Raw genomic sequence first — 72,089 nt, forward strand, 5'->3', positions numbered from 1 at the left:
ACTGTCATATTTATATCTCCAGGCCTAATCTCTGAGCTCCAAATGTATAGAAGTGATTGCTTAAATAATAACTCCACAGAGATGTCTAACACTCAGCATGTGCATGACTGAAGTTATCATTTCCTTGCCCCCTCTCTCCAGCCTTGGTCATCTTTACTTGTTCTTTATCTCAGCAAATGCAATGGATCATTATTGGTTACATAAATCAGAAAACTAAGAATCAGACCAGTTCATTCTTACATTTTCTAGAATATTCTTTTCTGTATTGATCTAGATTTTTCTATATGGATCTGTATGGAGAAATCTGCAATGATATTTGGAAGGTGTAGGTGATTTAGAGGGAATATAACAATATGATGATCTCACTGGTTGGCACGGACTGAAGCTGGACCTAAAACTCTTTTGTCTCCTCAACTCTTGGGGCAGGTGCACAGGTAGTTCCATGATAAAGGGTGCCACTTTTTCTTGCCGGTCACCCACATTCACAAAGTTGGAGACAGTGAAAGAGAGGTGGAGATTCCAATTTGCCTTTTCCATTTCTGTTCGTGCTTGTAAATTTTGTGGCTTCAGTTCATGTCCAGATTCCCTTCTAATTGCTGACCCTGCTGAGCTAGGGATTAGTGGGATTAACAGCACTTACAGAAGCAAGAATCTTACATAGACTTCCTTTCCAGCTACCACAGTTATGTAAGGGCTAATACCTACAATAAATCTATTCTTTATCACAATAGTGGTTCCACAACTTTGATCAAGCCCTACCTCATACTTGCTCTTAGAAAAATATCAGCTGCACCATTTTTTCTGTTTGGTCATTAGATTGTAAATCCCTTGAAGACAGCAATATGATCAAACTTGAGTTTGTTTTTCTGTCACCTAGAAGAGTGCCTGATGATTTGGAACATAACAAAATCGCTGTTGCTCTGGAAGGAACAGTGACTTAAGGGATATGAAAGAGTGTCAAAGAGCAATGCTCACTGAGAAAAGTAACTAAGACACACTTATGACAAACTCACTGCCAACATCATGCTATGGGGAAAAAACTGAAAGCGTTTCCTTTAAAATCAGGAACAAGACAAGAGAGTCCACTCTCACCACACCTGTTCAATGTAGTACTTGAAGCTCTAGCCAGAGCAATCAGGCAAGAAAAAGAAATAAAAGAGATTTGAATAGGAAAGGCAGTCAGACTATGCTTATTTGTAGATGACATGATCCTTTACACAGAAGACCCAAACAATTGTCAAAAAAGACTCTTAGAACTAATAAATTCAGCAAAGAAGCAGAATACAAAATCAATACACAAAAATCAACAGTATTCCTGCATACCAACAGTGAACCCACGGAGAAAGAAATCAGGAAAACAATCCCATTCACAATAGCTTCAAGAAAATTTAAATATCTAGGAATTAACCTAATAAAGTAAGTTAAAGACTATAGTACTCTGAAAATAAGAGATTGAAAAGGAAATCAGAAAATGGAAAGCCATCCTGTTGCTGGACATGCAGAACAATACTGTCAAAATGGATATATTATCAAAACTAATATATAGATTTGATGCAATCCCAATTCAAATACCAATAGCATTCTTGGCAAAATTAGAAAAACCAATCCTAAAATTTGTATGGAACCAGAAGAGACCCAGAATAGCAAAGCAATCCTGAGCAATAAGAACAAAGTAGGAGGCATCACAATCTTGGACTTCAACTTATATTACAAAGCTACAGTGATAAAAACAGCATGGCACTGGAACAAAAACAGATGTGTGGAAAAGGAGGAAAAAAATGGAAACAAAGTTTTTGTAAATAGCGAGGGTTGGAGGGGTAGAAGGGAATGAAGGGGAATGGGGAAAAAAAGAAGAACCAAGATATATCACGTACAGGTACAAATTCCCAATGATGAATGTGATCATTATGTATACCTAAAATGTACCAATAAACTTAATGGAAAAAAAAAAAGAGAGATTTATAGATCAATGGAACAGAATAGAGGATGCACAAACAACCCAGGCACACTCAGCCATTAATCTTTGTCAGAGGGGCCAAAAATATGCACTGATAGCCTCTTTAGCAAATGGCACTGAGAAAACTGGTTGTCCGCATGGCAATAATGAATCTAGATCCATATCTCTCATCCTGTTCTAAAACCAAATCAAAATGCATCAAAGATCTAAATAGTAAAAACAATCTTCTGGAAGATAAAATAGATAAAATTCTTAAAGACAAAGGCAGAGACAAGGACTTTCTGACAACTGGGTACCCCAGTTGTACAAGAAATAACATTAACAATCAACAAATCAGATCATATCAAATTTAAAAACTTCTGCACAGCAAAGGAAACAACTATGAGTGAAGAGACAACCTACAGAATGGAAAAAAATTTCCAGCTGCTTTTCAGAGGACTATATCTAGAAGACATAAAGAACTCAAAAAATCAGACCCCCCCCTAAATAAAAGATCCAATCAAAAATGGGCAACTGAAATGAATAGATGCTTCTCAGAAGTAAAACTGACACATATTACATGAAAAAAATGTTCAACATCTCTGGCCATCAGAGAAATGCAAATTAAACCAACACTGAGGTTCCATCTTACTCCAGAAAGAATGGCTATCATCAAGAAATCAAATAATAACAAATACTGGTGAGGCTGTGGGGAAAAGGAGCCCTTCTACATTGCTGGTGGGAATGTAAACTAGTACAGCCATTATGGAAATCAGTACGGAGATTCTTCAAAACACTAAAAATAGAAATTCCATTCAAACTAGCTATTCTCTTACTAGGTATCTTCCTGAAAGAGTTAAAGACATTGTATATACAGTGGTACAGAACATCCATGTTTATAGCAGAACAATTTGTAATCTAAATTATGGAAGAGGCCTATATGCTTATCAACAAATGAATGGATATATATGTTGAGATATAGATATATAATATATTAGATATATGAAGAAAATGTGGTATATATACTCAATGGAGTACCACTTGGGCATAAAGAAGGATAAATTTGAGTCATTTGTAGGAAAATAGATGCACCTTGAGTTCAAACGCTAAGTGAAATGAATCAGACACAGAAGGTTAAGTATCACATGATTTCTCTTATATGAGAAACCCAAGGGCTGGCATTTAGCTCAGTGGTTCCGTCGCCTGCCCTGCAAGCCCAAGGACCCAAGTTAAGTCTCTGGTACCAAAAAAAAAATAAAAAGAGAAACCCAAAGTATAAACAATTTAAAGAACAAAATACAAGATGATAGGAAACCAGGAGATTGACTTTGTGGTTGTGTGAAAGGGACCTAAGCATGGGGAAGATGAGAAACGTGCCTGGGTATGGGGGAGATGGAAGGGAAGGAAGATGAAGTAAAAATGATCAAGATGCAATATGTATATGTACCAACACCCCACGATGAATCTATTCATTATGTATCACAAACATATACTAATAATGAAGAAAAGATTTCATTCCAGGAAAACTATGACTTGGTGTGAAACTGCAAATTAATATTTTTCTTAGGTCCTTTTTTTCTGTATAGCAGCTGTTTGATACATTTCGAGATCTGGCAATACAGAAAAGTCTAAGGATCTTGGCATACATTTCCAGGACTCAGTTCTTTTTGGAGACCACAAACATTCTCCAGTCAATGAAGATAAGTGGGAGTTCTCAGAGCCAAGTGTCAACAAAATTACTTGTTAACAAGTGTTGGTTGTAAAACAGGCCCCAAACTCAAAGTCATACCTGAAACTGGTCAATTCCCACTCTTGCTGCTCCAGAAAAGTCATGCTTGCTGAATCTTACCCCAGGTACCCCTTTTGATTCCCAACAGATGTGGTTTCCTTTCTTTCTTTCTTTCTTTTTTTCTTTTCTTTTTTTTTTTTTTAAGTATATGTGCTGCTGAAGCAACCACAGACATGGTTTTCTTAAAGGGCAAGTCATCTTATTTGGGTTTTGAAGCCCCCACCTCTCTCCCAGCTAAAATCATCTTAAACCTATTTCTGCTCCTCAAGCCAAGAGCTCTTCCCTTTACTTTATACCATGTGTGTTTGCTGCAGTGCTGCCAGGTTCTTCCTGTCTCAATTGTAGGGCCCAGCCAGTAGTTCTGCCTTTACCACGGTAACAGAAGAAGCAATGGCAACATTTTCATCTGTGCTGGTCATAAAATCCTGGAGGGGTCAGGATATCATGTCTAGGCTGAAAAACATACTCTTGCCCAAGTTTCAGAACAGGGAAAGAAGTCACTAAACAACAGTGGAGTTATCCTAGAGCCTTTAAGCCACATACATGACCTATCTAGGTCTTTCTTTTGCATCCATCCAAGCTCCTGGAAAGAATTATTTGCTGACAGTTCTCCGTGGCTTCCCCTCATTCTTTCTTTTTTTTAGGGTCCCCCTACCCCCGTACTGGGGATTGAACTCAGGACCTTGCACTTGCAAGGCAGGCCCAGTGCCACTGAACTAAATCCCCGCCCCCTTCCCCTCATTCTTTAACCCACTGAGCTCTGTCATCCTCTCTGCTACTTCAAATGCTGGTGAAGATTCCTAACTGCCCAGAGTCACTAAATCAGTCCTAACATCAGATGGCTGCCAGGACACTTCCTCCTTTAATTCCTTCACTGATGGCTTCGTTCTCAACTTTTTAAACACTTAATGATCAGGATTCTGTCCTTACATTCTTCTGTGAATGTTTTTTCCAGTGAATTCTTGCCCAAACTAGTGTTAGTATTTATAACACCGGTCACCACCCAAATCACTGCCTACTCACTTCCTCCCTCTTTTTCTCCCTCCCTCCCTCCCTTCCTTCCTTCTACATTCCCAGGCTCATATATATGTATATATATATATATATATATATATATATATATATATAGAGAGAGAGAGAGAGAGAGAGAGAGAGAGAGAGAGAGAGAGAGAGAGAGAGAGAGAGACATAGACATAGATATACGTATGGGTTGAGATAGGATCTCACTAGGTAGCCCAGGCTAGCCTTGAACTCCCTGAGTAACCCAGGCTGGCCTCAAATTCGCAGCCTCAGCCTTCCAAGGGCTGGGATTACAGGTAAGTGCCACCATGCCTGGCTATCACTGGTTTATGTTTTTGAGTCTCATTAAATCGCCCAGGCTCGCTTTGAGCTTTCCATCCTCTGCCTTGGCCTCCCAAGTAGCAGGGATTACAGACATGTGCCATCCACCTGCATATGCCCTTTGCTCTGTGCTTTTCTAAATTTTTAAAATTTATTTATTTATTTATTCTATGGTACTGGGGGTTGGATCCAGGGCCTTCACACCGAGCTACACACCTACCTCACTCCTTCCTCCCTTTTTCGACAAGGTCTCTCTAAGTCAAATTGCCCAGGCTAGGCTCAAACTTTCAATCCTCCTGCCTCAGTCTCCCAGAGAGCTGGGATTACAGGGCTTCCATTTTCAACACCTAAAATTCCTTTCTTTGGTTTGAATCTTGTCTTAAACCCCAGTACTTTAGGACTTTATCTCCAACTTCCCACTGAGCACACCCATAGTCCCAGACTGACATGTCACTTTTCTTTCTGGACAACCAACTTGGAAGTAAAGGCATCTTCTCTGCATTTTCTTTCTACTCAAAAACCCTTCATTCTCTCCTGGACACATAACTCTTCCTAATGGAAGACAAATATGATCCAGTTGGACAGAAATCCTGCCGAAGTATCCCTGGGTACAAGCAGTGTAGACATACAAGTCAGAAAGGCCTGTCAACGGCTGCCACAGAGCAGCAGGAGCCACCTCTCAAGTCACAGGGAGACACCAGTTGATTTTTCATGTGATCAAGGAGCACTTCAAGGTCTGATGGATTTTTGCCAGGCAAAAATGATGCTCAGTTTGTCACACGGCCTTTTGAAAAATAACACCAGGAAATAATTCAGTTACACTCTCTCTGAACAGAATGGATGGCTATGCCCTCTGAGCTCCAGGGATCCGGTGATGTGACTTTGCGTTCAGAATGATGGCCATGGAGGCCCAAAAGCTCAACCGCAGGCCACTCCACCAGCGTAGGGGTCCACCTCAAGAGGACTGGGTCCCAAGGAGACGGGGGCCTCAACAAGCGACTTCTGTCCTGCCTTGTGACTCCAGTTACCAATCTTTTCAGAGGAAGTATCCTCATGAGGAGGGTCGCCCGCTGCCTCTGTGTAAAGTGACGAGGTATGAATGACCCAGCACACTACTTAGGAAGAAAGAGCACGTTGCAGCCTCACTGGTGGCTCCAGATCTCGGATGAGGCCCTTAGGCCCTGAGTGTCCCTGAATCTTTCAACACAAGGGGTCAGTTTGCTCAACAGTCCGATCCGGATCCTGAAGCAGGTAAAGCTTGCAAGGGTGACTGCTTCCTTTGGTGACCCATTGGTGCAGAGGGGGTTGAAAAATAAGCAGTGAATCCAGGACCTCTTGTACCCAAAGTGACAATCATACCACTAGACCAAGGAGCCAAACCTAGAAATCTATTTTATTCTTGTTGAATATTCATTTATATGGTAACTTGTATCCCAACGCTTGAAGAATTCTGATTCTTTTTCTAAGCCCAGTGATTTTCTGCAGACTCCACTGATGTTAACAGTTTTGGAAGGACCCAAGCCACAATGTTCCAATAATAAAAAATTTTTAAAGTTAATTTCAGGTCCTGGGCTAGGCCCTGAGTCAGCCTGTGGATCCAAAGTGTCTCAGTATGGTACTTCAAGGGTTAGGGCCTGGAATTAGAAAACCTAGGAAAAATAAGGATTGTCAACTTCATGGGACTAGCGGGAGAGGATTTGGAGCCCAAGGGATTAAACTGAAAAAGTCACCATCTTAGTCTGCTCAGATAGGACACATTGAGCTTCACAAATGTGCTTTTGCAACTTCCTTTTAGCTTTATTTGATTACCTGTGTATTATAGAAATTTCAAGAGGGCGCAGGAGGTGCCATCAGAGCAAAGGTGGTTGCTTCCAATACCATTCAAAAGGTGGTGGGTGAGCTTGGAAGACAGGGGTTGGTCCTCACTCTGTAGTCCCATCTGCTTCAGAAACAAGTGCCTGGACTATGGCTTTAATGTTCCCAGGCCCAAGCAGTGCCTGCCTCGGTCACATTGCCTACCCTGAGTAGTGCACATTCCTGACTCATTGGAGAAACTGGGAAAAAGAGCTGTTAAATAGTTCAGAACAACTGGACTAGGTGCCAGTCTCTAGGTCCGGGTGAGACCAGAGGAGGCAAAGGGAGAAGAGAAACTCTTTCTAACTCCTCTATGCAATACCATTTTCTATTTGTTTTAGATTCCAAGCTGAGAGTTTAGAAGAGCCCATAGAGAAGGAGCTGCAGCCCCGACTCCAAACCACTAGGAAAAGGAGCGTTAAAGGACCAAAGAAAAGCCTACTCCCTTTTTAGCCTGCTTCTGGTTCAGGAAACTGTAACTGAACTTGACTTCAAATTCTTTTCTGTTGTAATTGTATATTAAAATTCCATTTAGATATAAATACCAGTTGCCTGAAATTTTATAAACTTAACAGAATCAGTGTTATAGGCCTAGCTATAGGTTGGCTCCATAGCTCAGGTGTCAGAGGTATAGTCTTATGAACCAGCAGCTGTGAGTTCAAACCTTGCTGGGGCCTGTTGGATGCTTTTCAGGTTGCAAAAAGAATACTCTCATTTTGTCTATCCTGTTAACTTTGGCCCGCCGATAGCCAGGCTCCCTGGAGTCCTGTGCATTTCCCACTTGCATCCCCTAGGCGCCAGTTTCTCCTGCACTTTTTGCACAAAAATGAGTTTGCCATTACTCTGAGGCAGCCTAGTCCAAAAGCCATGCAGATACTTCCAATCCAGGTGGCTTTTGCTTTGTTTCCCTCCTCACTTCCTCCGACTCAGACTTCTCCTTAAGAATGCCCCTGTGATTCGGTTTACTATAGATCCCCCTTCTGGAAACCCTGCGAGCTCTACTCTGAGCCCAAGCCCCAAGCACAGTACCAAGAAGCCAGGCTTTTCGCTGAATTCACAGAATTTGACACCAATGGTTCCTAATGGCATCTTTTAGTAGTTCAGCTGGTAGAGCGGGGGACTGCAGTGTTGTTGGTGACTGTCACTCTTAGGTTGCTGGTTTGATTCCAGCTGGAAAGAAGTATTGTGGGCTTCTGCTTCACAATTTCATATCTTCCTAATTTTCACTCTGAAACATTTGTTTTTAAATCTATTTTCAGATTTCAGAGAATGGCTTTTCACTGACCACAAATTTTAATTTTGTGTTTTTTTAATTTGGGGTCCTCTCTGTGGCACTGCAGTAGGTAAGATTCACTTTACTCACAAGATGTGAATTAATAAAATTTATTTTAGTTTTGAATCTGTTAATCTCAAATCTTGCAGACTAACTTGCATTATCTGCATCTCGGGCAATATCCCTCATCTTCATCCCTACACTTTTTTCATTATTGTAAATAATTCATATGCCAATTCAGTGTTTAAGGAGAAATACTTTAGAAAGGCTATAAATCACACAGAAACTATACACTGTAAAGGTCAAATATGTATATGAACAATATTTCTTCATTAACAAGAAAGAAATACTAATTAAGCTAGAAAACGTTACTTTGCCATTAATCAGAAAGTATTTACTGACAAGAATGCAGTGACAAGGGCATTTTTGTAGCAAGTTACTATTTTCTGGAGAACAGCTAGGCATTGTAAATCAAGAAACCTAAAAGGACATTGTATTTTATTTTTACTTCTATAAATTTATCATTTAAAAATGAGCAAAAGAAATGTCATAATGTTTATCTGTGGTTGATTGATTTATCATACTTTTATGTATTTCTCAAAATATTTTGCCTGAAAACCTTTTTATTTTACAAAAGGAAGTTTAAAAATATACTATTCTACTATGGAAAATAGTTTAATATTTTGCTACAAAAGTAAGACTGTTTCCCATGCCATCCAGCGATCACATCCCTGGGTACTCGATTAAATGCAAAACCTGCACAGTAAGCTCTGTAGCGGCTTTATTCAGAGCTGCTAAAACTTGAAAGTGACCAAGGTATCCTTTTGTAAACAAACAGATAAATAAACTGTGCTACATCTACAACTACAACTGAAGAGTATTCAGCTGCAAAGCAGAAATGAGCTATCGAGCCCATAAAAGATACGGAGGTAAATTCTAATTCCTATTAGTAAGTGAAAGAAGCCAATCTGAAAAGGGTACGTTGTGTGAGATTCCGACTATATGACATTCTGGAAAAGGCAAAATTGCAAAGATACGAAAAAGATCAGTGGTTTTTAGGAGTGAAGGGAAGAAGAAGATGAACAAGTGAAGCACTGAGGCATTTCAGGGTGATGAAACTGCTCTGCATGCTACAGTAACAAGGGACACACGTCATCAAACATTAGTCTAAGGCCTGGGATCTCCAACACCAAGAGTGAACCCTAATGTACTTTGGTAGACTTTGGTTAATAATCGTGTATCAATAATAATTGGTTAATAATGATAAATCAATACTGGTTGAAACCATTGTACAAGTGAGAGAGGCTATGTGTCTTGAGAGGGGTGGGAGAATGTAAGAACTCTTCCTACTCAATTTTAGTGTAAACATGAAACTATTCTTTAAAAATAAGGTCTAACCAGCTGGGGATTTTGCTCACCAGCGGCTGCACCTGCCTCACAAGTGCGAGTAATTCATAGTTTGGTTGAAGAAACTAAATGGATAATGCTGTGTGTTGATATTACTACTAAACATTTACAAAATAACTTGGGGGCACAGTTAGGACAACAAAGAGGAGTGATCTGGAGGATGAGGAGAGACTAAAGAGAATTTTGAGCTTGAATTTGACAGAAATATTGATGTATTTTTAAGGGAGTAGAGGAACTTTTAGGTATGTGTATGTGGTGGAATGATAGAAAGTCTTGGGAGAGGAAACCGGAAGAGAGGGGAGGGGGATATGGCAGGGGTGCAGCTGGAGGAGTGGCAAGGGATGTCAAGAGGAATAAGGAAAGGGGACAGAGGAAAGGACAGAGCCTCAGAATTAGTTTGGTGTTTGCAGAAGTGATGCAGACAGAAAAAGTCAGGGAGTGGTGAACAGCAAATACGAATGGAAGTAGGCATCCTTCCATTAATGAGGGGACAGAACTGACTGGGGCTGCAGGACAGCCAGGGCTCTTCAGACAGAAGAGGCATAGGAATAAATCAACATGGACAAAAGCACTCCAGGGTGGTGCTCTTGAGAGTCTAGGAAATGCTCAGGTTGTGACTGGAGAATGTGGGAAGTGCCTGGAAAGGGCTGGATTGGGAAGTAGTGGCTGGGAGGGGGAGGGAGGAGACTCAGGTTTACTCTCTGTTGGAGGGAGATGAGGCCCCGACAGGGGACATTCTCTAGGGCTTTGCAAACATGAAACTAGAGAGGTCAGGCTTCTGGGAGTTATTAGAGTGAGATGAGTAAAAATGCACAAATTTAATACATCTCACGATAATGCACAGAAGTAAATGTCAGGAAGAAGGAAAAATAAGCATAGGGAGATGGAACAACTGCTCCATGGAGAAAGGAAGTGCAGTGATATGGCAGGTATGAAAGAGGGACATGAACAGAAATGTCAGGAATGTCCAATTTATCCACAGACACAGAAGCTTTATTTTTATTTATTTATATATTGTGTAAAATGTTTGGTTCTGGGGCTTTGTGTGGGCGAAGCACACACTCTATCACTGAGCTGCAGCTCCAGCACTAAAGGTGTTTCACCCTTCTTTCTCCACTAGCCTCTGCAAGCTTGGGTTCTCGGTTTCTGAGAAAAACTGGTGGGGTGACACTTGCCTAAAATCCCAGCACTGAAGAGACTCAGAGGAGGATGGTGAGCTTCAGGCCAGCCTGGGCTGCATATCCATTTCAAGGCCACCCTGGATGACACAGGAGACCCTGTATCAAGAAAATAAAACAAAAGCAAACCGCCTCTTTGGTGAAGACCTCAAAGGCCCAAGGTACTTCTTGGTGAGAAGTGGGAAAGAGGAAGGGAACTGATCTGGAGGGTCTTCCTAGTGAAACAGGAGGGATCTTGGAAGAGAACTCTGAATGAATTTGAAAAGGAAAGATATAAAAAGGAAAGCAGAATCAAAATGTGGCATAAAAATAATCCAAGGCCTCAGTACTTACAGAGTCAGAGCTGGTTGCTCCGTTTCTTTCATTCATTCCTTTGCGGGAATATCCTGAACTCCAGAGGGAGCTGCCCAGCGAATTGCATGTGTAATAGCAGAAGAATGCAGTGGAACTGAGGCAGGACAGAAGAAATAAAGGTAGGTAGAAAGGAGACAAAGAAAATGATAACTAAAATTTGGACTTTCAAAAGGACGGCAACTGCCCAAAGTTATTCACATTGGCATTCCCTTGGTTAATTTAGGCTCCTTTCCTTCCAGACTCATCACACCCAAAATTCCTTAAGAATACTGTAAGACCATAAATTCGCTTAGTTGAGAAAATAAAGAGCAGGAACCTGATCTTGAGATAAAGGAACAGGTTGATAAAATTCAAAGAATGCTTCAATTATTCATCTTTTTACAACTGGGCCCCTACCTGTAAAATGGGCCAGTACCCTTATGAGCAGGGGTCCACATTTTCCATAGGTTTCCACCCTTTCGGGAGAAACGTAAATGTTTCAGGTTGCAGAAGATAGCACACCTCTCTCTTGAGGCCCACATTCTATTTCTTTGAGTGTGTATTTAAAAAATTTTTGCCTAATAAATCCCTTTATGCCTCTTTCAGAATAGTCCTGGAATTCTTTTTCCATGAGTGGAGTCAGCAAACCTACAACTTATTTTAAGGGTAGGGTGGGTATAGGTTTCTTGTCACCACTTTGGCAACCTCCTTGGAGCTTGTCCAGTACAGAACAGCCCTTGTGAGTAGATGTTACTAAATGGGCCTTAAGTACATGCACTCCTCCTTCCCTCACTGGGCCAGAGTCCGAACAGGTATTGCAGCTGGGTGTTTCAGAGCCAGGACAGTCTCCCAGGTAAGTAGAGTCACTGGAAAGGGGCAGGAAAGGGGCTGACCCAACATTCACAGTGCATCCCCTGAGTGCCACATCAGTCTGATTTGGAGTCAGCTAACAATAAGCGTTGAAGTGTTTTGGAATCTGATAAGAGAAAAATTCTGAGATGCCCTAAATTTCATTGCAGAGGGCAGGAGGATGAAGGAGAGAAGACATCAGGGAAGTTAATTAGTTAAGAAGCTACAGTCCTAAAGAACAAAAGACAGTTTCACATTTTTGAATGTAAGTTAAAACCTTAAATCCCATCACTACCCACTAGGCACCAACACATCCTGCTTATAACCCCAAACCAATCCAGAGTCAATCACTTTATGTCTTGTGGACTGCCCTGTCCCAAACTTTCCCCTCTTCCTGTAATCCCACCTCTTTTCTCTATAGCAAATATATATTCAGTGTAAACAACTTATGTCTTTCTTCCCCAAATTTTTGTTATAAAAAATATTCTTAGCTCTGGTTTGCTGGAAATTTTCCCAACTGCTACCCCGCCCTGCTGCTGGAGGCTGCAAAAATTTGTCTCAGGAGCAGTCCTTTCTTTTAGACTAGCATTGGATAATAGCCCAATAAATCCTCTTATTTCAGGTTTTCTCAATCTTAAAGAGTTTGGTTTAACAAATCATAGTCAAAGTCAAACACAGAACAACCTTTTACCTTTTACCTGACCCCAGCTGCTTATGGGGTGTGTTAAAGCCTGCTAAGTCTTGGCTTTCTTCATTCATTCATCATCTTCGATTATAAAGTAGTGTTGCTTAGAAACAAAATAGACTATTCTTGGAATATTTCCAGAGCAGGAGCTCCAGCTCCAGCTCCTAAACCAGTACAGGCCGATGGAGGCAGCAGGGTGGTCTGAAAAGAATGGGGATGGGATTAAACTAGATCATGGGAAAGATTCAACATGAAAGTGGGTTTTAGAAGAGGGTGGGAAGGGTTCCCTATTGTGGGAACACAAAAATGGTGAAAAGTGTGAACTTTAGAAAAGTCAGGATGATCAAGGGAGTTCTGGAAATGGATGTCAGATGACACTGGCCTGCTGAAGCGGATATTTTCACGTAGGAAATCCAATGTGATTTGAGTTGCAAATAGAGGATTCAGAGGAAAATGATGTGAGATGTCGAGGAAGTATCTTTTTTTTTTTTGTACCAAGGATCAGACTCACGAACCTTGTGCTTGTGAGGCAGGTGTGGTGCCACTGAGCTAAATCCCCAGCCCTGGGAAGTATCTTTGACAGGAAAGAAACATTTCAAAAATGTTTGTGTCCTTAAATCACCAGGATCTCTTTTACTTTGGACCCTTAACACCCTAGAATCACAGCTAGATTAAAACACACTACTAGCAGTGGTGGGATTCAAACCCACATCCCCAAAGAGACTGGAGCCTAAATCCAGCCACCTTAGACCACCTGGCCACACTACCACATGACTAAAGTAAGGGGTCTTCTTATTACAATTTTCCAGTATTTTGTCTTAGCTCACAGACACAAAGTTCTGAATTTTCTTCCAGGGTGAGTAGAGTATTTTTTCTCATCTCCAAAGATCTGAGAAAATCCCAGAGAGTGGATGAATCATCCATCATTACAGGTCGTGAGAGGTGGTCTAGAAGGTGTGAATGAAATGTGAAAGTTGCCAGAATCAAAATGGAGTTGCCTGTATCAACCCTATCAAAAAATAAGTAAAGGCACGCCCTACTGAGGTCCCGAGTCACGCAGAACATGCCGAATCAGCCCATTGCAGGCAGGCAGGTCTGCGGACACCCTACTGAGGTCTCGAGTCACAGGGAACATGCCGAATCAGCCCGCATCCCGGCAACAATCCACTGAACACCCCCACTCCCTGCTCCTCTGTACAGCCACCTGGGTCCACACTACAAAGACACAGAGGACACCGTACCACCAGACCATGGTACTGAGTCCCGCTGCTCCCTGCTCAGAGGTAGGGGCTTCTGAGCCACTGTCCCACTGTTCCTGGTCCAGAGGAAGGGGCTTCCTGGCCACCATCCCTCCCGCTGCTCCCAGCCCAGAGGAAAGGGCTTTTGGGCCACCTTCTGTCCTGGCGCTCCTGGTTCAGAGGAAGGGGCTTCCAGGCCACCATCCCTCCCAGTGCTCCCAGCCCAAAGGTAGGGGCTTCTGAGCCACCATCCCACTGCTCCTGGACCAGAGGAAGGGGCTTCCAGGCCACCATCCCTCCCACTGCTCCCAGCCCACAGGAAAGGGCTTTTGGGCCACCATCCCTACTGCTGCTCCCACCAGCTGACCCACCTTTCCCAGCTCAGAGGAGGTAATCCATGCAGGCGCCAACAGACCCCCCCCCCCAGTCAAAATGAGAAAACATGTAAATAAGTCTCAAAACCAGACTTCCAGATCACCTACAGCAACCCCAAAGGGAAATGAGGTGGAACACTCTTGATACTCAACCACCTGGACCCACTGAACTGGCAACAAAAGGGGATCTGGAAAAAAGGAAATCAGAAATAATTTCTCAGATAACAGGAGAAATTGTGCCCCTAGTGCAAGACATGATTAATCTAGAGAGGAGCTCAAGAACATGATGGAATCTCAACACAGGAAACAAATGGAATCCATAAAACAGATGCAAATAGATTTCCAGGACATGAAAAACTCCACTGAAAATCTACACAGCAGAATGAGCCAATGTGAGGACAGAATTTCAGATATAGAAGATAAAATTGCAATTAGTGACCAGGAAAAGAAAAATTGCTTCAAAATTATAAGGGAACATGAGAAATTAATCCAGCAGCTGCTAGATGATGCAAAGAAGAATAACATAACACTGATTGGAGTCAATGAAGAAACAGGAGAGAGTGCAGATGACATAAAAAAATCTCTTCACAGAAATAATGGCAGAAAACTTCCCAAGCAGGGGAAAAGAGCTTGACATACAGATAAGTGAGGCATATAGTACTCCAAATAGCCTTGATCAAAAAAATCTACACATAGGCATATAATTGTTAAGATTCCAGAAACTCAACAGAAGAACAAAGTTCTACAAGCAGTTAGAGAAAAGAAACAAATCACATACAAAGGAAAGCCCATCAGAATCCCAGCAGACTTCTCAACACAAACCATCAAGGTAAGAAGAACTTGGAGTGACATATTCCAAGCCCTAAAAGAAAACAACCTCCAACCCAGATTGATGTACCCTGCAAAACTATCTTTCAAAATGGATGGAGAAATAAGATACTTTCATGACAAAGAGCACCTTAGGAACTTCGTGAATACCAAACCAGCACTCCAAAGAATTTTACACAATAGCCTAGGAACAGACATTGAGGATCACAACCCCAGGAAGCAAAGCAGAATGAACCCATCTGGCATGACAAGAAATTAAATGTAAAGGGGGAGAACCCAACAAAAAGAAAAAGTCATGGCAATGACAAGTCAATATGTTTCAGTTATAACCATCAACGTTAATGGTCTCAATTCACCAATCAAAAGAAATAGACTGGCAGAATGGGTCAAGAAGCAAAATCCAACAATATGCTGCATACAAGAAACACACTTAATTCAAAAGGAAACTCATAGACTGAAAGTTAAAGGGTGGAAAACAATACTCCATGCGACAGGAACCTGAAAAAAAGCAGAAGTAGCGATCCTCTTTGCAGATCAAGTAGATTTCAAACCAACACTGATTAAGAGAGATGAACAAGGACACTACATCCTTGTAAAGGGAAGAATCCAAGAGGAAGAGATGACAATCATAAATATCTATGCACCAAACACTAGTGCACCCAACTATATAAAACAAATACTAACGGACATGAAAAGTCATATATGCACTAATACAATTGTAGTGGGGGACCTCAACACCCCACTGTCACAAATAGATAGATCAACTAGACTAAAAATAAGTAATGAAATACTAGAACTCAATCAAACTCTTGAACAAATGAACTTAACAGATGTTTACAGAGTCTTCCACCCCACAAAATCAGAATACACATTCTTCTCAGCTGCACATGGGTCATTCTCCAAATTAGAGCACATACTCACTCATAGAACAGGTTTAAGTAGGTGCAAAGGAATTGAAGTTATCCCCTGTATATTATCAGACCATAGTGCAATGAAATTGGAGATCCATAGCAAAAGAAACTCAAAAAATTTCATAAACACATGGAAATTGAACAACACACTTCTGAATAACCAATGGGTCACAGAGAAACTTAAAGAAGAAATCAGACAGTTCCTTCAATTAAATGACAATGACATTACAATATATTGGAATCTACGGGACACAATTAAAGCAGTCTTATGAGGGAAATTCATAGCAGTGAATACGCATATTAGGAAAACAGAACAAGCCCAATTAAACAACCTGATGCTGCACCTCAAGCTTCTAGAAAAAGAAGAACAGGACAACCCCAGAGCTCATACAAGGGAGGAAATTATAAAGATCAGAGGAGAAATCAATGCAATGGAGACTAAGAGAACAATACAAAAAATCAATGAAGCCAAAAGTTGGTTCTTCGAAAGAATCAACAAAATTGATAAACCCTTAGCCAACCTTATCAGAAAAAGGAAAGAAAAGGCCCAAATCCATGCAATTAGGAATGAAAAGGGTGAAATGACAACAGACCCAGCAGAAATCCAGAGGATCATCAATACCTACTTCCAGAACCTATACACCAATAAGATGGACAACACAGAAGAAATGGAAAGATTCCTAGATACATATGAATTACCAAAGTGGAACGAAGAAGACCTAAAAATTCTGAACAACCCAATATCAACCCATGAAATTGAAAATGTTATTAAAAACTTATCAACTAAGAAAAGCCCAGGCCCTGATGGCTTCATTGCTCAATTCTACAAGACATTTAGAGAGGAACTGCTGCCACTACTGTTTAAACTCTTCAATGAAATTGAAAGGGAAGCAATACTCCCAAATTCATTCCTGGAAGCAAGCATCACCTTGATCCCCAAAGCAGAGAAAGACCCAACTGAAAAGGAGAACTATAGGCCAATCTCACTACTAAACATAGATGCAAAAATCCTTAATAAGATAATGGCAAACAGAATGTAGAATATCATCAAGAAGATCATACATCCTGATCAAGTGGGATTCATCCCAGGGATGCAGGGATGGTTCAATATATGAAAATCAATCATGTAATACACTATATCAATAGAGCCAAGGACAAAAACCATATGATTATCTCCATAGATGCAGAAAAAGCATTTGACAAAATCCAACATGCATTTATGATAAAAACCCTACAAAAAATTGGAATAGATGGTCTCTACCTCAAACTGATAAAAGCCATCTCTCAAAAACCAACAGACAATATCATACTAAATGGTCAATAACTGAAATCCTTCACACTCAAATCAGGAACAAGACAAGGATGTCCACTATCACCACTCTTGTTCAATATAGTTCTGGAAACATTAGCCATGGCAATTAGACAAGAGAAAGAAATAAAAGGAATAAAGATAGGAAATGAAGAAGTCAAATTGCCATTATGTGCAGATGACATAATACTGTATATAGAAGACCCCAAGAACTCCACCAAAAGTCTTCTAGACTTAATAACCAAATTCAGTCAAGTAGTTGGTTACAGGGTCAACACACAAAAATCAATAGCTTTCCTCTACACAAATGACAGACTCACTGAGAGAGAAATAGGGCAAATAATTCCTTTCACAATAGCATCCAATAAACTGAAATACCTAGGAACCAACCTAACGAAAGAAATCAAAGACCTCTTCTCTGAAAACTATGGCACTCTGAAAAGAGAGATTGAAGATGATATCAGAAAATGGACAGACATCCCCTGCTCCTGGGTAGGAAGGATTAATATAGTGAAAATGGCCATACTTCCAAAACTGCTACATAGGTTTAATGCAATTCCAATTGAGATCCCAGCAGCATACTTCATGGACCTTGAGAAAACAATCCAAAAATTCATTTGGAACAAGAAGAGACCTAGAATAGCAAAAGCAATTCTAGGTAACAGAGACATGGCAGGGGGTGCCACAATCCCCAACCTGCAACTATACTACAAAGCTACTGTGATAAAAACAGCATGATACTGGCAAAGAAACAGACCTGAGGGCCAGTGGAACAGATTAGAAGATGCAGAAACAATGCCAGACACACTCAGCCATCTCATCTTCAACAAAGGAGCCAAACACCCTCACTGGAGGAAAGATAGCCTCTTTAATAAATGGTGCTGGAAAAATTGGGCTTCAACTTGCCAAAGATTAAAACTAGACCTATATCTCTCACCATGCACTAAACTAAAATCAAAATGGATTAAAGATCTAAATATTAAAATAGAAACTCTGAACCAGTTGGAACAGAGGTTAGGTAGAACCCTTGAAGACATCAGTGTAGGAAAAGATTTTATGAACAAAACCTCAGCTGCCCATGAACTAGCACAAACAATCAACAAGTGGGATCTCTTCTTATTAAAAGGCTTCTGCACAGCAAGAGAAACCACCAGCAGTGTGAAGAGACAACCCACAATGTGGGAATAAATCTTCACCTGCTCTTCCTCAGACAAAGGTCTACTATCCCGAATCTATAAAGAACTTAAAAAGATCAGACCTCCCAAATTTAAAGACCCAATAGAAAAATGGGCATCTGAAATGAACATTTCTCAGACAAAGTAGAAATAGTAAATAAATACATGAAAAAATGCTCAACATCACTGGTCATTCGAGAGATGCAAACGAAAACAACACTGAGATTCCACTTCACTCCAGAAAGAATGGCTGCTATCATGAAATCAACCAATAACATGCTGGCGGGGCTGGGGGGAAAGAGGAACCCTGCTCCACTGCTGGTGGGAGTGTAGACTGGTGCAACCACTTTGGAAATCAGTATGGAGATACCTCAAAGAACTAGGACTGGAAGTCCCATTTGACTCAGCTATTCCACTGCTGGTGATCTTCCCCAAAGAATTAAAAGAATCATACCACAGTGATATATGTGCACCCATGTTCATAGCAGCACAGTTTGTGATAACTAAAACTTGGAAACAGCCCAAATGCCCATCAACTGGAGACTGGATAAAGAAAATGTGGTTTTTTAATAAAATGGAGTACTACTCAGCCATAAAAAATGTGAAATTAGAGACATTTATAGCTAAGTGGATGCACATTGAGGTGATACTGTTAAGTAAAATAAATAGGACACAGATGTGTAAATACCGAATAGTTTCTCTGGTGTGAGAAACTGAAAGTGTAAATAAGGACTAAAATGTATAATAGGTAATGTGAAATAGGAAGAAAAGGGGCAAAGGGGAAGGAAGTGGGAGGGCCAGGGGAAAGGATAGAAGGGAATGGGATTAATATGAGAAAATGGAAAAATAGGAACAAAATCTTTGTAAATAGGGAAGACTGGAGGAGTTGAAGGGAGGGCTGGGCAAGGGTGAAAAATAAGAACCAAGAGAGACTATGTAAAGGTGCAAATTTCCAATGATGAATGTCATTATATTGTATACCTACAATGTACCAATGATTAGAATGAATAATTGATAATGCAAAATAGGAAGAACAGGTCCAAAGGGATAGAAGTAGTGGGAGGGGCAGGGGAAAGGGAAGAAGGGAAAGGAAAAATGATGAGAAATGGAAAAAATGGAAATAAAGTCTTTGTAAATAGGGAAGGGTGGAGGGGGTGAAGGGAGGGCTAGGAATGGGGAAAAAATAAGAACCAAGATGCATTATGTAAAGGTACAATTTCCAATGAGAAATGTAATTGTATTGTATACCTACAATGTACCAATAAAAGAATTTAATAAAGTGTAAAAATTAAAAAAAAAATAAGTAAAACCCGGAGGTTATGAAGGAAAAATTCTTAAGAATGATTGCCCAAAGGTAACTAAGACAAAAGACTGCCAGAACCGCAAGCTTGTATAGAGGCCACCACAATCTTACATAAAAAGTACTTCTCAGGGAATTTCTGCCCAGCAAATGTCTGTATATCTTCAACGGATACCACTCATTCATCACTGTGGCCAAGGATTGCTTCAGAATATCTGATGTTGTCCTCACTTTGTATTTGAAAACTACTTACCTCTACTGCTCTGAACATGCCCAGTTTACTATGGCATGTATATTCCCATCGGAATATTGTATTATTCCCAAATAAGCATGAGTATCCTGTGTGGAATCTTTCTGATTATTTTTCCCAGGCTGGCACAGGTAATCGACAATTCTTAGTTGCAATATTTTTGCAAGATTTTTATCTTTTCCTTAACATAAGCAACAAGACACAGAATAAGGGGGCTAACCCCCCTCCCCCAAGACTTATTGCAGGTTATGTGAGAAGATGAAATAATAGGAACTCCTTGCTGTTAGGTCTCTGGGTAGGAATCTTCCTTGGAGTGCTACGGGATGGAAGATCAGGTCCCCTTTCCTTCACAGATCTGGCCCCCTTTCCTTCACAGATCAGGCAAGGCGGTCACCGTGTTCGCAGGAAGCTCCTTTCGCCTCCTTCTGCAGGTTCAGCACGGCGAGGGTGGGTTTAACCACTGGCCTTCATAGTGAGGAACCGAGGAGGCCTCGGGTGCTCCCACAGACCTGCGTCCTTGGCCACCGCTGTCGCGCTGAACGCTTTTCCGGTCAGAGATACAGAGGGAGGGAGGTCGCATTGCAAGAGCACCCCCAGCCCAGAACGGGGCTGTATCTTTCCTTTCAAGGAGCAGAGGGTGCTCTAGGAACAGTTTCAGATGCGGTGCCTGCTTCCAGAGTGGGAATCACTTATCTGCCAAAAGAACCCCACTGGCGCAAAGCCCCGCCTTGTGCATTATTCATGTTTGGCCCTTTCAGATGGGCCGTTTCTGCGTCTCTGCGTCTCTGGAAATTTCCCTCTAGGCGTCAATTAAAGTTTCCTAAATTTGAGTGTCCCCCCTACTCCTCGACCTCGATCACTCTAAGACCCGCATCCCTGTCTCGGCCCTGCCCTCCTTGGCGAAGGGCTCTCCGAGGGCTCTCCAAGCCTTGGTGGCCCGAGGAGCTGGGTGTGTGTGTGTCAAGCGTGGGCACAGAGGGAGACAGAAGTTTTTCGCCTTCTAGTTCATGGGCTCACAACCTTTACCGAATGAGTCAAAGGAGGCAATGGATTTTAAGTTTACAGATTTCTGACAAACATTGTGATGTTAAGCAAATGCAGACGTTAAAAAATAGCGCGGAAGCAGGACTGTAGCAGAGCACCCAACTCGTACTAAAACGACTTGGTTCACCCTTGGAGCTTTCCCTAATCCTGATAGTTGTAGTAATAAAGAAGTACCAGCTCTTTCACAGATGATTTTTAGTTTTGTTTACCGGACTATGTAAATGAGTTTTCAAAAAGTTGAAAGCACAACTTTCAAATAAAAATTATTGTTTTTATAGCAAAGATGCGAAAATACGTATACCTTAAACTCTTCCTCTTCAATATGCCCTTTTCGCATTTATTCTCTTTCCCTGGACTTTGAGAAAGAGACAGTCACAAAAACAAACAACAGCAAACAAACAAAATAAAGCAGATTTAACGATCTCATTTGATGCTGTGGACTCAGAACAAAACCACGGTCCATCTCTCACCTCCTTCCCCGGATTTTGCCACCGTGGAAGCACAGGGCTTAGGTTGCCTGTGAGATAGCCCCCAAGTGGGGTGTTGTATCCCAGGAAGTCTGCTGTGCACCCAAATATCCCAAATTCTTTCATCAGCATCCTTTTTGTGCTCCACGGAGGCTCAGGCGAACGTGTCACCTCAGCAATAAGGACCAGAAGCCAGCCAAATGGTGGCTTTCTGCTCACAGCAGTCTTTTGGTGGGACTCAGAGCCACGAAAAGGTTTCAGTTTTGTAGCAGAATATCCTGGAATTCGACTTAAACTAAAATCCTGTTTTATAGTTCAGTGACGACCTAATAATACACATCTATAAGATGAAAGATAGAGCGCTGAGTTTCAAGTAATGGCTCCATAGCTCAGGGGTTAGAGCACTGGTCTTGTAAACCAGGGGTCGCGAGTTCAAATCTCGCTGGGGCCTATAACTTTTCGTTTTCCCCGTACACACAGACCTCTCTGAGAGAGGCGGTGGGGCTGGCTGCGGATCCCGCGCCGCGTTCTCAGAGATCCCTGTGTCCTCGAGTTGTCTAGGCGGCACGGAGTAATCTTTGCCTCTGAGGCTTCCGGTGTGGCGGAACCGGTCACAGCCTGCTTGGGGCTTGCTACCGCGAGGTGTGCAAACTGGTTTGCAGTCTTACCAGCAGGGGCCGCTGGAGCACCGCATTACTCAAAAAAGGAAAAAAAAAAAAAAAAAAAAAACCGGCTGCTGACTCCCATCAGCCTTCAGTCTGATTTAAAGGAGGTAGTCTGTCTGGCTCGTTGGTCTAGGGGTATGATTCTCGCTTAGGGTGCGAGAGGTCCCGGGTTCAAATCCCGGACGAGCCCTGTTTTCATTTTCTCTACCTTGCTTTTGGAAAATTGCACCGAAAATTCCACAAGGGGTGTGAAATAGCAAACTAAGGACGGCTCGAAGTTGGCTCTTCGGCCTGAAAGAACGATCCTTCTCCTTCAGTGGCCTCTCAGCGCATTGCTGTGAAATGGGAATTGTAACACTCTCCTTTTCCTTCCTAGCTCCAGCAATCGTATCAGACGAAATAGACCATGGAAACTGCATGGAAAACGAAATCAACAGCCTTAGGTAAATATAAGAAATGATTTTCTTTCTTGAGAAGGAATCGGAAGCTGATGCATTCTACTACCATCCTCACCTGGTGTGTGCGATGTGTTCCCTTTTAAGTTAGTTTACGTGCTGTCGCATGATAATGGTCTTTCCTTTCTCCTTTACTTTTTTCACTGTAGCCCTTTCCTCCTCCCCATCTTGCTCCCCCTCTCCCATCTTCTTTTTCACCACAATCCTGTGAACTGAGCAAGAAATTCTGCCAACCCCAATGGAGCAATGAGTAATGGCAATATAAATTACCAAAGGCAAAAATTTAAATGTTAAATTAAAAAATGTTTTCTGGATCCCTGGCAACTCTCTATATTGAATGACAACTATTGCAGAAAGCTACGACTTAGAAGTGAACTACATTCCCTTTCTGGCAATAAACCAACCAACCGCCTGTCCCTGGCGCCCACAGCCTCCCTCTTCTGTCCTGTTTTAAGGCGCATCTTCTGCTTCTACCAAAGACAATCGCTCCGATTTAACGTGACGGAATCCCGTCCTCTCCCCTACAGAAGGACCTGGTTTCGGCTGTCAACCCTCCCTCCGCACCCCACCGCCATCCCAATACACAGGGCAGGATTCCTCCTCCCAGTCAGCATGCACATGTGCTTAACGATCTCCAGGCCTTTAAAAATGCCCTTCTTAAGCACTTTTTCCAATGCCATTTCTCTTTCCCTGTACAGAAAAAAAAAAAAAAAAACCTTAAAAATTGTACGTTCTGTGCCTCTACTTCCTCCCCCCACGTCCTTTCCTCAGCCAATGAGGAGGAGGCTTTTTGTCAAGGTCATCAAAGACTACAGTGTTTCGAGATTTTCAGGCCCCCTTGTTCATTGTGCTTGACTCCTCAGCAGCGCAGGTGACTACAGTACGTTCCTCACTGCAGGAGCCGCCACTCACCCCCGCCGTTTATTTCTTTCTTTATTTATTTTGAGGCAGGGTCTCTCTAATTTAAGCTTACAGGTTTCTGATATTAAGTCCCAGCACTTTGCCCCTGGGAAGCCATGCGTTCAGAGGCACCTTGCCAAGGTGCTGTTGTCTTTAAGGATTATGCATTGTTATTATGTTTTAAATGTTCATTAGTATATGTTCGTACTACATAATGATTACATTCATCATGGGGAGCTGGTACATGTACATAACACATCTTAATTCTTTCTACATTCCATTCCCCTCCCCTTCTCTCTCCAATCATCTCTTGGTCCTCTTTCCAGTTGCAAAAGATCCTTCATAACGTGAAGCTCACAAACAGTGCTAACCCAGTGGTTAGGTGACAGAGGTAGACTGAAGAAACTGTTTATCTCTTTTTTATTTTGAAACTGAGTATTTTAACATAGCTGCACTGTTTCAAAAAGTATGTGGCAGCGGTGGGATTCGAACCCACGCCCCCGAAGAGACTGGAGCCTTAATCCAGCGCCTTAGACCGCTCGGCCACGCTACCCACTTGCCAAAATGCAACTGTACATTGTCTATCGTTCTCTTTATCTCCCAGCCCACTCCATGGTTCACATGTTGCAGCTCCGCGCCTCTTTTTCCTTTTCTTTCCGGTTTAGGTTTTGTTGTTCTCCTAAACCGCAATATTCGAAGTTTAGGAAAGGAACCGCGCAGGACAACGATACATGGGCCCCCGAGAACGGGCGATCACCTGGGGCAGGTCGGGGCTGCGCAGCGTCGGCTCCGCGTCGGGCACCGGCTGGGCGCCGGCACAGTGGCCTCTCCAGCTCCTTACGCCGGCCGCGGCCACAGACAGAATGGGTACCTGGAAAGCAGGGGACGCCCTCCGAGTCACCCCGACTGTCCCTGACTTCCTCGCTCGGTTCCACTCAGGAGCGAAAACTTGCAGCGGACCCTTTAAAAAGAGTCCGTAGTTTCCGGGCCTTTTCAGAATTTAGGCGAGCGAGATTGCAATGACTTATTTTATCCAGTAGGCGTCACCCACGCCCTTAGTTATTAAAAGAGAACTTTGCAATCAGTTGTAGACGTGGCTGACACTTTCCTTATTGAAGTAGTAAAGTATAAGTTGTACCTTTAGTGGCTCGTTGGTCTAGGGGTATGATTCTCGCTTAGGGTGCGAGAGGTCCCGGGTTCAAATCCCGGACGAGCCCTGTTTTTCTTCTAGCTAGCTAGTTGTCTTCCCAGTAAATCCATGTGTTTAGACATTAAACACTTTCACATAAAGTACCCCCTGGGGCTTGGGATTTAGCTTGGTGATTCTGGCACCTGCCTCCCAAGTGCAAGGTCCTGAGTTCAATCCCTGGTACCAAAAAAGAAAAATAGCTACCATCTACACTTAATGATACTGTAAACAGCATTTTATACTACATTACTTAAGATTTATATATTTCATCTATAGGAAAATGCCCTTTGTTCTTAAATCATGAAGATAAACACCAGATGCTACTATGTATCATTTATATGTTTCTTCTACCAAAATCATTATACTAAAATTAACCACCCCTTCTCTTCTACAATTTTTTAAAAATTATCTAGAAATTGTAATTCAGGATTAGGCATATTTTGATAAGAGTTTTACATAGCCTTCGATGTCCTTCATTGTTAGCACAGGGACCTATCTGGGTGCAGCCCCTCCACTGGTCAGCACATACAGTGAGGTCTCCTGTCACATAAAGCCTGTGCTCCAGGTTCAAGTCCTTTTGTGAGGTGGGTGGGAGTGAAGAGATCCCCGCTAATGTAGCCCCTTGGAAATGAACTACTCAACAGGTATTTTCTTGCCCTGTGAGTCACACCTATGAGGCCTTTCAACCATTTCCTGTTGGGACCAATCCCAGGACCAATTACATTGGAATTACTGAGTATGGGGCCCTGGACTAGGCAGTTGTTTAAAAGCTCTCCGAGTCTGCCTGGGTTTGCTGTGGGACCTGCAAAGGCCCTGCCAGAGACCATGCCCTGTACCCCATAACTCTAGGCCCTCTTCGCCCCACTCCAGTTACCAGTCACTCCCTCACACCCACATCTGTATGGCCTTCTTCCCAGAATGATCTTGTTTTAACCCAAGGCAGATGATGTCTGCTTAAAACCTTCTACACATCTCCCTTTCATTCAGCATAAAATCGAAACAATTTACCATGGCTTGAAAAAGCCCCATCCTGATCTCTCCATTTCTTGGACTCCCTTCGTTTCCTTGTCTTCCTCTCTTGTCTATCTCTGTCACTGTTTTCACTCCATTCTGATACAGGAGCCCTGTAGGCCCCTCAAATGTGCTGGCATCAGAGCTTCATGCCTGCCCCTCTCTGCCTGGACTATCATATCTCCCAGAGCTGTACAGCTCCTTCCCTCTTTTCTTAAGATACACGTGTCAACTTTCAAAGATGGCTTCTCTGACCACCCCACATGAACAGCAGCTTCCCCTTTGTTGTCAGCCCCCTTCCTTTAACTTTCTCCATTGCACATGCCACTGCCTGACTTTTGGTGGTGCTGCTGCTTTTTAACATTAATTCCCTCTCCCTGCCACTTGAATGGATCTTTACAGCTGAAGTCTCAGAGGCTGGAAGAGTCCTTAGTACCTAATAGATACTCTGTAGATATTTGGTGAATGAATTGTGTAAATGGTTTTAAATCAATAAGTCATAGAAGCTGTTAAGGAAGGAGTCCCCAGCTCCTGGGACCATGGACAGGTACATATCTTTGGCCTGTTAGGAAAGCAGCACACAGCAGGAGGAGCAGCGGGTGAGTGGGCGAAACCTCATCTGTATTTACAGTCCTGCCTATGGCTAGAATCACAGCCGGAGTTCCACCGCCTGTCAGATCAGCGATGGCATTAGATTCTAGCAGAAACGAGAACCCTCCTGTGAACGCAGTTGCACACTCTCTGAGACGCTAAGGCCTGGTGATCTGAGTTGGACCTGTAGTGGCGATGCTAGCACTGGGGGGTGGGGGCGCGGCTACAAACAGAGATTAATATTAGCAGAGCAGTTTGATTGAACCGAGACCAGAATCAATTGCTTACAGACTCATACCAAAACCCTATCAGTGAGTGACAAGTGACGATTAAGCTGCATCTTGTGGCTGGCTTTTTTAGTGGCAAGCAAGTTGATGTACTTTTAATTCTACAGCTGCGTCTGGCGGCAGGCTTTAGGTCAGACTCTGACGCTTATTTTAGTCCTGAATGGCCCTGCCCATTGTTTTTTTCACTATTTCCATCAGCCCCCTCCCCACACTGCACACTTGTCCCAGTCACAGTGTTGATAGTCCACAAACTAACTCTAGCCAAAATGAGTAAACCAAATGTCACCAGAGAGCTTCTTTGAAAAGGGGGAAATTACCACTCCGTGGAAAAATTGTCCTCCACAAAACTGGTTCCTAAGGTCAAAAAGATGAGGGAGAACTTATACTGTGACACCAGTAAGGAGGGCTTACTTAGAGGGCTCTTGCAGAAGATGTGTCATCCTCAGGGAAAGACGGGATGAGGGTGGGCAGTCCCCAGAATACTCTGTGGCAGTTCTCCATCTGGCCACAGTGTGGCCCTTTAGATGTTTTAGATAAGCTTTAAAAGTCAGGACCCAAAGGAAGGTACAAAGAAGGAAATGGAGATCTTTGGGGCCCTGACCTCTCCTTGCAGTTGCTCCAGGCAGACCTGCACTAGAAGACTCCACCAGGTTCATGTGGTCAGAGTAAGCTAAACCACATGATGTTTTAGAACATAACAGGATTACACAGGGCAGGGCCATTCTAGAATAGTGCATATGAGAACTGATTTAGCAAAACGAGCAATGAGAGTCTATGCTAGGGAGACCAACAAGGAAGGGAAAAACTAAGGTTGAGGAAGGTCCTGGGTAACCCAATAGGACTTTGTCAGCCTTGCTTAACTAGATTTTTGTGACGAAGGATCTGTTACTATGTAGCGAAACTGCTGCTAGCACATGGGGACAGTGGAGGGAGGACTATGGACCACAGAATGAGAACCTGCTGCTGGTCACAAAATACCCATGGAGAGGCAAGTGTCTGTTCCAGCACTAAGCCACACTGGAACCTGGCTCCCTCGGGACAACAAGTACTCTCATGGCTCTTCCAGGGTTTTCAATGAGAATTTGTAGATGGAATCCATTTCTATGTGTATGAGGTAGGAAGGTCAGAAAGCTGTGTTGTTGTCCAGGGAAATGGTGTTCATACAACTAACCTGAACTACTCATTAAGGCAGATTGCACCCGTGGATAAGGAGGGAGAAGAGAGCAGAGCTAGCACCCACTAACAACTGAAGTGAGGGATTCAGAGGAGCAATAATAAATTTAAGGCCTTGAATAGTAAGTAGAGGTGAATCAAGAACTTTCACCTTCCATTGGTCTTTCTGATCTTGTGTTCAGATGGTGCTATAGAGTTCAATTTCAAAAAAGATGACTGAGTTTTATAAAGGAATCCTTCTGTTACTATACTTATATTATAGACAGCTAAGCTGGGTAGAAATATTACAGGCAGTCAGATAGGGCTGGGCCCTTGAGAGAGTTAGGACAAAGATGAAAATGCATTACAACTGTGGCCAGAGGCACATCAGGTGGAGGACAGGCCTCAAGATAAAGATGGAATGACCAGGCTGGAGATAAGTGGATACACCTGGTCTAATGAAGTCTAGATAGACATCAGTCACCTCGGTGGGTGACCAAGACCCTCAGACTCATCCCTTCCTGGAAAGTTCCTTGTACTTCCATGTACCTTTACTATATGACTTGCTTCCCCATCAATATTACCTAAGTGACTATACTTATAATCTTATTGGTTGATCATAGCTGTAAGCCATGTTGTAACCATGTGGTTGCACTCTATAAAACTTCCTCTGAGAAGTGGGGTCCTCAGCAATCCACTGTCTGGGCTGCCTCCTGTCTGTCTCAGGCAGGAGTTCTCTTTCCCTTAATAAAGTTTCCTACTCTTAACCTCTGTTGTTCCTAGAATTCACTGTTTGATTTTTAGAGAACACGAACTCAGCGCATCAGACATCCAGCAGGTTGGGAGTTCTAATACTTCCCTTATACCATAACTGGAGGTCCTATATCATTTCCTATATTGTTACAGTGCAAAATACAGTTCTTTTAGGCCATTCATCTATACATTCTCCGTTTGTTCAATTTTTACTGAGCAAATGTTTATCAAACATCTGTTGTATTCTAGGCACTGTGTGTGGCACAGGGTCACAGGAACTGACTAGCAGCAGAGGCAATGTTAAGAGAGAGGAGCTCACCTTCATGACTCACCACTGCTGCTCATCCTGCCCTTGCTGGGAGCTTCTGAATGGGGAGGGTGTTTGTTTTGATTCTTTAGAGCTTTGGGGATTATCTGGAGTGAGGGAAAAGCATTCATCATTTTCAAGGAATTTAATCTGATGTTCAGGGAAGCTGGAACTGGTCCAGAGAGGAGAGCAGGGCCTGGGAGTGATGTGAGAGACGTCAGTGCCCCGGGAGGTACCCCAAAGGGAAGGCTGGATTAATGGTCCTTCTTCAGTCAGAGAGGGCTGTTGAGGGTTCAGCCTGGGGCACTGTGATCAAAGCAGTCTTAGAAGTACAAAACCTAAACAGGCCTAGCAAGTAGCTATTAGAAAGGCCTGGTAGGAAGACTGGTCTTTCTTGGGCTATATCAGGGTAGCAGTCATTTGAGGGACACAGGGAAATTATAAAACAAGAAATGGCTTGATTTCTCCTCAAGGAAGAACAGCAACCCCAGTGTGCATAGCCTGGGGCTATAACGACATGGCCAAGAGTGACAGGCTCTGATTCAGAACTTGTCCTGTCCAAGATCAGGAGCAGCTTGTTCTTGGACAAGTGCAGGCCCCAGCCTTTTTACCTCATCTGGACATGGGGATAGGTGAAGGAGTCAGAGGTGAGCTAGATGAGTGCCCAGCAGCTTGTGAGGGTATTGCACAAATCCTTCAGTTAGCAAGTTGTCTAGAAAACAGCTCTCCAGTTGCCGAAGTAATCAATGAACCTCTCCAGGACACGGGTGCATCATCTCCTTTCCCCCGAAGAGTTACTTTTCTTGACTTAAGGACGTGTTCCTTTGATCAGTTTGCCAATTCCCTAGGCCATTTCACAGGAGTTCTCTACACTTCCAAAGCAGAGCTCCTCACCTTTGGGTCTGGTACCCAGAATCCTGCTCCCTGTTTCTCCACTGTGGATCTGCATTCCAGGATGGCAGGCAGAGACCTCTTCCTATCCCTCAGTGTGCAGGGAAATAGAACTTGTAGCCAGAGAATTGTCACCTCAAGAGAATAGCCAAGGGCTTCATTTAAATTAAGTTCAGTGCCTTAGTTTGTAAAAGCAGAGTAGGACCTTATAGTCAGATTCTTCCTTTATTCTTTTCTACCACCCCCATTTTAGAGATGAAGACACCAAGGCCTTGAGAAGTGATTTGATTTCTCCTGATCATGAAGCTAATGACTGCCTGGAATATGACACGATCTGACATCTTTTACCGAAACATTTCTCCACTTCAAAACATCTTGTGATCTGAGAGGTACCAGGCTCTGCACTACAGAAAGAAGGTGCCCAGCTCCAGGCCTCAAGAAGCACACAGCATGCATGAGAGAAGGCCAGGCTGCCCTTCCAGCACCACTAACCAGTTACAAACAGAAAGCATGGACCAAGCAGAGTTTCTTACGGACACTAAAGAGAGAGGCTAATTTAAAACAAGCATTCCTGGAAGAGATGGGTTGCAACTGGAAACATTTCTTGATCTGTGAGCCTTCACTGGGTGCTTCTGAATTGGTGTGAACTAGTGTAGAGTTGCAGATCACAGCTTACTGCCTCGGTAACACAGAGTGCAGGACTTCATTCGCTTTCTCGTCAGAGCAGCAAGTGAAAATGTTTGGAGGGCTCCTAAATGAACATGAATGAAGAGGAGAGAAATCAGGTCCTACTTTGGAAGTGCTTCCAACATCTTAGTCTTAAGTAAGGTGCTCAAAGGTGACTTACAACTGACAGAAAAAAGTCAAGGAAAAGGGGATTAGAAAATGGCGAAGACAGCTGGGCGTGGTGGTACATGCCTGTAATTAATCCCAGCACTCTGGGACTTTGAGGCAGGAGGATCTCAAGTTTGAGCTCAGCAATTTAGCAGTTTAGCAACTTAGACTCTGACTCAAAAAAAAAAAATCATTTTTAAAAGAGCTGGTGGGATGCAACTCAGGGCAGAGGCCGCAGGTTTCATCTACAGTACAAAAAACCAAACCCAAACAAAAACAAAAAGAGGTGAGGGGACATTTTCCACATTACTGAGTCCGGAGTGGTCCCAGTTCTTGTCTGTCTTCTTCCAAATCCATGGGGAGATGCTCCCTTCTCTCCTTCACGTGACCCCAGAATCTTCTTGGTAAACGACACCCAGACCGCTCCAGCTCATCTTCTGGACCCTGGTTTCCAGAGGTGCTGAAAGGACACAGATAATTAAGGACTTTGAGAAATGTAGGCTACCCCTCCTGCAGAGGTGTTTCGGAGGCAGACCCTTGTGATGTCTAGGCAAGGAGCTTTCCGGTGAGCCATCTCGGTCCTGGGAAGTGAGGCTTTTTCTGAGCCAGAGTGGTCGTCCAGACACAGAGGTTCCCAAATGGGGTACTGAGTATTCCCTAGACTTGTAGGTTTGGTTTTGTTGTGGATGGGTGCAATTGTTAAGAAATGAAAGTGTTGTTTAGCAGGCGAGGTTCATCTGTTGGTTGGTTTACCAACTGGGAGCTGGGCTGTTGTTACAAAGGTGGATTCCAGAGTCTCGCCTTCAAAGAGTAAGTAGGTATGAGTTAAGAACTGGGTTTCTGGGTTACAATTAGAAGCCAAAAACGTCCAATGGATTTCACTTAACTTCCCCACCATTTTTTGTTTGTTGGTTGGTTTTAAATCTAGAGGAGCCAGGAAGCAAGCATTTAAGGCCAAGCTGAGGCTGGCTGGGGCATCATTAGCTCTCCTGAGTTAGACTCTGCAGCCTCCTTCCATGCCTGTTTTTTGATACAGGAATTTCATGTTTTCCAGTTTTATGTAAATCATTCAGAAAAATACATCTTCAAGAAGGGAGAGGTTGTCCTCAGGTTATTCTGAAACAAATTTACAAATTAATTTGAGCATGAAGTTATAGGATCTCAGGCTATGTAGAGTAAGTCGGGCACACAAAGACCAACACCAAATGATCTCACTTGTATGTGGAATGCAAAAAAAGTAGAGGGCTGGGCATGGTGGCACACACCTGTATCCTAGCACTCAGGAGGCTGAGGCAGGAGGATTGCCATGAGTTCAAGGCCAGGCTGGGCTTCATAGTGAGTTCGTGGCCAGCCTTACTATATAGTGAGACCCCATCTCAAAAGTCCATAAATAAATAAGGTAGAATTTAATGAAGAAGAGTAGACTGGTGATGGCTAAAAGGTGGAATTGGAGTTACTCAACTCTGGTTCTGAGGGTGAAATATCCAGGTTTTGAAATGTTCGGGATAGGTACAGTTGCTTCAGTTGGAATATCTTTTGTAGCAGGATTTGCTTCCCTGGTTATAGACTCAATACAGCATTTGTAGTTCAGCCACTTGGAAGTCCTCATAGGAAATAATGAACGTATTACAGGACATGCACACACTTCTCTTTATTCAGTGGAGCTTTTATGCAACATGATGTGCAAATCACATTTGTTAATTGGAAAATTTGCCAAAAATTAATTATGTACATATCTTTCTGGCACTGTGTGGCACATATGCAAAGCAGAACAGTTTGCTGAAAGTAAATAATAACCTCTAACTTGCTCATTTTCATGGTCGGAAATTATGTTTTTGTTGACAGGAAAAGATGTCCTCTCTGTGGTCTTTTCCAGAATGCTCTGTCCTTAGATAATTTTGCACCCAACAGTCACTTCCTTCCTGCCAATTAGAAAGACATAAATGTGTTGAGCAGTCTTTTTAGCTGTATCTCCAAAGGCACTGCTTGCTTAGCATGTACTAGGCCCTGGGTTTGATATCCAGCGTAGGAGAGAGAGAGAGGATTTTAGAGCAAGATCTAAGAAAATTAAGTCAATTTTTCATTCCTATATCAACTTACTAACAGATGACAGAAATAAAATTTTTATTGTCTCAAGACCTTGAGCCACTGTGTTTTTACTAAGCCTTCATTCACTAATTATCCATGAAGGCTTCCCAAGTATGTCATAGTTAAGTGGTTCCAAATTTTGCTACATATTAAAATCACTTGGGAATATCTTAATTAGCCACATCTGATATCAAAACAGAATGCTTGAGGGGGAAGTTACCATTTAAAAAAAAATCCCCAGGGGCTGGGGATTTAGCTCAGTGGTTCCGAAGCCTGCCTTGAAAGCTCAAGGACCCAAGTTTGATCCCCAGTACCACCTCCCCCCAAAAATCCCCAGATGTTTCCGACATTCAGCAGTTGGAGAACTACTGCCATAGTCTTCAGAAGCCCGGAACTTTATCAAGGCTAATGTTAATGCCAGAGAACATTTTTGACCTCTTCTACACAGCATGTGGAACTAAAACTCGCTGAAACTCGAATTCAAGTGTTCGGCGTTGTGACAGTGAGATCTGTGTAATTTCCCATAGTCACCTCGACTTTTCAGCAACTCATTTCTTTATCAGTGAAATTAAAAGAATAGCCTCCCCACAGGCTTATAGGAAGGACTGATTGAAAATTTAGGAAATAGGGCTGGGGATTTAGCTCCATGGCACCATGCCTGCCTCGCAAGCGCAAGGTCCTGAGTTTGATCTCCGGCACCAAAAAAAAGAAAGAAAGAAAAAGAAAATTTAGGAAATGGGCACTAATGTGGCTGGCACACATGAACATTCACTGAATGTTTTGAAAATTCCTACTTGTTCAATAAGGAACTATTCACAACCTGCCTTATTCACCTCTCTCTCTGAAGGAAACTCCTCTTCCTTCCCAGTGTACCCAAGACACTACTCTGGAGTTCCCTCCCTTTCTGCTCTTACTCTCTTGCCCTCTCCACACCCAAGTTGCTCCCTATCAGCTAGTGCCAAGGAACAGTGAGACACAAGAGGCTTTTCTCAGATCAAAAGGATATGTTACCTGTGAAAGCTGCAGCAAAAATGACAGGTAAGAGGAGCTCACATGGATCGAGCAGAATAGACACAAGGAAGGAAGGAACTGGGAAGAACAAATTAGTAGACATTGCCCAAAACATATGGAATTGGGTGTAATTCAAGTTGAGAAAATTTTGGAGAAAGAAGTCACTGAACACTATGAATGAAAGAATCTGGCATGGGTAGTTTTCAGTACCTTCTGTATATTCAGCTCCGTGTTAAGCATTTTGAAAGCTCTGTGAGAAATAGAAAATGTGGTACATGCTATCAAGGAGCATGTAGAGACAAAGGGAATTATGACAGCCATTAGTACCAAACTCTGAGAGCTAAAATGGCCTGAGAGGGTTTTAATGATGAGCTGTGCCTCCAGCTGGACCTTGCAGGGTAAACATGATTTTAAGTAGCAGCGAGAAGAAAACAAAAAAATGGAGGAGCAGCCAGGGGTTAGAACAGGAGGAACCTGATTACTCTGTGCTCCTTTTGTCTCCGTAACAGGAGCTAAAGCCATAGATGTGAAGGGAATCTTAACACTGATGATACTAATGGTCATCGTTTTCTTGCTGCTTCTCTTCTGGGAAAAGGAGCCAGATGAGGATTTAGTGGTGAAGTCCATAGAGCACTTGAATGTGGACTACCCAAAGAGCAGGATTCCTGTGAGGTACTGTAACTCCATGATCCGACAAAGAGTCATCAGGGAACCCAACCACACATGCAAAAAGGAGCATGTCTTCATCCACGAGAGGCCCCCAAAAATCAACAGCATCTGCGTTTCTCCCAGGAAGATGGTGTGCCCAAACCATGCTACCTATTTCTGCTTCCAGAGTGAGGCAAAGTTCAAAATGACACTCTGCCAACTCGTTGGCGGCACAATATATCCTGCCTGCAGGTACCACATTTCCACCTTGGAGGGGTATGTTCTTGTCACTTGTGATAACTTGGGGCCAGTTAATTTCCAGGGATATGTTGAGTAACTTGAGATCAGCCTCTGAGCCTGTAACTCCCGCTTGTTCTCTCTGAGCTGCTCTGGGTCTGTCATTCCTGCAGAAGACTCAACCTAGGGACACAGGGATAAGGCCTTAAGCAAAATGGGTAGTCACCTGTCATTAATTTATTCTTCTAGTACTGCTGAGTTGGAATCATTTTATTCTGCTTCAAAAAAAGTCTTTCCCGCCAGGGATTTAGCTTAGTGGTGGTGCCACCTGCCCCGCAAGCACAAGATCCCGAGTTCGATCCCCGGTATAAAAAAAAAAAGTCAGACATAGAAAAAAAGTCTTTCCTGAATTAAACTGTAAATTCTGTATATGCTTCCATTTTTTTCCTCTTGTCTTTTAGTCATGGGTTGAGGACAAAGGTTGAATACAAGGCAAGTCTGGGATTAAGGCAAAGTGAGTGACACTGTCACTTTAAGCAAAAAATTTAGGTGGGGGCACACAAACTGCAGTAATCTAGATAAATAATATTTTAATTCAATTTTTAAAAACAAATAAAAATTAATGCAAAAATCCTTGATACACAAAATCTTCACATTTTAAATATTCAAACTACCATGGCTAGGATTAGGGTGAGGTGAGTAGTACTAGTGAAAGGTCAGATCTTGCTAATTAAAATTTTAATATTTGCATGTCAAGGGTTATATTCGATTAGCTTGAGTTTTAAATGCTGCATTAAATATTACTTATCTTAAGTAGTGCGTTTTGGGCACCCCCTTATGTTTTGTGCCCGAAGCAAGTGCCTCATCCATCTCATCCTAATCCTGGCCCATATGAAAACACCCGGGATCACCTCTTAGGGTCTTTTCCAAGGATGGTATACACAACTCAACTGCATCTGTTTTGTTTTGTTTTTCAACATTTTTTTTTTTTTTTTTGGTACCAGGGATCAAACTCAGGACCTTGCACTTTCCAGGCAATCATTGTGCCTCTGAGCTACATCCCCAGTCCCAAACTGCATTTTTTTTTGTTTCATAGCTCCTTCTGTGTCTCAAAAGAAAGAGAGAACAAAAAAAGGGGTGGGGGAGAAGGAGATCAGAATGAGCTTGACTGGATAGAAACCATTTTCTTTTCTTTTTTTTTTTTTTTTTGGTACCAGGGATCAAACTTGGGATCTTGTGCTTGTGAGGCAGGCGGTGGAACCACTGAGCTAAATCCCTGGCCCAGAAACCATTTTCTGTAAAGACTGTGGAGAGACATGAAGAAAGATTTCCCAGGGAGGGACTGGGACTCTCAGAACTCAGTGTGTCTAGTGTGTCTCCTGTTTGTATCTCTGCAGGGAACAGGCAGGACTTTGAGCTAGACCACTAACTCCTTTCTCCTCTTAGTTCTTGCAACTGAACTCACTGTTTCCTTATTCCACACTCAGCTACGGGAGTAATAATCTTCCAGCCAGAGAGAAGGAGGAGAAGGAGAGCCTTCTAATTCTGAGAATTTCACCAAGACCTGTTCTTTGATCACTGGTTTACTCATCTGTAAGGTGAGGAGCTTCACTGAGGTGATCCTTGAGGTTCTTTTTAAGTCTATCACTCTACTGAAATACTATTTCTTTGATAGTAGAGAAACAAGCTTTGCTGGAGGAAAGGCTTAGTATTGAGAAATAAAAATGAAGAATAATTTCTAAGTGAGGCCATCTTCCGGGGTCCCTAATTCTAAGCTATGATATTTTAATCCTGTGAGAAGTCACGAGTCACAAGCTGTCATGAGTACTTTCTGTCCCAGTCTTCTCAGTTGAGAGATTTCAATTGTTGCATTGACCATTTGGATTTAAGTCAAAGTCATATCAAAGGAGGCGGTGCACCAATGCTCGTTAGTAGCTCTGTCTTCTGTAAGCATCAGGTTTTAACTCACTGGTTAGATTTATGAGCAATGAGAGCACAATCTTGGGTAAAGAACACTTTACAGCTTTGTACGTAGGCACAGTTTACCCACCTCATAGTTACCCCACCACATTTGGGGAGGCTCTTGTCCAGCTGAGTGCCACCAGCCATTTTTCTGTGAGAATCCTACTGTCACTGTTGTCTTCATAGAAATCTGGGTGCTAGCAAGTGAGCAAAGAGCTCTCAGCATCTGAGCAGAAATTGAGCAGGAAATCACGTGACTTAAGTCTTGGTAGCATCAGTTCCTGGGCAAACTTTGCAGTAGATGACATGTGTCCTTTAGGCTTCTGCTTCTGTTCTCTGAGTTCTGATTCCTTTTTCTGCCCCTATCCCTAGGCTTTATTGTCCTTTCTTGCCTTCTCAAACCTTTTTCTTCCTCCCTCAAACTTTCTTCTAATTAGAAACAAATCTTGTTGATAAATGCATTCTCATTAAAGTGTAACAGAGATGGTCTGAAGGAATCTATCCTCAGAGCATTTTTTTTCAATAGGGATCAAAGTACAATTCGAATGAACTGTAACATGTTAGAAATTTGTGGTTTTGTTTTGTTTTGCTTGTTTGTTTGTTTTAATGAGCACCTAGAAGTTTGAAGTTCATCCCATGCAACTGTGAATTCTGCCCACTTGAAATTGATGTTTCTGTAAGACTGGGCATCTCTGCACTCCTCTATTTCCTGTTTATTTTCTCTCCACTGTCTTTCTGTTTTCCCATTACCACCTCACTATTGATTTCCATGGCAAAGATGTACAAATTTAGGAAACAAAATAAATTCTTTACAAATTTTTCTCCTTTCTTTTCTCCAACACACACAAAGTCTAGGTTCAAGGCACCCTCTCAAGGTACAATGAAAACACATCCATTTAATTTTTAATAATCTGTTAGTAATACATCAATCCAATTATTAAGACTTATACATACTTGATGCTATGTCTTTGTGCTAATCCTAAACATAGGAAATTCAAAAATCAAATATAATCATTTTAAACTTCATGTGTACTAATGTCAAGTTAGTGGAAAATAAGAAGTGAATAAAGTGGAAAATAAGAGGTTCAGAGAAATGAGAAATGTAGATTTAAGTGTTCAGAAAATGTGCCAAAGAAAGAATGGAATCTGAGTTGTACTTTGAAGAGAGAAATAAAAGAAAGGAGCAAAAAGAAAAGGATGCCATTATAGGTATTCAAAGAAGAGAAGGTCACACTGATTGACAAGAACGAGGTTGTATGACAAAAAATTAGAGATAAATCTTGAAAGGCACATGGGGAGTAGGTCAAATAGAAGCTTGGCTAGTGGGCTCCAGGGATTTGACTTCTTCCTGTATGCAAGGAGGAATGTGTCAAGGATCCTGAAGTAGTGTCATTGCAGGTACTAGTGTTTTTAGAAAAGTAGTGCATTGAAGGAGTTGGAGGGGCAAAGAGTGAAGATTAGAAAGGAAGTAAGAAGGGAATAAAATTAACTTGAAACAATCAATAGCTTTTCCATTTACCACTAATGAGCTAGCTGAGAAAAGAGTTTAAAAAATTCCATTTAAAATAACTTTTAAAAAACTCTAGAAATCAAACCTAATGCCAACAACATATTAAATGGGGAAAGATCAAAAGCTTTCCCTCTGAAATCAGGAGCAAGACAAAATGTCCATTACCACCACTTCTGTTCAACACAGTACTCAAAATATTACCAAGAGTAATTAGGCAAGAAAAAAATAAAAGGGATATGTATAGGAAAAGAAGAAGTCAAATTATCATTATTTGTAAATGAGGTGATCCTCTACAGGGAAAATTCCTCCACAAAATATCCACCAAATGACTGTTAGAATTAATAACCAAATTCAGTCATATGCCAGAATACAAAATCAATACACAGAAATCAATAGGGTTCTTGTACATTAATAATGAACTCACTAAGAAAGAAATTAGAAAACAATAACATTCACAATAGCACCAAGAAAAATTAAATATTTAGAAAGTGAAAGACCTCTACAACAAAAATTACAGTACTCTGAAAAAGAAAATTGAAGAGGACATCAGAAAATGGAAAGATATTCTCTATTCCTAGATAAGTAGAACCAATATAATCAAAATAGCCACACTTCCAAAATTGATATATAGATTTAATGTAATTTCAATCAAAATACCAACAGCATTTTTCACAGAACTGGAGAAAACCATTCTATAGTTTATATGGAAGGAGAAGAGATCTAGAATAGCAAATGCAATCCTGGGTAACAAGAGCAAATCTGGAGGCATCATAATCCCAAATTTGAAGCTCTATTGCAAGGCTACTGTGATTAAAAAAAAAAAACAGCATGGTATGGGCACAAAAGCAGACATGAAGATCAGTGGAATAAAATAGAGGATGCAGAAATACCCCCAATCACATTCAACTATTTGATTTTTGACAAAGGGGCCAAAACACACACTGGAGGAAAGATATCTCAGAGGACTCATATCTAGAATACATAAAGAATTCCAAAAACTTACCCCCCCCAAAATAAAAAACTTACTTGTAGGGGCAGAGGCCTACAGATGAAAAAATAGAATGGGGGCCTCAGTAGGTTTTCCAGCTAATTCTGACTAGAAGAAGTTAAAAACAAACCTATGTACTAACATTTACATTATATACCTGTGTGTTCACTCTAGAGTCACTATATTATTCCCTCTAGGTTCATCATAAAGTTCAAAAGATATCCACACACCTTCTTACTAACTCTAAGCTAACCAGTAATAAGGTGCCCCCTTGCCACCCACCTCAAAGATAAAGCCTTAAAAAGTAGATGAAGGACAAATTAAACAAACAGAGAGAAAGAAGATGTACATAGACCATCGGAAGAGATGATGTTAGGCAGAGATGCCCAGAAGCCAATCCAGTTACGGTAAGCTCAGGGGAGGGGGGTTGTCTCTAACTCTCCTATAAAAGCAGCCAGGGAAAAAGGGCCCACGAGTCCTGCATCTTTCCAGAGCCCTCTACCCTGATTCTTTCTTATCACGGTAGGTATCTATCTTCTCCCCCTTCCTTTTTGTCTCTCATCCTGCACAAAAATCAGTTCAAATGAACCAAAGACTTGGATATGAGACCTGAAACTTTGAAACTTCTAGAAGAAAATGTAATGGAAACACTTGAAGCCATAGGCACAGGCAAGACTTCCTGAATATGAGTCAATCTGCACAGGAAATATTAGCAAGAATCAACTAATGGGACTAAAAAGTTTCTGTACAGCAAAGAAAATAACTAAGGGAGAGAAGATACTCTGCTCGCAGAAGAAAATCTTTGTCAACTACTCTTCTAAAAAAAGATTAATATCTAGAATACGTTAAAAAATGAAAAAAGCTTAACACTAAAAAATCAAATACCCCAACCAATAAACGGGCAAATGAATTGAACAGACGCTTCTCAAAAGAAGTACAAGTGCCTAATAAGTGCATGAAAAAAACGTTCAATGTCTTTAGCCATTAGGGACATGCAAACCAAAACTTAATTGAGTTTCCATCCCACCCCAGTAGGAATAGCTATCGTATACAAATAACAACAGATGCTGGTGAAGATGCAAGGGAGGAAGGAACATTTCTACTGTTGGTGGGAGCATAAATTAGTACAGCCACTATAGAAATCAACATGGAGGTTCTTCAAAAAGCTAAAAATACAACTACCTGTTACACTATTCCTTGGCCTATACCTGAAGAAGTTAAAGTCAGCATTCTACAGTGATACCTGCAAATTCATGTTTACTGTGGCACAATTCACAATAGCCAAGGCATAGAACCAGCCTAGGTTAAAGAATAAATGGGTAAATGGGTAAAGGATAAATTGATAAAGAAAATATTATATATATGTATGTAGTATTCAGCCACAGAGAAGAATAAAATTTTGTCATTTTCATGAAAATGGATGGAACTAGAGATTATCGTGTTAAGCAAAACAAGTCAAGTACTGCATATCTTCCCTAATATCTGGAATCTTCAAAAATGATGTGAAAGTATAAGGTATGATATTATTATACAAGAGGAAAGAAATTATATGGAGGGGGAAGAGGGTATAAAGGAGGTAATGGGGAATATATATGATCAAACATGTCATATGCATGAATAAAAATACATTGAAGCCAAATATCTTACGAAATTAATATTTACTAATACAAACACATTTTAAAAAGTGGAAATAACCCAAATACTCATAAACAGGTGAATGAAAACCAAAATGTGCTTCATTCATACCATGGAATAGGATTCCTCTCTAAAACCTTTCAAAGTACAGATACTGGCTACAGCATGGATGCAACACAAAATATGTTCAAAGAAAGAAGTTGAATGTAAAAACTTGTGTATCGCGTGCTTCCATTTGCATGAAATATCCAGAAAAGAAAAAAGATAGAATAACGATTGCCTAGGACTGGGTGTGGGAATGGGGGGTGGGGGTGGGGGTTGACCATAGAACTGGGGCAAAGGACCTTTTTGAGAAAATGAAAATGTTCTACAATTGTGATTTGCCTTTGAATCACACACTTAAAATGGGTTAATTTGGTGGCATATAAATTACACTTCAATAAAGCTGCTTTAAATGGGCAAGTAAGAATGATAATGCAGGAGCTAATGTGCACAAGAGAAGGGGGCTCTTAGAGGTGGGAAAGAAATAAGAGGGGACAATAGGGTAACTCTAGAGTAAAGGATTTATCCTGAAAACCATCTGCTCTGCAATTCTCACTATGAACTTCCCAGCATTGACAGCAGATAAAAGATTTTCCAGCGGCTCAAGTCATGTCCCATTGTTAAAAAATATTGTTGAGAAACCAATGTCTGTATAATTCAGTGTGTGATGCTGTACAGAATAACAAGAATCAGAAACTGTATTCTAGGCTCAAGGTTTTATCATCCTTAGTAAGAGGGGGGAAAGACTAACATGTATCAACCAACTAGAATGATACAAAGGATTGTTCAAAAGAAAGTATAGCATAATCTGTGTTCTAGGAGTCTGAAAAGAAAAAAAGATCACTTGTGTTAAAGTATAAATAGATGGAGGTGATTTCACAGAAGAGCAGGCGGAGGTGCTTCCTGGGTCACTGAGATTGTGACTGCCAAATGGACACTATGTTCAATTTCTCTGAGGGTCCTTGGTTCCACATTGTCTCCTCTGCCAATTTTGTACAATTCTTTCTACCCCTTTCTTGCCCCTCCTTCCCCTCAGACCTTACAGCAGAAACTCCCAGGAAACAGTTTCGTTTCTAGCTCTGCAACAAGCTAGAATCTATCCCTGCAGGATCAACTTGTCAAAGGAACTGGTAAAGATGGAAATCTCATGACTGAGAACGGGTGGGAAAAGCAACAAGGGAGGGGAAATGACTGTGTGTTTTGTTTTTAAGTGGCTACCGAGTAACAGGTACTGTATGGGGCTGTAGGAGAGAGTAATGACGAGGAATGCATTAGGTGACATGACTGTGACTCACTATGGAGACAATAGACCCTACCAATAAGAGTATAAAAAAGAGAAAAGGAAGACAAATAATACTTGGTTCCAGCACTTTAAACTTATCACCTTACATAGCTATCACAGTTTCTTTTCAGATGAGTAAACTGAAGTTAAATGAAGTACGGTGATTGTAAGTGGAGAAGCAGGGATTTGAACCCAGGTCTTCAGACTCCACAGCTGATTGCCTTTTCACTATATTATACTTCCATTATTACAGTGTATGTAGGAATCTTACATCTAGGGGTCACTCCTGGGAGTAACGGTCATAATGAAAATAAAACTTATCTCCTTAATATTCTCCTTCTTTTTGTGTTTTTTGTGTTTTATGTTTCTTTTTGTGTTTTCTTTTTGTTATCTTTACTCTAGTAGAGATTACACTAGATTGAGATGGAGATCTTCTCTCTGCTGCTGCTTGGCCTAGGACTGATTCTTGCAGAAGCTTCAGAAAGTATAATGGAGATAAAGAAGAAGTTGCAGAGGAAAAGATGCAACATGAGATAGTAAAAAGTGGCCAAGAAAAGACTGATGAGGTATTAATGAACTTGACTCTGTTTGATAAAAATGCCAGCCTCAGCTTGTCCAAGGACATTATGCCTTCTTCATTACTGACATTCAGGTTATGTTATAGCATATCTAAAGGAAACAGTCCCTTTAATGACAAAGAGTGTTGCAATAACATGATAGTTTGGAGAAAGGTTTTAGAAGCTAATATGTCATTCAAATCAAGCAATAACTTCATCCATGGCCCGGGTGAAGTGATTCACAGGATCCACAAAGCCTCCAGCTGCAAGTGTGGACAGAATTCTGGCATACGTGGCTGTGAGAGCCTGGAACTGGAGAATACTGCGTGCCAGCTCACCACAGGCAAACAATTCCCCAGGTGCCAATACCACAGCGTTACTTCATTAAAGAAGATACTGACAGTGCTGGCAGGTCATCCTCTGATGAGCTGGTTGGTTGGTGGCTCTAAATTGTAAACCCCGTGGGGATTTGAGCCATGAGTCTATGTTTAAAAAATTATGTTCATACTTATGATGTTGCTTCCCTTCTGTTATCTACATTACCGATTAGCCCTATAGTCAACTCAATTCTTTATACCAGGTGGAGGAGTGAAAAATCCAGAACACTGGACTATTCAACTAAAATTTATAACTGATCCTCAAATTTACATCATTGTTTCTCCTTCCCTTCCCTTCCTTTCCCTTCCCTTCCCTTCCTTTTCCCTCTCCCCTCTCTCTTTCACACACACACACACACACACACACACACACACACACACACACTGTTCTTCTGAACAAAACTAAATTCCATCTAGCTCAGCTATAAACTGACTTCTCTCAAGAGAGCACACTTGTGGAGAGAGGCCCCAGACCAATATGAATAATTAAAAGTGAATTGTATTGCTAATGAGGCTATCCAAGAAAATGGTGAGTGGGTATGGCAGGCATTATTGCTGCTTGTCAAAGAAATGCATGCACAGAAGTCTGAGCACCACACCAGCATGGGTTGTCTGTCTTCCAGGAGATACCAGAGGAAAAACATTTTTGATATAGCTGCTGCTCTCAGTGTTGGTAACTCCAGCATTGCGCAATTTCCATTTCATCACCCTCCTCCCTATCTCTCAGGTGGCTGCAAAGGGACATAAAACTTTATTGTAATTTTGACTCAAGCAAACTCTTGTTACTCAGGGGCTGTTGGAGAAGAATGGTAAATTGTGGAGGAATACAGAAGGTAGCAAGATAGGAATAGGAAGTCTATTCCAAGTTCCAGGCAGGACTGCTCCTCAATCTTGGTATTTTCTGACATTGCAGTGAATTTTTTCATTACCAGTTATTTATCTGTACAATGTTATGGTTCAACACTCTGCATAAAGCATGGGCAGTCATCTTGTTCACTGACATGCATATGTATGCTCCTGTTTCCCCCTCTTACATTCCTCTCCATTCTGAGATCATTCTTTTTAATGTTTTAGTTTTAAATAAATGCATGAAATGAATGTTATGTCACTGTAACATTTTTCTTGTTAAATATAACCCTTTATATGTCAACTTTCCCAATTCTTTGCACACTTGACACAGAGTTCTCACTATACTGGAAGTGCAAAACTCTGGTGACCTTTAAACTGCATCATAACAACATGTTTCTGCCTTTTAGTTAGGTTTTTCTTGTTAGTGTGGTGACTCCTGAAATAAACATTCACTGGATTGGGCCAAACAGGTATGTAATTAGCACTCAGTTTGTACTGAGCAGCCCAGGGACACACTTGGGTCACAAAGGTCTTTTCTCTGTAGGAAAAGAGGCCAGGAGCAAGGGAGATGTTCTTATTGAGTTCCATTCCCAGGAGAGTTTCATGTAGCGATTCTGATGCCACTGCTCATTCACTGAACAGAAGGGAGTGGGTTCCATACACGGGAGAGCAGTCTAAGCAGTCTTGGTCCAGATTTAGTTCACATCTGAGTAATTTCTTTTCTACAGTAGTTCTTCTGGCTCTGCTGAGGGACAGATATGTCAGCCCCAGAGAGAATGGTTATTAATCTCTGGGACAGTTTTTGTAATATATATATATATATATATATATATATATATATATATATATTTTTTTTTTTTTTTTTTTAAACCCTAACTAGTTCAGAATTGAGTTCAGATTTCTTCCCTCATAGAAGAAAGGAACAAAGATTTAGAAGAGGTCTTTATTTCTAGGCCAGGAGGATCCTTTACACAGGCTTAATTAAACCAAAGCTTCTGCTTCTCTGCAGGATTTGGGAGCTCTGCCTTCTGGTGCCCTGATCTCCCAGGATCTAGTTCATCAGCATACTTGGAGGTCTGAAAGATGTTAAATGTGGAGGTGCCTAACACCTAAAGGCCTAGCATTTTTGACCCTTGAAGCCTGTCAAACCTACATGCATCCTAAAGTCCCTCATGAGACAACACACAGGGTATCGCAGACTTTCAAACATTAAGTTTGCATAATGTCCCTTTCCTGCTCCCAAACCAGGGAGGGCCGCTCTGTCCTTCCAGCCTCATACCTATGTTCCTTAGGTCGACATTAAGGTCCCTAATGTTCCTCATTTTGCCTAGCATGTCTTCAGCACCTACCCTGTCTCTGTGTTTTGACGCTGCTCTTCTCTCCATCCTCAGGATTTGTTTTGTCTTTGCCTTTACACTGGTGGTAGGGTACCACAGTGCCCTACCTTTCCCTTTTTCCATGAATTTCAGCCCACGTGATTGCACAAGCCACACCTGACTAGAAATAGTCCAAGGGTCTCTTGCACTTGTTTCGTTGTTTTTTTGGTTTTTTTTGGTACTGGGGATTCAACTTGGGTCCTTGCGCTTGCGAAGCAGGCGGCAGAATCTCTTGCACTTGTTAGAAAAATAACTGAAAGGAAGATATGTGCTATATCCCTGAAGCTGAAAGAAAAAGAGGGAAAGAAATGAGGTGATAAAGAAAGCAGATCCAGTTACTAAAGAGTTCAGTAGAGAAAGGAAGCTGAGAATGGATTGACAGAGAAGATCGCACAACAGATACTGAGGGGCTATTCAGCATAAGAGAAGCACTATTTTTTTTTCTTGCTGCTAATCATTCCCTCTCTTTTGCCAACATAGAGAGTATTACATTTCTTCTGAGCAACAATCCTGAGGTGACAGCAAGTGCCTGGCGTCAGCACCCAAAATGGCAGTGAAGGAAGGAAAACCTGGGTGACCTCACAGATACATCCTTATAGAGTTTGGGGAGAGGGATCATCCAAAATTCACATAACCTCACTGGGATTTAACTTGCTTATCTATACATTGTGGATGTTGGATTAAACTGGGTTCTTAGACTTAGGTGTGCCCGAGGATCATGGTAGAAGAGCTTCTAGGTTGCCCACTCTAATCAAGCATCTCCTTTCAAAGCCAAGAGTGGCAGTTAGGTACCAGGCACCTGATCATATTTCCCCCGCTAGGCTCTCTTCCCAGAAGTGATAAGGACCTCTTGTAAGTCCAGATCTTGCCACACTGGACTAGCTTTCTCTCTGATTTTTTTCTTCTCTTCTGTTAGATCCCCAAATGGACACGAATATGTCTCAAATTTAATTGTGCAGATGTTGATTATGTCCTAGGAGTGGACTCAATGGCAAAACAGAAGGAAGCCATGTTCCTGAATAAATGTGTTCAGTGGAGTTATTTTGCTAACCTCGACTGTTGCTTATTTTGGAACTGTTATATGAGAGAAAAATTTATATATATATTTGGTACCCGGATCGAACTCAGGACCTTGCGCTTGCCAGGCAGGCACCAGAACCACTGAGATAAATCCCCGGCCCTTATATTTTTAAACCACTATTTTCTGAGATTTTGTTTCATAACTTTGGCCTTATCCTAACAAATATAATAACTTTAGGAGTTGTTATTAAGCACAAATCGCTGGGCCAAAATCCCAGAAATCTGGGCTGAGAGATCAGAGAGGCAGGACTGTAGCATGTAGTTCTTTTATAAGTATATTAGATTTGTTTCTGTGCTCTAAAGTTTGAACACCACTAAACTAGATGAACTAAAAGCTTTTTCTAACTCTAGTACTGATAAAAGAGGAGGAAGGTTGTCACCTATGTATTCAGAGCTTTTGAGGATGATACTGAAGCAAAAAAATTCAATTCAATCCAAAGTATCCACCTCCTACACGGGCTCCCTGAATAGCAAAACTGTCTTTTTATCCTAAAAATTCTTTGCCATGCTATACATTTTGAAGCAAACACAATGACACTGTAAGACCTATTCATGTTGCCAAAAAAGTTGTTGAGAAGTCAAAAGAGATATCACACACCCAAAATGGATCATTTTTATTCCTCTGACCAAGTAACTGGAAAGTTTGAGATAAGATGACTTTTAAATCCTCAATGTTTGCAAAGTCTTCTAAACTACTTCAAAAGCATGTACAACAATCTGCCATATATATATATATAATTTATATTTTCAGAACAATCTTCATGAAGTCAATTTTACTATTATCCTCATTTTAGTGATGAAGAAACAGAAGCACAAAGACTTTAGGCAATGTATAAGATTACGTCTCCAATAACTGCCCCCCAGAACAAACAAAGCCAGTCTGATTCCATAAGCCACATTTGTAACTACTTACCTTTATTTGATAGAATAAGCAAACTAGCTCATAATGATATGTTCTGGAATGCTCCTGAATAAATTCTACCTCACAAGATTATTTTGGGGATTAAATGATAGCTGTCATTATTACATGTAGATCAGGGTACTGTGCTAAGTACTCAACTGAAAAAAATCTAATATTTATGGCTGTCAAGGATGAACATACCTATAGAAAAATAAGCAAGGGATACAAAGAGAAAATTAACCACAGAAAAAATAGTCAACAAACATTTGAAAAATATTTTCCTTCCTATTAAATGCAATATAAGTAAAAACAATGTGCTATCATTTTTAATCTTGATTAATCAGCAGAAATAAAATTAAGAAAATAACATCAAACTGGCACAGGAATAGGAAAGGGGACATTCTCATGCTCTCCTCCTCGGGACACAAACATGTTTATTTGCCATCTTTCTGGATTGCAACTGGAGCTAAGTAATGGGAGCTTAGGTCCTCCTTACTGCTGACATTCTTCCTCTTACGCACCTTCTAAGTAAGAGACTAACTCACCCATATTGTCAAGGGCCTACCTGGGGCTTGTCTCAAGGAGGATCAAAGTCCTGGCCATGTGAGACCCGTAGGCAATGCCTGTCCTTGCCAGTTTGGGCTGTTTCAGGAACATCATGTTCTGTACAAGAGTATATGGGCTGAGCTCTGTGACCTGTCACATTAAATGGCCCTACTGAAGCCCTCCTGGGTACAGGAGCAGGACCTCTTAAAAGAGGAAAGAGGAGGGGAAGTGGGGGCAGGCTGGAAGGGTGGGCTACTGAACAAGCAATGCCCAGCACAACTGAGGAAGTGAGGACTTCTGTCCTTACATTTTTCCCTTCTTTCCTCTTCTTCCCTTCGATTGGCTTCTCTATTCTCTCCTCTTGAATAGATTGTACTCTCATTACATCTCTCCCATGTGCTCCCTGCTTGGCTCCTTGTTCTGTTTTTCTTTTAGTTTTTTTAATGCTCAAATTCATGTGTTCTTTTCTGTGTGGCCCTCTTTCATGTCTGATTACTGTGCAGTCTGATAATGCCAAAAAACTTCACTTGATGCATGGCAAATTATGATTTACTTTGCGCAGATCAAAAATCTGTTCTTACATTTAAAAATTTTGTAGTTTGTCCTTTCCAGGTACCAAAAAAAAATTGTAGTTTTATTCCTTATGTCAGACAGTTATCTGCCCATAAATTACAAAAGTTCAAAGGCATACTCAGTAAGCCTAGAATGGTTGATTAGGCAGTTGAATTTAGGGAAAATAAAGGTAATGAGATTACTGGGAGATGGCCTATTATGAAGGCAGAGTAATAATCAAGTGATTAATAAGTAGAAAATATTTACAGGCAAGCAAGGGAGAAACTTTGTTATGCAAGGCACTGTATAGATAAAGCATAAATAAAAGAAATGTACCCTCACAATGCAAGTATTGGAACAATAGTATTTTATGAGAGGAATATATCTCTGTCTAAAACAATCAGTTCAGGCTCTTGTGAAAGAAAACTTAAAATCTTGAACTTGATAGATGATCTACTATAATAACTAAGGTTTAAATAGAGAAAGAAAATGATTCCAGGAAGAAGAAGAAGTACATGAATAGAAAGAAATGAAAATATGGTTACAGAGAGATGGTAGGAAATTTTGAGTACTGGGATAAATAGTTTGTATGTTTTCTTCCTACAGGACTGTGGTAGACCTCAAAAGATTTTTAAGGTCCTCATCCCTAGAACTGATGGATGTTAGAAAGTATGGCAAGAGTGACTATGCAGATTTAATTAAATTAAGAGTCTTATGGGTGTAGAGATTATCTGGATTGTTCTTTTTTTTTTTTTTTTTTTGGTACTGGGGATTAAACTCAGAACCTTGTGCTTGCGAGGCAGGTAGTGGAACCACTGAGCTAAATCCCTGGACCCTAGGTTGTTCTTAAATGCAACAGGTATATAGAGTTTGACTACAGGAGAAGAAGGCAATGTGACAGATTGAAGTAGGATGCTATAAAGTTGGCTTTGAAGACGGAGGAAAGAGCCACAAGTTGAGGAATGCAGTTCTAGAAGCTAGAAAATGTAAACAAAACAAAACAAACAAAAATTCTTCCTCTCCCTAAAGCTGTAAAGGGAGCAAAATGTTTCTGACACCTTGATTTTGACCCAGTGAAATTGATTTCAGACTTCTGACCTCCAGAACTATAAGAGAATAAATCTGTGTTGTTTTAAGTTTGTGGAAATTTGTTAACAGCAACAGTAGGAAACCAATACAAGAATAATGAGAGGTAATTTAAAGGTTTATGGTAATTGTATGAAAACAAATAATATTTAAAGATTAATTTGATGATGACACTTTAGATTGAAGGAGAGAGAATAAAGAAAAGTATATAGTTTGTAGTAGTTTGACTACTACAAACTATACTACATGTATAATTTATACTACATGTATAATTTAAGCAAGACTATGAAGACAGGAAACAGATCAAAGAAAATTACAGATCAATATCCTTGATGAACATAGATGCAAAAATCCTTAATGATTAAGTTAGTTTCATTCTAGGGATTGCAAGGATAGTTCAACATATGCGAATGAATAAATATAATGTACGATATAAATAAAATCAAGCATAAAAATCACGTGACCATCTCAATCTATGAAGAAAAAGTCAACAAAATTCAACACCCCTTCATGATAAAAGCCCTAAAGAAACTAGACCTGGAAGGATCGTTCCTTAATATAGAAAAAGCCAACAAACACAGCCAATAGCTTTCTAAATGGGAAGAACAGAAAGCATTTCCTCCCAAGTCAGGAATGAGGCAAGGAAGTTCATTCTCACCACTCTTATTCAAGATAGTGCTTGAAATTTAAGCTAGAACAATTAGGCAAGAGAAAAAATAAAAGAGATCCAAATAGAAAAGGAAGAAATCAAATTATCCTTGTTTGCAGATGATATGATCCTATGCTTAGAAAACCCTAAAGACTTTACCAAAGGATTTTTAGACAAATAGATTTAGCGAAGTAGTGAGATATAAAATCAACATTTAAAAACAGTAGATTTATGGTACATTAATAAAGGCCAACTAGGGATTTAGTTCAGTTATTCCACCACCTGCCTCGCAAGCACAAGGTCCTGAGTTTGATCCCCGGTACAAAAAAAAAAAAAAAAAAAAAAAATGGCCAAGCTGAGAAAAAAATCAGAAAATAATTTCATTTACAGTAGCATCAAAAAATTAAAATATTAGGGCCGGGGATTTAGCTCAGTGGTTTCACTGCCTGCTGCACAAGCGCAAGGACCCAAGTTTGATCCCCTGTACAAAAAATAAAATAAAATATTTAGGGGTTAATCTAACCAAGAAGGTGAAAGACCTCTATAATGAAAATTTCAGAACACTGAAGAAAGAAATTGAAGAAAACATCAGAGGATGGAAAGACCTTCCATGCTCATGGATTGGGAGAATTAATATTGCCCCTAAAACCACATTACTAAAAGCAATCTTCAGATTCAGTAAAATCCCTAGGGAAGAAAAACCAATGACATTCTTCACAGAACTAGAAATTTTTAAAAATTAATATGGAAACACAAAAGACCCAAAGTAACCAAAGCAATACTAAGACAAAAAAAAGTAAGGCTGGAAAGATCATAATACTGAATTTCAAAATATACTACAAGGCCATAGTAACAAAATAGCATGAAACTGGGATAAAAATAATATATAGACTAATGGAATAGAATAGAATAGAGAACACAGAGACAAACCCTCATAACTACAGCTGATTCTGGACAAAGGAGCCAAAAATATACATTTGAGAAAAAACAGCCTCCTTAACAAATGATGCTGAGAAAACTGGATATCCACTTGTAGAAGACTGAAACTAGATCCCTCTCGACCCGTACAAAAATAAATTCAAAATGGATCAAAGAACTTTCTATAAGACCCAAGACTTTAAAATTGCTAAAAGACAACATAGGGCAATACTTCAGGCCATAGACATGGTGAAGACTGCCTGAGTAGGCTTCAATATCATAGGAAATAACAGTGAGAATCAACAAATGGGATTACATCAAAATGAAACATTTCTGAATAGCAAGGGAAACAACCAATGGACTGAAGACACAGCCTACAGAGTGGGGGGAATATTTTTACCAGCTACTCTTGCAACAAACAATTAATTAATATCTAGAGTACATAAAAACTCAACACCAAAAAGTCAAATAAATCAATAAATTGGCAAATGAACTGAACAGACATCTCTCAAAAGAAGAAGCACCATTGCCCAAAAAGTATATGAAAATACGTTCAGCATGTCTAGCCATTAGGGAAATGCAAATCAAAACTAAACTGAGATTCTATCTCACCCCAGCCAGAATGGCTATTTTCAAATACATAATAAATGCTGGCAAGGACATGGGGGAAAAGGAACCCTTTTTCATTCCTGGTGGGAATTAGTATGAAAACCAGTATGAAGATTCCTCAAAAACTTAAAAACAGAGCTACAATTTCATCCAGCCATACTACTCCTTACATACCGAGAGGAATTAAAGTCACCATTCTTAGGGATACCTGCATACATCCGTCTATTACAGCACAACCCCAATACCCTATATAAGGAAACAGGCTAGAGATGAATGAATAAAAAAATGTGGTACAGATATACAGTGGAGTATTATTCAGCCACAAGAAAGGACAAAATTCTGCCTTTTACAAGAAAATGGATGGTTCTGTAGACCATCTTGTTGATCAAAATAACCCAGACTCAAACAAATACTGCTTGTTCTTTCTAATATGTGGAGTCTAAAAAAAGATGACAAGAAAGTAGAAGGCCCACTGTTATTACACAAGGAAAAGGTAAGAAGATGAAAAGGGAGGGAATGAAAGCAGCTAGTAGAGGGGAAGGATGTAAATAAAATATATTATACACATTTAAGCCCTGGTCCACAATGTGAAACTAGGAGGAAGGATTGGCAAGGGGTGAAGGTGGTGAACAGGATGAAAGTATGTTTTGTGTATGTATGAACTTGCCAAAAGGAAACCCATTAATCTGAATAACCAATTTAAGAAGTGAACAATTTTAACAAAAGGGAAACTATAATGATGCCCAATGACATCATTGCAAAGAGCAGAACTTTCTGTTTTACTAGGACACATCCCTGGAATCTTTGAATTACATAGGAAAGATAGGGGAGATCTGAAGTAATAAGTGATGCTAATTTTCCTGTCATCTGCGATAATGATGATTCAGAAGCAGATATGCCGGATTTAGAAAAGGAGGGCTGGGGATTTAGCTCAGTGGCACTGCGCCTGCATTGTAAGCTCAAGGTCCTGAGTTCGATCCCTGGTACAGAGTAAAAAAAATGCAGAGAAAAGGAAAATAACACAATATATCTTTTATCTGTAGCGAGGCATGGATTTGAGAAGCAAATAATGTACTATCTATACAATGTCATTTATTTATTCATTGATTCATTTATTACTTATTTTGCAAGCAGATATTGATCTTTGAATTTTATTTTTTTTCTGTTCTTGCCATTATTTTTGTGTTTTTGTCATTTATTTTTGGTGTGATGTTGCATGTTCTTATGCAGAGAGGTATGTAATTCAGTTTTTGTATGTGTAGTCTAGTGTTCCAATAATTTCTTTTATGCCTGAGTTCTTCTGTCTTGTTTATTAAGGATGCTTCTTACTCCAAAATTATGAAAAAGATTTTGTTTTCAGTACGGTGTTCTTTTAATTATCTTGATGTCTAAGCCAAATAAAATGAGAGGTACATATATGTTCAGGTGTTGTGTGTGGTATGAATATGGGGATCTATGTTATTCTTTCTTGATATGGAATCCATTGTCTTATATTTATTATCCTTTACCAAGAAAATTCTATCAGAATTGCTAACCTTAAAGTTTCCAAATTGAATGTTTATTTTATCTCTGACTTCAGAAAGGGACTGAAATATGAAATAAAACAAAACTAAAAGTTGAATTAAAGTCTATGTCCTCTAATTTCTCTTTGACTCACAGGAAAAAATACAGCAGATATCCACCTAACAAAATATTTTAAAATGTTGTGGAATTATACAATTTAAAAGGAATAAAAATAAATCTGCAGAAAACTTTAGTTGTGATGAAATTTCGGTGATCCTAGAGTTGGCTTGATTCCATTTTTAAAAATAAGACACAAAATGACTATTTTGGAAGGTTGATTTTTAATTATTGAGAAACTTATTCTATGTCTCTTCTGTGTGCCTGCTGCAAGCTCCGACATCCAAGTATCACAGTGGCCTTAAGGGAGGAAATGTCTTCACTTCAGTATCATAGTATCACTGAACCTACCAATCCCCTTATTAACCACAATAACATTTTCTACTAGATTTTCTCAGCCTGACGCAATTCTTATTTAGAGTATGGTGTGAACTTTTGACATAAATATTACCACAAAATGCTTTTTCAAATTATAAATTTAAAGCTGGCTGAAGCCTAGACTTTTCTTACTAAATTTAACCACACAGACCCTAGGATTTACTAAAAAAGGTTGGCCTTCTTCTAAGAAATGAGACCATATAAGAACTTATAAGATATCTGTGTTCAACCACTCAAACTAAGGAATTGACTTTTCTTGATGCTGATGAAAAGTGAGAGGTCACTGTATCAAATTATGAGGTTCTAGGAAATTGGCATTTACTATTTGAGAACACGCCTAATCCAGATCTTGAAAGTTTATTTCTTTAATGATATATTTTTTTTCTTTCTGAATTCATAAAATTGACAACTTTAAATATAAGAATAAGAAATTAGTTGAAAGAAATAATGCCTTAAGATTTTTTTTCTTTTCTCTCCTAGATAACCTAAATTTTTGTTAATTGGGATTATGAGTTAGAGTTTACTGTTTTGATTTTTTTCCCCAGTTGTTCGTAATGCACAAATAGTCTCAATTGTTTTTTATGTAGTGGAGAACAACCCTTCTGGCAGCAGTTGAGATTCTGCTGGGGTTTTAACTGCGTGGTTTTTGCCTTTACTTCTCCATAAAAACATGTGTTTCAGGTTGACCAATCAGAGGACCCCACATCCTTGAATTATCATGAGACAGAATCAAGCCAATCAGAAGAATTGTTTCCATGGTGGATGAAGATGGGAGAGGATGTGACCCTCAATATAAGGCTACAGATGTGCCAATGATTGGCTCTGCCGTGACATAGCGGGCTCTTACACTCATGCACATAGAGTGGTGTGGGACAGAGTGAGGTGAAGGATTGGATTTCTTCTTCCTGCTGTCCTTCTTGGACTTCTGTCTGCTGTGAATCAATTAATTCCTCTTGTGTTTAAGTTAATATATTTGGGTTTCTTTATTGAGCAGATGGTCCTACTCCTATATCACAAAATACCTTATCTTTTAAAAATTTCATTGATTAATATATTTATAAATTCAGGTAAGTAATCCATTCAAAGTAGATAGAATTCCATGAACACATACTACTAGCTGTCTGAAAAAATATTACCTCTTATCACAATTATTATTACTGGTGTATTATTATTACTGCTATGAACATATCAGACTCAATTTAATTGTTACATATTATTGGGCATCTACATTTCCAAAATTTTCTCTCTTGGGTAACATTTTTGCCATTTTTCTATATAAATTACTCAAATCCCTTTTACTGTGTCTTCATCTTAGAATTATAGATATTAAAGGGCTCTGAAAGAAGCACTTGGATTGTAAACTTGAATTATCTGCCACCGTTTTTTACTCAAAAGCATTATAAATTCTTTGTGGTCAGTGTTGCATGATTGGCCAGGTTATTGTACCCTCACCAGCACTGAGCTTTTTAAGGAACTGTAGAGGTTCTAGACAAGGTATTAAAAATATTGTTTATAAAAACACCTCCTGGATGTATCCTTAATAGGTACAAAAGGCAGGGCAAGAGGACCTAGGACTCTGCTGGTCATGCATATGCTGACATGGTTCTCTCCAAGTTAAGATGCTGCAGAGGTTCCACGTCTGCATTGTGGGGATGTGTGCTGAGCCTTCTGGCTGTCACAGTGGGGCCACTCTCCTGAGGAGACTCTGTTGGAGACCCTGAGGGGAGTGTGAAAGCAGGGATGGAGGAATGGGTTATGAGCAGGGTTGCACAAGTATGCCCCGTCTGTGTCTACTTTAGACTAGTTCTTACTTTCGGGCCCATTCTCTACAGTCCTATACTTCCTGCAACTTTCCATTGTCTCCACTTTCCAATGGGTGCCACCAACACCCGTCTTTCTTAATCTCTACAATTTTTTGGCCTTTCCTATATACAAGATAGGAATCCAAATCTAAAAGTGGCCACAGTTCTCCACCTCCAGCCCCATCACCTGTAGATCAGGGTTTATGGGTTAAACTGTTAAAATTAGGTTGGAGGAAATGCTAATAACAGTAACAATTAATGTTTTTATTCTCAGTTCATTTAAATGGTAAAAATAATATATATAAAGTCCTTAACATAGTACATGCCATGTAACTGCTCATTATGTTATCTACATTACCATTATTTGTTTTCAGTTGACTTCAACAGTGTGTTTATGAGTTGCCCAAATTCATTCTTCTCTCCTAACTCCTCGCATTGCAGGTTGATAGCCCCAGTATCAGGATTTCCTAAGCTCAGCCCTTGAAACATTTATTCTCCGAAGAACACACTGTACACTGAATGAGGTAATGAGGCCACAAGCAAAGACAGGTCCTGTAGGTAATCATATTTCTCTGAAAGGAAGGACTCCTTAGAGAATTAATGAGAAACAGTGAGATTTAGAATAGGAATAGAATAGACCCAGAAGTCATCTATGAAAGATGATACTTTCTACTAAAGAATAGACTACGCCCTGATGTTTGTTTAAGCAATTGGAAAGAATTCCTTGAGTGTATATTGCTACTACTCTGGGTCCTGTGAGAAAAGTGTTTCAAAAATCATTGATCACAAGGGCTGGGGTTTAGCTCAATGGTTCCGCCCCCTGCCTCGCAAGCGCAAGGACCTGAGTTTGATCCCCAGTACCAAAAAAAAAAAAAAAATCATTGATCATTATTACAAGGCAGCATAATAATATATATCATTTGTATGTACCAAACTAATATATATATCTTTTCTATTTTGAAATGTATGTCATCTGCTTAGCATTACAGTTTTTTATAACAAAGACACTTGCTCAAAAACACATGAAGCACTATCCTGAGGAAATATTAGGCAGCCTGCCATGGAGTGAACACATATGGAGATACAGTGTGGGAAAAAGTAATGTCATGACCATGAAATCTCTCATAATTAGGTCATAATAATTGCAGATAGGATGAAGGTACAAAAACCCACTTATAACAAAAACCACGAATCTATTTAAGGGAAATAAAGAAAAATCAGAAGTTGAATGACTCAATTTAGTGGAAGAGATGGGCTAAGTGGTAAGACTAGGCAGATGGGGCTGCAAAATGGATAAATCAGCTCCAGGCAATGAAGGAGAGGTAAAAGCAGGCCTGGCAGAAACTCAGCATAGCATTCATTTGGCCTCTATGGACCTCTGTGACCAGATGTGAGCAAGATGAAAAAAGAATCATAAGTTGAAGACCCTCCCTCATCACAGCAGAATGTCCAGAAGGGGAGGATGGGCCAGCTATGGTTCTTTGCTGATCAAATCCTGAAGCCCAAGGCAGGATAAGGTCTATGTATTCCAAATGAAAGGAGCGCGTCTCCCCTCTGCTTCTCTCATCTCTCCCATTGAGGTCTCGATCATGTTTCTACCCTCCTGCCCTTCTCCTCGTCTCTTATCATTCTTTTTCCCTTTCTTCCCTCCTTGCCCTCACTTCCTTCTTTCATTTCCCCTCCCTTCCCCTCACATGCTCCTCACTCCCTCCCAGTATCCTTCTCTGTCTCTCTCTGTTGCCTTCTCCTTTCACCTTCCCTTCCCTTATCCACTGTTTTCAGGACTAACATATCTGATAAGGTTATTTTATTGTCTATAATAAGAACTAAATAAATTCTGAACTTCCAATTGTAATGATTTTCAAATGGTCCAAACTCTTAGAGTACAGAACAGGGATGAATAGTAGAAATGGGCTTTGCACAGGAAACAGAAAGATGCTTATTACCACAACAGAATATTTCTCTTTATCTCTTTTGTCCCTGAAGAGAAAGGATGAGAATGCTGTTCACCAAGCACCCACTGCCTCTGCTGTTCCTGCTGCTGCTACAACCAATGCAGCTTCAAGGCACATTCTCAAATTTCTACCTTTTACCAAATTTTACAAAGGAAGAGTTTGATAATTACATATATGAACTTTTTGGTACAGGGCCTACAAGACCACCTTCCAAAAGAAAAATTGAAAAAATGGTCCTTGTTGAGGAAGATTGGAGACCTTTACATGATCCTCAATACTTTACTGAGGAAACTAAATACAAAAATGTTCATTATAAGATGCGGTGTATGAACCACCATTACTTTCTTCAAACATCCTATGAGTTGCTGCAACAGACCTGTTACAATCTCATAGCACTATGTAGTGATGGAACTAACATGTGTAAGATGAGCAACAAAACAGTAGAGGGGGTGTTTTGTAAGTTAACAGAAGGAACTACAATTCCAGAATGTGACTATGAATCTACTTACATGCATGGTTATGTCATTATTACTTGTCGATGGAACAATGAAACTCAAGAATTTATTCCTCATACTATAAATAATATGGTACCACATACCTAGCAGAAAAGCATCATCCATTGGGAAGGTATTTTTCTTCCCCTATTCAAGTAGAGTTTTCCTTAAACAATTAGAGAAGTAAATTATCCTCTCCAAGCCCACGCTTACCAAACAAAATTGAGAATGGTAATTTGTTTCTATTCATTTTGATCACCCTCCTCCTTCCTTTCTGCCCCAATCCTATTCAAAGGCAACATGGGCTGGATTCACAGACAGTGCACTAGATGGGTGGTCTCATGCAGGTCACATAATTCAGTACATTTGAACATGTCCTGACTATGAAAGCCCACGGTGAAAGGATGACCAGCACCAAGAGAAGCAGGGAATGGTTGCCTGAACTGTCCTCTATAGATGTATTTGTATGATTCTGTAGTTCAACAGAAAGAATAAAGTCATTCAATCCAATGCAGTGGCTCCTGTATGCCTCTGTGGGTTTCTAGGTTTGGGATTTTCTTCCTTGTGACACCACTTCACACCAAGAACTCAAGCTCCTTCAAGACATCTTCCCAGTGCAGTGATGGTTGATGCTCCATTTACTCTGTTCCATCCATAGGGCACAACACGTGACCCTGAAGAAACAGATCCAAACAGGGAACATCTCAGGAAAAAAGTTTCTGAATATTTAAGAAGCAAACTCCCCTAAGTACTTTTCAAGTGTTATTGTTATGATGTTATTTGTGTGTATTCCCACACTTTTGCCTTAGCTTAGACATCAGTCTTCACAGAACTACAAACAATTCCTCACTCTCTGACATTGTCACAATTAGCCACAATTCCTTTCCTCACTTTCAGGTAGATGTGGCTACATTTCAACACATGTCACCCAGAAAAAGGCTGGAGAATCACTATGATAAAAGAAATCTACCTGTCCAGTTACAGAACTTGTCTCCTTCTCTTCTTCACACTTCTTAGTCTCTTCTTACTATTATTCCTTAAAACTCTCTGGGAAACATGATAAGGAGTAGTGACGGTGTGTGGCAGGGAGAGCATCCATCACCCTCGGCACATTGCACCTCATCCAGTTCTGCATTCATTATCACTGTCTTCTAATGGATGTAAATGAAGGCCTAAGGCCAGCGTCTGCCAGTCTCCTTTCACTGACCCAGGAAAGGTTCATTAGAAAAGCATGCTTCTTCCCAGCCCTCTGGGAAGCTGAGACAGGAGGAATTCAGGTTCAAGCCCAGCCTGGGCAAATTAGCAAGACCCTGTCTTAAAATTAAAAAAATGTTTAAAGTCTGAGGATATAGCCTAGTGAGAAGGCCCTGGATTGAATCCCAAGCAGTATGAAGTAAATAAATAAAAACATTCCTCTGTATACCTATATTAATTTGTAGGTCTATGGTTTTTAATTGTAATTGTGAACAAGAGTCTCACTGAGCTCTTGTGAGCCTCTATAGCACCCCACAACCCAACATTTATGTGTGAGTTGAAGAAATTCTTAGGTAAGTGCTATGAACTGTCTTATCTGGGACATGTTCACATCATCAATCTACCAGTTATACAACAGCCAGTATACTTACAAGTTTTGCATAGAACAATAACTGAGACATAAAACAGTTATAATATATTTCCCTTTCTCTAGAGTATTCAGTTTTATCCACATACTTTTCCAGAACAAAATAATGTCAATAAAACAAAGACCATTTGCACAGGGTTCGTCTGTTGTCTGATAACAGCATTGAAAGTTCTGGAAATGACCTCTCCCAACTGGATTCTCAGGAGTTGGCCTAAATATCCGCTTTTTTGGGGGCGGGGCGGGTACTGGGGATCGAACTTGGGACCTTGCATTTGTGAGGCAAGCAGTGCAACCACTGAGCTAAATCCCCAGCCTGTAATCTTATTTAAATACCTTTCCAAAACAGAATCATAGAAATAAAACAAAGGCCATTTTATCCACACACCACAGCATTGACTTTGTTCATTTTCCAGGTGAAAGGTGAACGGGGGAGGACCAGCATGATTTGGGGTTTCCATAGAGCAAAACCCATTATCACTATTGGCTCAGGAACCTGTGCAACATACATCAAAATAGAAGGAGCAATTCCAGGGATGGGTGGTCATTAAGGTTTTAAATTTTAACCAATTTAAATTTCACCATTAAAACCAAAATGAACTTCTAAATAGAAAAACTATTTTGAATGCACTAAAATACCTCAAAACTTCTGTTCTGTATACTTTGTCCTCCAATAGCCTGATGAAATAGGCTTTCTGCTCAGCATTTAGTGTATAAAAAACTTGTGATGATGCTAGCCCTGTAGCCCACCCTGGACCTTCTGTTTCTTTCTGGCTGAGGCCTAGAGGACTAGATTAATGGCCCTGTACCTGACAGGAAGACCCTGGGAAATCCCCGGGGTACATTTTGGGCATGATCAAAGGACAGAGTTCACAGGAGTAATGTAAAAGATATGGAACATTCTGATATGTACAGTCCATGCACATATTGACCTCATTTTCCTCATTGTCTGAGAGAGTACTGATTTCCTTCCTATTTTGAACAGTAATGACAAAAATCAAGAAAACCACATTTCGAGGCTTCAGTAGCTTATAAGTATAAATAAGGCTGTGCTTCCATTAAATGCAAATGTTAAAGTCTTCCAATGTGCCCAGACAGAAGGGCATTCTCCCAGAAACGTCCTTAGGGAACTTCTGAATCTCCTGCCATTGCGGGCTTCTACATTCACAGGCCCTCCCAATGTTTCTAGCCGCTCTCTTCATCCAAGAGCCACACCTGGGGACTGTCCTGTCAGAGGGTGTCACAAGCCTGTCCCACACTTGTGAAGTTATTCCATCACTGCTGCAGCTCCAGGGGAGACGCCTCTGCTGGAGCCCCTGTAATTTTAGTTCCCAAGAACATGCTGTGCTCCTTACTTAACTATCCAGAGCAGGCTATGAATATGTTGAAATGTTATCAAAAGTAACTTTTAAGAAAGTTAAATAAAAAATTCAAGCAGGGCTAAAAGAAATACATTTGATTTCCTTGTCTTGGGTGATGTTTCTGAAGCATAGAGTCCTTGACGTAAACTTCACAAGTTACATGAGTATTTGATTTATGATAGTTACTAAACTATACATTTATGTTTTGCATGCTATTCTGTAACTGTTATACTTTAATTTTAATATTTTAATTTTTTCTAGAATAAAACCAAATTTGCATTTTAAATCTTAATGCATATTGACAAAGTTTCTTCCCCAAACCTACAGCAGTACATACTCTGACAAAAGATCCCTCTAAATCCTCCTAGTATTATTGTCAAATATGTCATTTTCCACTCTAGTAGTAGTAATTGTTTAGCTACAATTAAGGTTAAACATCTCACATATTAACTAGCAATTTATTCTTTTGTAGGTTTCCTCTTCATCTCCACTGTATATCTTTATATATTTATAAATGTTAGGAGCACTTTAAACACAAATGGAGACTAAGTCTTCTTCTAGTTAGATGCTGTAAATATTTTTCCTATTTGGGTGTTTCTTTTATAAGTTTGTTAATATCTTGTATCACCCAGAGGTCTTAAAATTTGCATATCAAATTATAACCAATGGTTTGTGAATCCTTTAACATTATATACATATTTTCCTACACTTTCTGTGCTCTTGTAATGCAGTTTTTAAATTTCTTATATTTCATTCATATGAAATCTTTTTCGGTTTTTAATATGAAGTAGAAATCCAACTCCGCTGACTTTCAAAGTTTAGCCTAATGTGTCTCCACTATTTTGAAGTTCTATTTCAGCTTCTGGAATGGTGGAATAAGTTGTTTCATCTCAAACCCTTGCTCAAATAACTGGAAGAGCTAAACAAAAAATTTTTCAATCTCTCTGAAGGCATCAGAGAGTACCATGGTAGTAATTCATTATGGGATCAACTTTCAGGACAGAAGGTGGCCAAGACTGGCTTTTAGGTCCACTTTCCCACACCCAAGACAATACCATTTGAGAAGCTGAAAAGAGCTTTACTCAGAATCACGTGGCTAAGGGAACAAAAATTAAATTTTAAAGATCCAAGAATGAGGAGACATCTGATAATACCTAGGTATCTGAAAATATCATAGCTTTGGCTAAAATTCTGGCAGCTCTACCCTAGGAGCAAGAAAGAACCCAAAATGGACCTGTACACATGGAGACCAAGTTCAGCCCTGAAGCCTTTAAAATTCTGAAAAATAAATGGAATTGGGATTGCTAATGATCCAAATCTCATTTCCTAAAAGAAGCCAAAGGAAAACTTCATGGAGGAAACTAGCATTTTTCAGAACTTCAAAGTATCTTTATAATTTGTCATATATCATATTCAACATACAGTTTATAATCATCAAAGATATAAGATAGGTCATGATGGAAAACCAAGAGCAAAAGAAACAAGGAACATAGGTGATAACCACAAAATCCAGGAAACAAAGTTATTAGATAAAAAATTTTAAATATCTGATACATTTCAGTACATGAACCACCCGAGCTGCAGTTTCATCCTGGCACCACCCAATGCCTCCTAGATGTCTATTCCTGTTGAACGTGCCCTGCATCACCACTTCCTCCCTTGAGTGTAGGAGGACTTGTAAATGTGATGGGATGGTCATTCCATGATTATGCTATGCTCTACTGGAGAAAACTGGGTTAGGATTGGGCCTAATCCAATGATGTGGACCTTGTTCTGCTGAGAAAAAAAGATGTGAGTGTGAGAGGAAATTGATGTGAAGATTCTGCATTGCTGGCTTTAAATACAGAAGAGCAACATGGCAGGGAATAGAAGATGGCTTTAGGTTCTTGAGACTGACCCCAGGTAATAACCAACTAAAACAGGGAATTAAGCCCTGCAACCAAAAGGGACTGGATTCTGCCACCAACTTGGATAAGCTTAGCAGTGAATTCTTCCCCAAAGCCTCCCAGTAAGATGCAGGGTCGTTGATGCCTGGAGTGTGAGTCATTTGGCAGAGAACCCAGCTGAGTGGCCACAAGATTCACAAGTACAGAACTGTAAGATAATAATTGTGTGTTGTTTTAAGCCACTGTGTTGGTGATAATTTGTTATGCTGCAATAAAATAACTAATGAAACAAGATTAAGGATTTCGGATGGCACCAAGAAAGAATGCCAAAGAAACATAAGGCATACCAGAACTAAAATAAAAAACTAGATGTGTGGGTTTAAAAGCAGTTAGACACAAGTGAGAAAAAAATTAAGGATCTGAGAAGTTGATGAGAACAAAATACCCAGGCTGAAGTACATAAAACAAAAGAATGAAAGATGCAGAGAAATCTAAGTATGTAAGTAGCATATGTCACATGCGTGGAATAGAAGTCCCAGAGAAAAGAAGAAAGAAAATAGGAAAGCAATCCATGAAAAGTTAATGGCTGAAATATTACAAAATGGTAGAATACTTTAATCAGTAGTTTCAAGAAATGCTAAGAAACACATAGAAAAAATCATACTTAATATCAAATAAAAGACTATCAAACTAAAACTAATGAAAGCCAAAGAGAAAAAATTTTTAACAGCCATAGAAATAAAAGGAGGGTACATATTACTTGTGTCAAGCATGGTGGCATATAGCTGTAATCCCAGCACTCAGGAGGCTGAGGCAGGAGGATGCTGAAAGTTTGAGGCCAGCCTGGGCTCCATAGGGAGTTCAAGGCCAGTCTGAACTACAGAGGGAGACCCTGTCTCAAAAAAAAAAAAAAAAAAAAAAAAAAAAGAACAGTTGGCTAAACAACTTCTTTCAAACCCAGCCTGGGCAATTTAGTGACTTAAAGACCCTGTCTCAAAATAAAATTTTTAAAAATGTAAAGGGCTGGGCTCAGCACAAAGGCCCTTCAGTTTGTCCAATGTCCAGGGAAAGAGAGAGAGAGAGAGGATGGAAAAAGGGAGGGAGAGAGGGAGGGAGGAAGAGAGGGAGGGAGGGAGAGAGTGAGGGATAAGGAAAAATCAACAACTTGGATGAAATGGACAAATGTTTTAAAAGATATCATTAAGTGAAGAAATAGCTCCTCCTGCAGACTGAAGAGAAAAAGGAACACAGTTTGTCCTGGCTTTGAATTGAATGGCGAGTATATTCACCTTGACTTTGTCTTCCAAAGCAGAATGTTCATGTTGCCATGCACTGTGTCCTTTAACACATTGCTTTTAATGGGAGAAGGTTCTGAAAAGAATAAGGATCTGAATGCTTGCAAAATTCATATAAACCTGTTGATGATAAGTACCAAAGATGAAGCCAAGCACTAAAGTAGTAAGGTCAGATTCTAATCTGTAATATATCACTGCAATAGGGACGAGAGTCCAGTGTGAACTGACTTTAATTTGTGCAGAGATGACTGCTTGTTTTAAAGAAACAATGAGAAGCTGAACACGTTGACACACTCCTGTATTGCCAGCATTGAGAGATGGTGAGGTAGGAGTCCTGCCAGAGCAACTAAGCAAGATCTTGTTTCAAAATTTTAAAAGATTGGCTGGTTTTAAAAAGTGCACTCCTAGGGCTGGGGATTTAGCTCAGTGGTTCTGCCACCTGCCTTGCAAGCACAAGGTCCCGAGTTTGAGTTCATCCAAGGTACCAAAAAAAAGCTCACTCCTGGTTTTGACCCCCCTGTATGGGGTAAGGGTGGGAAAAAGAGTGAAAGAGTAAGGGAGGGGATAAATGGAGGCTTAATAGAATCAGGAAAGTGAAAAGTCATCAGTGGAAAGGAGAGGTTGGTCCACATTAAACTCATCTGGGTTTTCTAACTGACCTTATTTCAATTGGGCTCCTACCCTCCCACCCAGCTGGAAGCAGGGCCTCTATTTTCAGGTGTTACCTCACCCAAACAAATTCTTCTGATGGCCTTGAGTTTTCTCACACAGGAACTTTAAGGATGGTCAGGGTCACCTCCTGCCCATACTTGCTCCGCCCTAAATCACCCCGCCTCCTCCCTTCCTGCAATCCTCAGCGCTTCCCTTTGGAACTCCCTATATATTCTAAAGATGACTTCTGAAATTTTCCATCATACTGTTAAAAACTGAAAAATTTCCAGTGTATTATAAATGTTGGCATTTAAAATAAGAGTCTGGGGATGTAGCTCAGTGGTAGAGAGTTTGCCTAGCATATACAGGCTCTGGGTTTGATGCTCAGTGCTGTGGGAAAACAAAACTTTTAAGACTATCCACTGAAATCTAAATACCATAATGATTTTTAAATTTGTTACATACACGCATACAATGAAAGGCACAGCTCTTAAGGGTTTAGTTCAATGTGTTTTGATAATTATGCATACTCCTTTATCCATGTAACCCCCACAGATCAAGACACAGAACATCTCCAAGTTCCTGGAAATTTCCCTAGCGCTTCTCTAAAACCAGTCCCCATTCCAATCCTGCCCCAGGTACCCGCTCAAAAATTGATGTCGTCTATCACCATATACGGACAAGTTTTGTCTGTTCTCAAATTCATATAAATAATATCGTAGACCATGGACTCTTTCACTTATCCTAATATGGTTCAGGCCCATCATGTTGTTATTGATATCACCACGTCATTTCTTTCTGTTAGTGAGGAATATTCAGATCTATGAATGTGTCACAATTTATTCTTTTCCTGTTGATATATGCTGAACACTGAGTTGTTGCAATTTGGAGCTGTTATTATAAGGCTGCTGTGGAAATTCTCATACAAGTCTTTTTGTAAACATGTGCGTTCATTTCACTTCAGCAGAGTAAGTGCCTGAGAGTAGAATGGCAGGCATAAGGTAGATATATAATTGAGGTGTAATTCACATGCTAAATAATGAAAAAAATAATTCACATGCTACATAATTCACCTACTTAGTCTACATCTCACTGATTTTTAGTATACTCATAGAGTTGGCAAGCAGCATTACAATCAATTTTAGAACATTTTTCATTCCTCCAAAAAGAAAGCCTGTATTCATTAACAGTCACTCTCCCATTTCCTCCTTGTTTCCTGAAACAACTCAGGCACTTGGCTTTCCCAACTCTGTCACCTAGGTGACATAAGTCATTTTGCTTGCAGTGTTTCTTTTGATGTTCTTTGCGTTCTTCTTATAGAAGTGTCTGTGAGACACAACAAATTTTTTGATGGTAGTTGGGTGATGATACAGGCAACAAATTAAACAACTATTCCATCACTCCTCCTTCCTCACTATAATTTTGCTAGGTTCACAACATACCAACTCAAACCACAAAACTTAAAAGTACTACGGTGAAAGCAGGGAAGTTATAAAGCTCTGCCATGGGTTTATGGTTCGGCAGATACTGATATTTTGCATATTCATTTGTTTGACCCTGTCTCCTGCCTGCCCATGACAGTGAAACTTGCCAATATCAGGACGGGTGAGCATAAAATGTACATCCCTCAAAGAGAGGTGCAAGGAGGATTGTGACGTGCAGGAAGGAAGAGCCGGCCCTCTGTGGTAGAATGTCCCTGAGAAGATCAGCCCTGGGACACAGCACACGTGATACTGAGGACTTAGAAAGAGATCTCCTAACTGTCCATGCTTCCAAGTCTCCAAGAAACCTCAGAATGTCAGAACACCCAAGACGCTCATCATAGCAAGGTAGCACATGGTCTTTCATCCCATGCTTTTGCCAATGAAGTCCATCAAGGAAGAACTCTCTGGCCACTTCCATTCTTCTTTCTGTGACTGCCACTTGCCCAGCCTGATTTCTGTGCTTCCTTTGGCACAACTCTTGAGAACAAGAATCAGGCCAGTCATACTCACTGCTCTTGCTTCACCCCAGCACTGTCTGAGTACACAGTAGCAATTCAGAAAATACCTACTGAAAGAATAAGTAAGTGGAGAAACACGGGAGTCCTTTGTGAGGTGATCTGCTTAAAAGTACTAGGTTGTGTTTGGTGAGCCAGGTCTAGGACTTGTCAACCATTTTATTCTGTCTTGAGAAAGTCCTGCTGTTGGTGGCTCCGCTTCAACTGCAGTTTATTCCCTCTTAAGCACCCCAGTAACAAAAGGATAAAGTCAGAGTTCAAGATGATAGCCTGGCTTCATACATCAGGAGAAAGTGCTTTGGGCCACCTGTCTGGAGCCATTCTATATAGTTTTGGGAGAAAATCTCTTGTCTTCTTGCCTATAGGCTGGCTATGATGTGCTGAAGCATAACTCCATTTTTGCCTCTGGTCACAGCTGAGACCTCAATGGTCTCATGATGCTGTGACACTCAAGGGCAAGATTACATCAGCTGAAGACATCCTGCTTCCTTGAGAACAGAGTAGTAAGAGAAAGGTTTCACCTAGGAAGAAACAAATTCCTTATCAGCTTAACTCATCTCACCTACTGTTGTAAGAACATCTTTGCTTATTTTAGGGTCCTAATCAACATAAGCTTCTCATCAATCTAAGATCCTCATTAGCATAAGATCCCCATGGTCATAGGACTACCACCACCTTCCAAGACATCTGATACTTCCTTCAATTATAAGATCCTTGTCAATTTAGGACTAACACTGCCCTCCGAGTCATCTGTTACTCCCTATGAACCCAATAAATAGTGACAAGCTCGGGGTGCCTTCATCTTTGCTGCCCAGAGGAGCATTGATCAGGCCCAGAACCCAGCATCTTCTCTAAGTCTTATTTCCTGTCTTTATTTTTTAATTCACCTTATTCTGTCATGGCTCACAGAAGGAGACCAGGTCCCACTGTAGGGATTCTGATAACATTCCCCTTTCCCTGTTACCTACATTTGGCACTGAATGTGGATGTGAATTGGATCCATGAGCAAACTTGCCCATTAGACAGGCTCAGAATAAAAGACGCAGCACACAGATCTCCCAGGATGATTTCTGGATGTGGACAAGGGACACCAGTGGTGAGTGTCCAGCTGGGGACAATCTTCTATTTTTGCTGGGTTAAAAATATGGCTCAATCCTTGTCATCAGAGCAGCATAACTTTGTCAAATTGCTTCAAGTGGCTGTTAAAGCAAGCTATGTATCCAGTACCAAAAAACACTGTGGTAAAATTGTTAAAAGACATAGAAAGATACATTCCATCTTTTCCCAAGGCTGGAACAATTAACATACAATCATGGGAATGTGTGGGAACCATTCTCCATGAGGCCCAGCTAAGGGGTGATCATCTTTCCCCTCAAATGCAATCTACTTGGCCTCTAGTTCATTTGGCATTTAATTCCTCTCAGTCAGTTCAGGAGACTGCAGCTGCCCCTCCCTCCACTTGCCCTTCTAGTGACACTTCCCCTTGTTCAGCTTCTTCCCCTCTTTGCTTTCATCTCACCGGGGTTATGCTGTGCCACTGCAGCAGGCCTTTCAGCCCCACCTGAAAAGGACACTAATTCACTACCCCTGCAGCCTCCTCAGGTGCCATGAAAAGATCTCATTGCTTCTCTTTTAAAGCCCACTTCTGGGGCCACTCCCTACTGCCATACCCTGCAAAAGGCTGTGACATCGGGCAAGGTGGTTGGAGAATCTTTGTGTTTTCCTATCTCAATTTTGCCTGACCCCGACAACCCAGAGGTGGACATGTATGTTCATGACTCATTTGATTTTAACATCCTGAAGGACCTCAGGCACAGTATGATAACAAATGGCATTCAGAGTCCCTATACAAAGGGTTTGTTGGACAATGTTCTTCAGAATTACTTTCTGGTACCGCGTGATGTTTTTCATCTCGTGAAAACATACCTGTTTCCCATTCAGTATCTCCACTTTGAGGTGGAGCTGCATTCCTTAACTAGGGAACAGGCTCATAACAATGCCCACAGAGATGCTCAGTTGAGAGAAGTTACTATTGACATGTTATCAGGCATGGGTGACTTCATATTTAAATACACAAGCCCTTTGCCCAGCATTATTTTTTCACCAACTAGGGGACATCCTACAGAGGGCTTGAGTTCCTGTGCCAGTTGACGGTGTCCCAACACAATCTTTTACTCAAATCATCCTAAGAACCTGTGGAATCTTACACACAATTTGTAGCAAGTTTCCAACAAATTGTTAGAAGGCAGATTTCTAATTCCCAGGCAGCAGACATCCTGATTTTATAGCGAGCCTATGAAAATGCTAATATGGATTGCAAACAGGCGATAAATCCTGTTCCCTCCTCAAACGACCTTGGAGATTATATTATGTCAAAATATTGGGTCTCCTTTATACAGTTTGGCTCTGATGGCTCAAACCATCTCTCAACATTTATGTAGTGCATGAAATAACTTAAAATGTTTTCATTGTGGAAAAACAGGGCATCTCAGGAAAAAACTGTACAATGAAAGTGGCTTTACAAGCTGACCAAAGCCATCGAGTCAGGCATTCAAAGAAAATACGGCACTGCCTGGCCCTTGCCCTTGCTGCTGAAAAGGCATTCACTGGACCAAAGACTGCCACTCCAAATATTATAAGGATGGCTCACTGCTTCCAGGAAATGGGAATTGGGCCCTTCCCTGGCCCCGGGAAACAATAGGGGATCAGAGCCAGGGGGCTCTAGTCCCTCTGAGTCGGCTGTACCCAGTTCAGACCTGTGCAAAAGTACAAAATCAGATGACGTGGGTGAAGAAATTTCTCCACCCCAAACAGTTTTGCCTTTACAATGGAAATCAAATTACCCCATTTGGGTTGATCAGTGGACCCTAACCCAGAGAAACTAATCATTTTAGAATAACTTCTATTAGAACACCTTAACAAAGGGCACTTAGACCCATCCATGAGCCTCTGGAACATACCTGTCTTTATTGTTCCTAAAAGGTTAGGCAAATGGCATTTGCTTCAGGACTTACAGGGAATTAATGTGAGGCTCATTCCAATGGGGACACTGCAACCTGGTTTACCAAACCCAGTTGCAATCCCCCAGAAGTGGCCCCTTAAAGATTTAAAAGCCTGCTTCTTCAACATTCCTTTGTGGCTGACTGACTAGCCTCAATTTGCCATTTATTGTATTGGGCCTAAAATAGGGATAGCAACTTCTCCATTGTGGAATTTGTATGAAGTATTACAGGGAGATTCTGATCTTAATTCCACTCAAAAATTAACTCCAGAGGCACAGAAGGAGTTACAATTAATAGAACAAAACATTCATAACCATCAGGTTTTTTGTATAAACTATCCAGTTCATTTATTTGTGCTTAACACCCCCCATTTATCTACAGGTTTAATAGGACAGTGGTACGAGGAACTGGTCTTTCCCATAGAATGGTTGTTTTTATCTAACCAGTTAGTGAAATCTCTACAACTATATCTAGAGAAAATTGCAAAAATAATTTCCTTGGGATGTAATCATACCTGACAACTATTTGGTGCTGATCCTCATTTCATCATTATCCCAGTTGCTAAGGCTCAAATGCAGACTCTGCTGCAAACTGCTTTGTATTGGCAAGTAGCCTTTGCAGATTTCATTGGACAGATAGGTAATCATTAACCTAGTGATCCTCTGTTCCAGTTTTTTGCACAACATAAATTTATTCTTCCCTAGTTACTCAATTTCAGCCATTGAAAGGTGCTCCAACTTATTTCATTGATGGCTCCTCTAAGGGCCAAGCAGCAATCTGGAGCTCTTCCTTTAGCTATGTGTTGCTCACACCCTGTCTTTCTGTTCAGAGGTTAGAGTTGCTAGACATTTTATTTGTGACTGAAAACTTCCCTTCCCAACCTCTTAATATTTTAAGTGATTCCTCTTATGCAGTTTGTTTGACTCAAAGACTGGAAGGAACTATGGTCTGCTCTACCTTAGAACCCAGATTATTAAACTTGTTTTTAAGATTACAAAAGGCCATACATCAAAGAACTACTCCCTTCTATATTGGACATATTCGATCACATAACCAATCTTCCTGGACCTCTTTCAAATGGCAATGCACAAGCAGATCGACTTACGTAATTTCTTGCTGCTTTTGATCAGACTAAGCAGTCACATAGATATTTGCATCAGAACTCCAAGGCACTACAACAAGATTTTCAACTATCTTGAGCTCAGACACAGCAGATAGTTATGGCCTGTCCTAGTTACCAACAGATTCCATGTCCCATTCCACGAGAGGGAACTAACCCTTGAGGCCTAGCCAGTAATATGATTTGGCAGATGGATGTGACTCACGTGCCTCTTTTGGGAAGTCTTGATTTGTACATGTTTCTACAGATACATTTTCACACATGATGCATGCCATGTGTCACTCTGGTGAGAAAGGGCACCATGTTCCACAGCACTGCTTGTCTGGCTTTCCTGCCATGGGAGTGCCCAAAAATATTAAGACTGACAATGGTCCATCATATGTTAATAAATTTATTCAAAAATTCTTTCTTATTTCACATATTAAGTATAGTACTGGTATCCCATATTATCCACAAGGACCAGCCACAGTAGAAAGAGCCCATGCCACTATCAAACATCAATTGCTTAAACAATAAAAAGGGGAAAATCAGCTGCCTCTGCATGCCTGTTTAGATTTGGCTGTTTTTGTACTAATTTTCTAAATCCTGCAACAGGTTTCACACCCACTATGCTCTATTGGCATACAGATGCCATGGCTAAGACCCAGAAACCACAAGTCCTTCAGAAAGATAGCCAAACAGGTAAACAGAGTGGCTCTGCTACCTTGATAACTTGGGAAGAGGTTTTGCTTGTGTGCTGACAATGATGAAACTTTGTAGCTGCCCTCCCAGAATGTGTGACCGACCATGGGTCACCCCAGTGGAATCACCAACATTGTGGCGAATGAGCAAAAGGACCCCACTGAGAGTGATAAGCCAGCTGCACCTGAGTGATCCACCTCACCTTTGATGATCGACAAATCCACTGTGAGATCCAGGACTGAGATACCACCCCCAGAGGAAGAACAAAAATAGACTTACGGTTAAAAAAAAAGAGGGGGGCCAACTTAAAAATGTTCTTTATATTTACAGGTATAAAGAGCTTTTATTCCTTCTGATTCTAATCACAAGAGATCTCTATTAATTGACCTAAAAAAGTTTTTGACCAGTCTTGTGTATAATTATAAACCAAAACATCATAAAAGTGATATAATTCAATTTGGCCAAATATATTTCAGTGCACTCTAGTTTTATAAATTAATCATCTTATATGTTTGTTTGTCTGTTTCTCTGTCCAGTCCTACAGCTGTTTAGTTTGAGCTCAACAATGGCAAGCCCTGTCTTACTGCATGTGGGCAGGGGCATGGCTGAAACCTACAGATGCATGATGACTACTGGTGACCCCAGGGGCACCTACAGAGAAATGCACTGGTGGGGAAGACCAGTGGACATGGGAGACTGCATTGACTGATGGGTTATTCAGGTTCAGACATCCCCCAGGAGAGAGGGA

General features: G+C 40.6%; 3 protein-coding genes, 2 long non-coding RNA genes and 4 other non-coding genes across 9 annotated transcripts; 7 read left to right on the plus strand and 2 right to left on the minus strand.

The window, feature by feature from the left end:
• Positions 1-21,919: 21,919 nt before the first annotated feature.
• On the plus strand, positions 21,920-21,992 carry Trnat-ugu (transfer RNA threonine (anticodon UGU)). Its single transcript has one exon. It is a non-coding gene; the product is annotated as a tRNA-Thr (tRNA).
• On the plus strand, positions 21,931-24,477 carry LOC147829034 (uncharacterized). Its single transcript, XR_015449815.1, has 2 exons — positions 21,931-22,649; positions 24,227-24,477. It is a non-coding gene; the product is annotated as an uncharacterized LOC147829034 (long non-coding RNA).
• On the plus strand, positions 22,325-22,396 carry Trnap-agg (transfer RNA proline (anticodon AGG)). The gene has a single exon. It is a non-coding gene; the product is annotated as a tRNA-Pro (tRNA).
• Positions 23,965-24,455, minus strand: LOC147829035 (uncharacterized). The gene is made up of 2 exons (XR_015449816.1): positions 24,319-24,455; positions 23,965-24,240 (listed from the first exon to the last, which is right to left on the minus strand). It is a non-coding gene; the product is annotated as an uncharacterized LOC147829035 (long non-coding RNA).
• Positions 24,033-24,114, minus strand: Trnal-aag (transfer RNA leucine (anticodon AAG)). Its single transcript has one exon. It is a non-coding gene; the product is annotated as a tRNA-Leu (tRNA).
• Positions 24,478-24,706: 229 nt separating the features above from the next.
• Trnap-agg (transfer RNA proline (anticodon AGG)) lies at positions 24,707-24,778 on the plus strand. Its single transcript has one exon. It is a non-coding gene; the product is annotated as a tRNA-Pro (tRNA).
• Positions 24,779-33,995: 9,217 nt separating this feature from the next.
• On the plus strand, positions 33,996-35,123 carry Rnase12 (ribonuclease A family member 12 (inactive)). The gene has a single exon (XM_087207561.1). It carries the CDS (start codon positions 34,223-34,225, stop codon positions 34,658-34,660), a length of 438 nt encoding a protein of 145 aa, XP_087063687.1. The 5' UTR covers positions 33,996-34,222; the 3' UTR covers positions 34,661-35,123.
• Positions 35,124-42,402: 7,279 nt separating this feature from the next.
• Rnase11 (ribonuclease A family member 11 (inactive)) lies at positions 42,403-42,992 on the plus strand. The gene is given in 2 exon segments (XM_004921178.4): positions 42,403-42,463; positions 42,466-42,992. Coding segments are annotated over 2 exon segments (588 nt in total).
• A 14,280-nt stretch (positions 42,993-57,272) lies between these two features.
• Positions 57,273-57,836, plus strand: Rnase9 (ribonuclease A family member 9 (inactive)). The gene has a single exon (XM_004865067.1). It carries the CDS (start codon positions 57,273-57,275, stop codon positions 57,834-57,836), a length of 564 nt encoding a protein of 187 aa, XP_004865124.1.
• The last annotated feature ends 14,253 nt before the right edge of the window (positions 57,837-72,089 follow it).

The sequence above is a fragment of the Heterocephalus glaber genome, unplaced genomic scaffold, assembly GCF_053883595.1.
Source record: "Heterocephalus glaber isolate CG9 unplaced genomic scaffold, H.glaber_assembly_v1.0 deba00000809, whole genome shotgun sequence".
In the NCBI taxonomy this organism is placed as follows: Eukaryota; Metazoa; Chordata; class Mammalia; order Rodentia; family Bathyergidae; genus Heterocephalus; species Heterocephalus glaber.

Coding starts and splice junctions, on each gene's coding strand:
- Rnase12 (XM_087207561.1), top strand. CDS start 34,223: ATGATACTAATGGTCATCGTTTTCTTGCTGCTTCTCTTCTGGGAAAAG.
- Rnase9 (XM_004865067.1), top strand. CDS start 57,273: ATGAGAATGCTGTTCACCAAGCACCCACTGCCTCTGCTGTTCCTGCTG.